General features: G+C 35.5%; 1 long non-coding RNA gene across 3 annotated transcripts; it reads left to right on the top strand.

Annotated features, from left to right (window-relative positions):
• The first annotated feature begins 44,141 nt into the window (after nucleotides 1–44,141).
• On the top strand, nucleotides 44,142–55,722 carry LOC132703246 (uncharacterized). 3 transcript variants are annotated; one of them, XR_009619046.1, is made up of 3 exons: nucleotides 44,142–44,276; nucleotides 44,337–44,693; nucleotides 55,096–55,722. It is a non-coding gene; the product is annotated as an uncharacterized LOC132703246 (long non-coding RNA). The 3 variants fall into 3 exon arrangements; XR_009619045.1 differs by lacking the exon at nucleotides 55,096–55,722 and adding an exon at nucleotides 45,813–46,391 and having other exon boundaries at nucleotides 44,337–44,591; XR_009619044.1 differs by lacking the exon at nucleotides 55,096–55,722 and adding an exon at nucleotides 45,033–45,311.
• Nucleotides 55,723–72,089: the final 16,367 nt, after the last annotated feature.

A 72,089-nucleotide genomic window follows, 5' to 3' on the forward strand; every position in this document is an offset into this window, starting at 1 on the left:
TCTTTAATTTTAACAAAGGACTTCTCGCATTCCGGGGTCCAGTCAAATTTATGGTTTTTCTTCGTCAACGCGGTGATCGGGGCGATAATGGACGAGAAGTTGTCCACAAAACGCCTATACCAAGAAAAGGTGCCTACAATTCCACGCACTTCGTGAACTGTCCTAGGTCGGGGAAGTTCTACCATAGCTTTTACTTTATTGGGGTCAACTCTAAGACCTCGCCTATCTACAACATAACCCAAATAGACCATCTCCGGTCGACACAACTGACACTTGTCCCAACTGACCGTGACGTTCGCCTCTTTCAGTCTTCGCAACACCTCCTCCAGAACCCTAAGGTGCTCTTCGAACGTCTGCGTCACTATGACAAGGTCATCTAAATAAACGTAAACGTAAGGCTGCAAATCATAGCCAATTATGTTGTCAATAAGTCTCTGCCAGGTGGCTGGTGCGTTATGGAGGCCGAATGGCATTCTCTTGAACTGGAACAAGCCCCTTCTACAAATAAAAGCCGTCTTGGCCTTGGACGACTCTTCAATTGGCACTTGCCAAAATGCACTTTTAATGTCAAGTGAAGACAGGTACTTTGCGTCTTTGAGTTTGTCCAGGATCTCCGAGACTAGTGGTAGTGGATAACTGTCACGTTCGGTTACGCTGTTCAGCTTGCGGTAGTCCTCGCAAAATCGATATTTTCCAGTATTTTTCTTTTGCACCATCACCACTGGTGAAGCCCAAGGACTATTACTTCGTTCGATGACCCCTAATCTCAACATTTCTTCAATCTCGTCATCTATGTGTTTCTGAATGACCGGTGATACTTTGTAAGGACGTTGGCGAATTGGAGCCGCTTTGGTCTCTATTTTGTGCTCTACACGGTTGGTACAGCCGAGGCTCTCTCCCATGAGGGTCTTATATTTGTTGACAAGTTTATTCAAGCATTGTTTTTCGAAAGGAGTGAGGGTAGACAATTGCTCAGAGGTGATAGAACAAATAGAATCTGGGTTATCTGAGAAATGCCACTCATTCTGACGTAAATCCGGCACAATACCCATCGCAACCCAGAAATCTGTGCCTAAAATAAGTGTATGAGGTAACTCAGGAACCACTACAACCTCCACCAAACGAAGTCTATCCCTCAGTCGTAACGGCAGGACAACAGTTCCGATGCTTTCCGCACTCTGTCCATTTGCTACCGTGCACAAGGATTTATTACTCGAATTAAGCGTAACACCCAAACTCTTGACCATTTTCCATCCTTGAATTCCCAGAAATGTCCGCGACGCTCCCGAATCAAGCAATCCGAGTAACGTATGCCCGTAAATGTCAATTTCCAAATAAGGTCTTTCGTCTTTTCCGGCATGTCTTAATATAAAGTCTAAGATAGGAGTGAAGGATTCGGTCGGTGTAATTAACGGCTGTCTCGGAGTCCGACCTCCTACGAGCGCCGATTTGCGTTTCCCTGCTTATTACACACAGGACAATTCCTCTTGGTAACCCCTACTCTACTACAACCGAAACAAGCAATCTTTCTTGGGGCAGCACAACCTACAGAACGGTGACCTGGTTGGTTACAATTGTAACAGATGACATCTTTGACCCGGACTGGACTTGCAGGACGAACTCTCTGATGGTCTGCAGAAACCCTAACTTCGTTCACTCTTCGTATATCTCTTTCCATCTCCGGTTCCACACCTATATACGCTAGATCAGGCTCGAGAGATTGATTTCTCCTAGGAGGGGGCATATAATCCGTTTGCATCCTCTGCTCGATCCTTCGACACAAAGTTTTGAGTTCCGAGAGGCTCGAAATCTGCAAAGCCCCAAGCTGGCTTCTGTATAACGGAGAAATGTTCCTCAGTACGATAGTTAATTTTATTGCTTCTGAAACTGGGCATTGTAACCGTTGGCAGTACTTATTCATCACAGCCAGATAAGTACCAATGGTTTCATCCGGACCTTGGGTACGCCTCTTTATCTCTTCCAGCAATTTCTCGCTATAGAACGGAGCTTGATACTCTTCTTTAAATCGTTGCACAAGTTGATCCCAATTGTACACCTCACCACTGCAGTCCAAGTAAAAATCATATGCTCGGCCTTCGAAAAGGTCTATCCCTGAATTCAAGAGTATTGCTTTATTGACGTTTCTCGCACAGCTAAGCTCTTCCACCTTCTCGAAAAAGGCAGTGACCGACATCCCGCGTTTATCGCCAGAAAACTTCAAGTTCCACTTATGGGGAAGAATTGGCTTAATGTGGCCTCCATGGCCAAAGGAATGAGCCTGTTGCGTTGAAATCTCTGCAGACACTGGAGAAGAGGTCATGGGCTGGGGGTTGTAAGAAGTCTGCGTACTGGCGGGCGGACGAAGTACAGTGCTATCATGGAGAACGGCTAGACTCAAGGGTACCGAGTTAAAAGTTGTCTGCTCAACTCCGTGAGGCTGGTTCGCCTGATGTGTTTGGAATTGCACGTGGTGCAATTGATGATCTGTCCGGCCTTGTGGTACTACGGATTGCAACGCATGGTCCTCGTCTGAGTCAGCGCTACCTCTTAAGTCAGTCGCGTTGGCCTCCAAACGTCCCAGAGCCGTTAATGCTTCGGCTACCAATATTGCCTTTACACTGTTCTCCTCTGGGTTAGTCGGTGTTATATTATCGATTCTGCCCAGTACGTGGTTTACTATGCTCTGGAGCCTCATATACTCATTGCTTTTGCTCGAGCCTGAGAACCTTTCCAGCTGTGGTAACAAGCTGTCCAACTTCTTCGCAACTTTCCACGAATCTTCTTGGAAATTGAAAGGATATGTAGGATAGTGCAGGCTATCGCCACACCTCTCAAGCTGTCTAGCCATAGTTAAGGAGCTTCTCATCTGCTCAACTGTCCCCAGAGCAATACCTCTCCAAGTGAGCTCATACGTCAATTCGTCTTTCGTAAGACAGTTTACGTTCATACGGCGTCCCATCCTGCTGCGAGCTTATACGAACCAAATACGTTGTGAGCGGTACCTAAATGACGCTATAGACTACCACTCGCCACTAAACTCTCAACTACTTCTTACCAATGTATCACACCATCTAACACCATATATACCAGAAGTCCACTTACACCCTTGAACTAAACAACATAACCCGGGCAGGATAAGCCGAATAAAAATAAAAAAAAAATCAAGAACTAGTTAGATATCGGTAATCGTATACGCGATACTCTCAATACACATGTCAACCAAGTTTTAGAATCTTAAATTGCCAAACAAAAAAACAATACTAATAGCCACAAAAAAATGGCTTCCAAAAAAAATAATGGCCCCACGTTGGGCGCCAAAAATGTGGCGATATTTTAAAACACGACCCTCAGTCTAGCGGAAGTCAGATGGGGCCACTCGTAGACACAGTATTGGCAAGAAGGGTATCGGTAGCGGCCGCCAGCTTTTAAACAGTGGAGAAGGGCGTGGGGAGTTTTTATAAGGGCGCCACGTATTTATACACTACCTAACCCGCCAAGAAGATAGAGTTTATTACTGTACACTCGACTTCCCACTAAATACGAAGTGATTATTCGAGTTGAGAACCCCAATCCCAATGAGAGGTCACAATAACAACAAACTCGGTTGACACGGAGTATTAGAGTTTAATTGTGCAAATGCTGGTACATGAGTATGTATATAAAAAAGAAAAATTAAAATAAGTCAAATGTAAAAGGGAAAGGTACAGTCGGTTAATCGGAACGTGATCTTATTAGTTACCCCGCTATAGCGCCGCAAGGATTATCGTCAACCGCCGGTAGTTTCAAGTCAACCGGGTAGATAGCGCGAAACCGAACGAGCGATTTATGACGCCATATATCTTCGAACAATGCGCATGGTATGAGAGGGAAGCTACCGAGCTTCGACACTAAACGAGGGTGTCTATAGTTACAACACAATCGAGGGTCATTACTAATAATTTAAGTTTACATACGTTAAATGACCTGAGCTGACTCAGGTGTATAACCGATAGATAACCATAAGGTTTCACTCGTCTACTCTCCTAGCTCCAACCTTCCTAGTACGGCACTGCTGCGTACGCTTACACCGTGTTGCGGGCACGAACTTCTAAGTGGTGCGCGTGCTGCTCGGGAACGTGTAGTACCCAAACCGAGCCAGTCATAAATCCAAACGCGCCAGGTAGGAGGCAGGTAGAACAGGCAAGTCCAAGATCCAGAAAAAAAAGGAAGATCCAAAACAGAGAAGAACCAATCGGAAATTAAAACCGGGAACTAAACGCCAAGTAGGAAAACCCTGTAAACAAATTCCTCAGTTTACAGTGTACTATAGCGGAAGATTCTTACCTCTAGCGAGGGTTTTCCACGCTTCCGCTCGCTTAACGACTCGTGCAGCCTGAATACAGCACAAACCAATGGCCGCAATTACCACAACTCCAAACGACGGAAGCTAACCGGCTTAGCGCCTCTATGCACAGCAGTGTTATAGGATCCCTAGTGATCGAAGGCGGAATCAATAGCACGTGGTGGCGTGAGCCGATAATCCCACAAAATGGTGCGTGAGCTGTTCAGCCAAATCCCAGTAAGCCCTGGAACGGCCTCACTCGCCTCCCTCTTGGCTTCTACACGACAACAACCCACACGCAGCGGTTTTCGCTTTTTACTCCCCAACAAAATGGGTTCCGGGTGCTCTTCACCACAGAAATACAAACGAACCGCCAGCAACACTATCCACCACAACTGCTTGCTAAACGATTATTCCCAAGATGGCTAAACGATTGCTCCGCGAGACTTCCTGCCGGAAGTACGTCGTAAAACCGAAAATACTATCCATCCCACTCGCACACGCGAAGAATCCACTTTAGTATCTCTTCCTTTCGGAACACTACGGCCTTCCTCCAAACTAAATAAGGCGCCAAAGATACATGCTGCCAAGTTTCGCATTTGTATGAGCTACGACTACACGAGACAAATGATGCTTGTGTGCTACGGAAAGGGTGGCATGTAGCGCAATGATACCTGCGCTAAACGAGTAAACAAATAACCCTAGACCAACGACCAAGAGAACGTAATTTTTATTTATTGGACTAGCTTACATCGGAAGGATCCACGGAGCACTTCACGAAATCTATGCATTCCGGCAACACCGCCAAACACCTGTCTGGTGATGGGAGGCGACGGACGTAAACAATGCCGGCAAACCAAATACTGAAAGAAATACTGACTTCTAAGTCAAGAACCAGGGAGGTGTGTACAAATAACAGCCAGGTAGGTACTAAAATGCTCCCTCTATGCATAACAACCCGAATACAGGGAACAGCAACCAACTAACCTGAAATAACCATGTGGTGCATATCTTCTCTTATAGCCTTGGATACTGATTTGATCGCTCTCCTTTTAAGGAGCGACAACTAGAATAGAGACAGGCAATGCTACGGAGCCTCGAGTGCGAGGGATGTCGCAGGAATATACCAGGACGAACGAAAGCAATGGCTACAATAACCGTTACAACTCTGAGCAGCCTCTAGCCATCCAAGAAGTACTAAGGTCTCAACCTAAGGAAGTATGCAAACATGTCTACATGCACTGGCGTGTAATGTCGCCACAAGACCAGCGAAGGCGACGCAGGGGCATTATACATAGAGTTGGAAGAAGATAATCACCACTACACGAAATTTCTCAATACTACGTTAGAAATATCCTTTAATGGCTTATGTTAACTGTACCTAGTAACGTATAAGTGCAATAAGATCCTAAATAAAAAATTGGCTGTATTACTAAGGAGATCCTCCCGTTCGAAAATTTTACCAGGGTTCTTGACGAATTGGCGGAAGCCCTAACGGTGAAAAATAGACCGTTACAGACCGTATCGACGCCTATTAGCATGTCATCTAGGTACAAGTACGATTTTACGATATTACGAAACGGAGTTGTCTAAATCTAAGTAATATTGAAAACAAATCTTGCTGAACGGTGAGTCCGACGATTTTCAAATTTTGTAATGAAAATCCCGTGGATGTTGAAGATGGCCCGTCAAAAACTACCCGTAATTTAGTGATTCTAGTGTTATCTGGAAACACACCATGGTGATGCATATAGGAATTTATACTCGAAGTAGAATCGTCATTCACCTTTTTAATATGACGATATATTCAAACATCACTATACATTCTTTTAAGGAAAAGATTCTCGCAACATGGTTGTTTCTTGTCTTTTTGGTAGACTGAACACCAATGCACCGTTATTATTTCGCGTCATATTTTATAAGAAGAGCTTTTTGCCAACAGCTTCTTCGAATTTAGGTTGTATTGGAGTACATTCTTCTAATTCCCAAAATCGTACAATTTGCGCAAGTATTTTTTGTTCATCTATGCTCGAAAGATTGCAACGAATGGAACGCTTTTTTATTTAATAAAACCCACCGGAACCGATACTACGAAGCGAGTATTTTGAGGCACACGTTTATTAGAGCTCAAAGAAATTTGACTAACGCAAATTAACTTTCAAAATACATCGCCAGCTTTTGAGTTTTAAAATTCCTTTTAATATTTTAACTTGCAAACTTCTTGAATTTTTGAATTAAACTTCTGCCAATTCCGAGCTGTGAGGCTATTAAAATTTGTTCCTAGTAAATAAACGAATTTATCGGTAAATTTAATTGTTCTGAAGTACGAAGATTTTATGTTAATTTTATGAATGTTATTAACCGATTCTTTCTTAATTGTGTCCATATTGAAAATATTCTTATTAACAAGCGATTTTGTAATTAAATCGAATGAGCTTGACACTCTATTAACTAAACCCTCAAATAATAACAAGAAATTTTAACTAATTTCCAGCAAACATCGAAAGTTAGCAAAATTTATGAAAGGAAGTTTGACATTGCAGGTATTTTCGGCCGCTGTAATACCCTGTTATTGTTCAGCAGCACAATTTTTCAGTAAAATGAAACGTCGGAAGATGATTAATACTTAGTCTTTTTGAAGTAACAAATTATCCCTACATTTGTAGTACCGAAAACATTGCCTTGCAGCAAAGGCAACTTGCACGGAACCTTATTATAAGTTGCCGGTATGCGCACTAACTTAACATTATGAAATTAAGCAAAAATTTCTCATATTCACTGATATGACCGTCAAAATTGATAAACGTGAAAATTCAAGTGGTTTGGTAATATCGCCGAAAACATCCGACTGCTCCCCAAACCCGAGCGGTAATACCCCCGAAAAGTGGCTCGGAGCCGTGGGGAATGGAGTGGAAATAATAATTGCTAAGTTCTTAAAGAGAGTTTTTATCGTACGGTTACAGAATTTCAAATATGTTACTGGAATCAAGATACTGTATTAAAAAATTTAATGGAATGGAATGGAAAAATGGAATCCTTAATAAATAAATTTTAATTATTTACTTGTTACATTCATGGATTTGATAATCGCGAATAGATTATAAAAACTTATATTTGATAAAAATTGAAAATATAGAGAAATTTACTCATAGAATAAAAGCAAAAATTTCAGCTATACAAAAAACAAAGTGCGCAAGGACACTTCAACTTAACTTTTGAAGATTTCATTATTTTAAAAATAATAGTTGTGCCTGCCGTCCCATATCGATTTTTCTGTGAAAATATCACACATAAATAAACTTACACATAACAGATCATTTTATGCAGCTTCGTCTCACACAATTAGTAGATGGATTAAGAAAACCTTGAATCTATGCATCTAACACTTTTGTTGCTTTTAGTAACAGATCTTTAAAAGGTTCCAAAAAGAAACAACAACAAACAAAGAGCAAATAAATAAATTAGTTTAAATACTAATTATTAATTGAACAATTACAATTACATTTATTTCCTCTTATAAATTTCCTCATATATATTATACACATCTCAACTATATATAGATATACATACTTATGCATTTTTTGTTTGTTGTTCTTTTTGTTTGTTAAATAATTAGTTCAATTGATAACTTATTGAATTTTTCGAGCTTGTCCGAAGATATAATTACGCAGTGTCGCGCGGTTGTAGTTGGCAGTGCTAAAAAGGTGATGAATCATATTTTTTATATTTTTATATATCCAGAGGTTTCGTAAATAGTAACTATTAATAAATAAAAGAATATCTTAAAAATACACGTTTTTTGAAAAAAAATATGTAATGTAATTCTTAGTTGCGGTACTGTGACTTTTAAAACGCTTGATATAGCAATTTGAAATTTGGAAGGGTTAATATAGGCTGAATGTCCAAATTTTTGACAATATGTTTGAGCGGAAACGACAGTAACTTCCGAATTTTAAATGGCACAACCTATTATTTTTTTTAAATTGTGTCTAGGAGGTTGTGACCATCATAGATACTATTTACCGGCTCACCTGATCATGGAAAAAATTGTAAATGAAACTTTTCTTTACTTGTCTAATGGCAAACAGCATTTAGTGAAGTGAACTATTAATTTTTTATAATACCTTAGTTTTTTCAAATAGCATCCTAGTGGGCACAAAAACTATAAAACCGGTACTTTTTTTTGCACCATTTTGTCGCCAAAATGATCAAGAGAGGTTTTATTATGGTAAATAGTTGATCTGCTTTTGGAATACGGGGATACAGTCAAAAACTAACATAAGTATTGTATATATACGTACGTCATAAGTTTCAAGCACTTTTTACCGGAAACTCAGAACAAGAGAATAGAAATATTTTTTTTCTTTCCAAATCTGTCACTTTTTGGGATAATTAAACACAATATTGTAAAAATCTGTTGGAAAATAAAACCTCTACAATGTCGGTAAATTCGATTTGAAAGTATATCAACGCGTCAAGTTTTACATTGACACAAAACATCATATTCATTTATCAATGTATTTTAAGATGAAACTTTCATAGAATGTTTTCAAAATGTCCTCTTTCTTGATATGATACACCCTGGGTCTACAAATTACATTGGCTGTAACCCTTCCTAACATTTCCGGAGTTATAATATTAAATGCAGCCGATATTCTATGCTGTAATTCTTGTAGGTCCAACACTGGAGTTACATAAACATGGTCTTTCACGTACCCCCAAACAAAAAAATCGGACGGTGTCAAGTCCGGGGGCCAATTGACTGGACTGTGAGTTGAGATTAGCCTATACCCATAAACATCACGTAGGTATTCAGTGACATCTCTAAAATTATGGGAAGGCGCGCCAACCTGCTAAAAATTCATATTTAATGTCACGGCAAGAGGTAAATCATCTAACGAGTCTTCAATAAAAAAAACAGATTCCAATAATTCGCCTTCCAAACGCCCAAACATTGATTCTGAAACGTTCTTGAAGCTGTCAGGGATGAATCATTCTTTGATTGATGCTGTTCTGTCGGTTAAACTTTGTGACGGTTTCATATTTCAATTTAACATTTTTGAAGTAAAACCTACTGGCGAAGTAATGGGCTTATTTTGTTTGGATCTAGTAATAATTTTTTAATAATATTAATTAATATTAATTTAATATTTCCTTATTTTATTTATATTACAATGCACAAGCCCACAGCTCCGGTGCCCCTAAATGCAATTGGAGCCTCTTATAGCTTTATTTGGATATCGCTACAGAAAGTCAGAATGGTTCTAATAATTTTATGATTTGGGCGTTGTAACACACTTACTAAGTTAAAAGGAACACACCCACACTGTCTAAGCTATTGGGCCTTAAATTAATGGGGCATTCAAAAAGGATATGCTGTTCATTTCGCTTATGTGTGCGACTCGGAGACCGACAGACTCTCGTCTACCTAGAAGCAAAGGCACCCTGCGCGGAACATCATTATAAGTTACATGCATGCGCACTAACTGAAAAGTGTGAAATTAAGCAAAAACATGTCTCCAGCCTTGAACCATACCACTTTCAACACAAAATAAAAAAGGTAGGGCAAAGCCAAAAAATTGTCAATACTTCACTTCACTGGCAGTGGACAAAGTTTAGAAAAAGCTCGTTTAATTGTTTCAGCCTGAGAATGTAATGCCGGTAACTATTCCAAGTTTGCAGCACATAACCGGTAGGTTATCTTCTTTCACAAGAACTAAATCACCTTCTTGGATAGTGCTTTGAGTCTTCTTCCATTTACACCTTTGCTGCAATTCGGATACATATTCTTTATTCCATCTTTCCAAAATATGCTGCCCTATTTGCTGCAGGTGTTGATATATTGAAAGTCGATTTTCAGGAATTTTCTGTAGATCCAATTCCGGTATTGTAGTCAATTGCTTGGTCAATAAAAAGTGAGAGGGAGTCAAAGGACTAAGATCATGTGGACTTGGGGATAATGGACAAATAGGTCGGGAGTTTAGGATGGCTTCGATTTCTGTGAGCAGTATATAAAAGTGTTCAAAAGTTAAATTTACGTTGGATACTAATCGCTTTAGATGATGTTTCATACTTTTCATGCCTGCTTCCCATAAACCATCAAAATGTGGAGATGGGGGCGGAATAAATCGCCACTCTATGTTTTCTTTCCCAAAGGAATGAATTAAATCGTTGCGTTTTTTTTTAAATAAAATTGTATAAAGCATTTAATGCAGAACTGGCTGCTACAAAATTGGTTGCGTTGTCCGAGAATATTTGACTCGGTTTCTCTCTGCGAGACACAAATCTACATAAAGCTAAAATAAATGCATCTTTCGTGAGGTCGGTTATCAATTCCAAATGAATTGCCTTTGCCAGAAAACATATAAAAACTGCAACATAAACTTTTGAAGTTTTAAAACGACCTGTTTTACTCTTCATGGAAAATGGACCTGCGTAGTCGACGCCAATTATGTCGAAGGGATGGGTTGGACAAAATGCGCTGCTCAGGCAAATTTCCCATAATTGGTTTGGAAATTTTGGGGTTGAATCTAAAACATTTCACACAATTTCGAACTGTCAGCTTGGCTAAATACCGCCCCAAAATTGGCCAAAATTTCTCGCGTATCGATGCTAATAAATGTTGCGGGCCTCCATGAAATAATTTTTCATGCTCGTTTTTAAATAATAATTTCGTGAACGAATGTTGTTTTGGTAAAATAAGTGGATATTTCTTTTCCAATTCATACTTTACATTTGACAGCCTGCCCCAACACGCAAAAGACCAACGTCATCAATAAAGGGGTTTAAATTTCCAATTTTATTCGAATTTAATTTACCTTTCTTGACTAATTGAATTTCACGAGAAAATGATTCAATTTGCACTAATTTTGTCAAGCGATTAAAAGCATCATCGATTTCTTGAACTGAAAGTGGTCCGAACTGACGATTCTGTTTTGAATTCTTACAATTTTCTTTGAATCTAAATATCAGTGCAACTAGTCGTGTCAAATTATTTATATTATAAAATATTTCAAATATAATAATATCGTAATTTTGACAAGCAAGAACATTGACGTTGTTTCGAATATCAGGGAGCACTTCTTCGTGATTTAAATTAATAGTGGGCGAATGAATTTCGTCTAATTTTAAATAATCTGGTCCTTGCCACCATATTTTTGCACCTCCTATTTCGCAAGGCTTTACACCCCGTGACAAAGTATCGGCTGTGTTAAATTGAGTTTAAACGTGTTTCCACGGGATTGCAACAGTCAAAGTTTGAATCTCCGACACTCGGTTATTAACAATTTTTTTTACCTTATTTGGGGGGGGGGGGGTTTCAACCACCCAAGTACTACGATTGAATCTGTCCAAAATACACATTTTTGTATTTTCAGACTTAGAGCTTTCAAAACCTTTTCATACAATCTAGCTGAAACTAGAGCACCGCATAATTCCAATCGAGGCTTGGTAATTGTTTTAAGAGGTCCTGCCTTTGATTTACTGCACAATAAATTAACAAATGCCTGGGAATTTTGGTCAATGGATTTAACATACACATGAACTGTAAGCTTTTTCGAAAGCACCGGAAAAGAAATGGAGCTCAACATAAGTTCAATTTTTACAAATAACATATAGATTTATTTTTAGTTCATTTAATTCACTGAGTTGCGAATAAAACTGACACCAAATTGAGTGGATATGTAAAAGTAACCTCTCATCCCAAGAAATATTTTCAAGCCATATGTTTTACAACAAAATTTTTATTAAAATTACACATGGACTTAGGAGCCCTAGTGGATCAAATACTTGAGATATTGATGACAAAATTATACGTTTGGTGATCTTTGAACTTCCCAAAATTTCACATGTATTATACATTAAACTTTCGCTAGTTGGACACCAAATCAAGTCTAATGTTTTTGTGCTTTGATTTTCGCCGAAGTCAACAATTTTTGACAAAGAATCATTATCAGGAATGCATGACAAAATTTCTGGATTATTGGAATAAAATTTTCTCATGTTAAAGCAACCTTGGCGATGTATTTCGGACACTGTTTTACATATTTGCATAGCTTCTTCAACCGTATCTGCACCTGTTAACATATCATCTACGTAAAAGTACGATTTTATTTTCGCAATTTCTGGGTAAGTACCCTCGTTTTCATTTGCTAATTGTACTAGACATCTTATCGCAAGAAAGCAAGCCGCCGCTGTACCGTATGTTACCGTTCTCAATTCGTAAGCGTCGAGTGGATCGTTTGAATTAAACCGCCACAAAATTCTTTGAAGCGATCTTTGCTGAATGGTGGACTCGACCATTTGTAAATTATTTAAAGAAAATCCCGTTGATGTTGGAGATAACCCGTCAAAAACTAACCGTAATTTAGTTGTTCTAGCGTTTCCTCGAAATACCCCGTGGTGAGGCATATAGTAATTTATACTCGATGAAGAATCGTCAGTCACCTTTTCCATATGACCAAATTCGATATATTCAAACATGAATTCACTATACATTCTTTTAAATCTGGTTTTGTGTCCAATTTCTTCTCGAGTGAAAAAAGAAAACGTTTTTTCGCGTTATCAAAAGATTCTCCTAACTTGGTTGTTTCTTGTTTTAATGGTAAGCTAACCACAAATAGACCGTCATTGTTTCGCGTCATATTTTGTAAGAAATGGGTTGCAATGGGGTACATCCTTCTATTTCCCAAAATCGTGCTATTTGCGCATGAAATTTTTTATTCATCGATGCTCGAAAAATTACAGTGGATGCTTTTTGATTAAATAAAACAGAGCGGACCCGATACTACCCCCCCGAAGCGAGTTTTTTGAAGCAAAGGTTTATTAGAGCCTAACGAAATTTGACCAACGCAAATTAACTTCCAAAAGACATCGGCACCTATAAGCAATGCTTTTAGGTTCAAAAAATGTTGAATCTGCCAGTTTTATGTTTTTCGGTATGTTAAGCTGCGAAACGTTTAATTTTAAACTTGGTAAATTTCCTGTAATTTTTGGTATAACAAAGCAAGAATTTTTTTCAGAAAATGCGCTAAATTGAGAATGAATTTCGTTATTGCATTTGGCTTCAATGCTTTAAAGAGAACCATTTTTCTGGCGATCAAAAATCTGTAGGTACGCCGTTGGCAACAAAACGTCATTTACAGTATTACAGGCTGAAAACGAAACGTTCGAATTTGTGATTGGATCTATTTGTTTTGCCCTCGAGTTTTCCGATGTAGAACTTTTACAAGCAACAGCGTTTTCAACATGCAAAAGAGTATGATGCTTGCCTGGCATGTACTACGTCTACATATTTTGCTAAAATGCCCTGGTCGCAAACAATTTAAACACAATTTCAGTGACAAGATCTTTTCACTTCTTTTGTTCGTGGGAATTTTCAGAAATTCTGAACAGTTGTGTATATAATGTAGGCCGTCGCAAAATGAACATTTTGCCGCTTTTTGATCGTTCTCGGTAATTAAAAATCCTCTTGAGTTTTTCAAATTGTTTATCGGATTGATTTGACTCAAATGTTTCTAACATCGAGTCAAAATGAGTTTAAAAATGATTTTAAATCTTTTAACTTGGAAACTTCTTGACTTTTTGACTTAAACATCTCCCATTCCCGCGCTGTAGCGCTATAGAATGTTGATGAAGATGACTAACACTGTGTATTTTGCAAAAGAAACAAATTATCCCGACATTCTTAGTACCGACAAAAGTTCTTTCCACTTATGTGTGCGACTCAGATACCGACCGCCTCTCGTCTCTTCAAGCAAAGGCACCCTGCGCGGAACCTTATTATAAGTTACAGGCATGCGCACTGACTGAAAACTTTTACATTAACCAAAAATATTTAACAAATATTATTTTCTCCAAAACGATTAAACCGATCGGAAAAATTCTTGAATAGGAAACGCGGCAGATCTGGGACTAAATATTTCAGTTCAGGCATTTTTTTGATTATCTACAGGGTTTTTCAATTATAAACAAAAATCTAAAAGACCATGAAAATTGTTGCCGTTTTCATGGGTAAAATGTTAGCCGCAAATGAGAAATTGTAAAAGATAGGAAGATTTGGTTTAAAATTTATATTGAGCTAAAATTTTCGTATTTACAGCTTTTATTATATATTTTATATTTATTTTTATTATTTTTAATTTTTTGTTTATTTTTTATTTATTTTTTCTCTTTCAACCCATTTTTTTATTTTATTTATTTTTTATATTTATTATTTATATTTTATTATTTTTATTTATATTATTTATTATATATTATACAGGGTGCTGGAGATATTTGGAAAACAGAATAAATAAAATCATAAATCATCATAAAATGTCATTTTCAGACGTTTCGGATTCAGATTTCTTAGAAACCACCTTAGGCTCAATTTTGCAAGCTTTTGGGATATTACCTCGAAATCCCATTTTGGGCTGAAATACCATCTCAAAAATCGATAGTCAGTAATTTATGTTTTATATCTCGCTTATTTCAAACTCTGAGAAAATGAAATCTATACGATATATACCTTGGTCCTTCCTTTAACCAACCATATCAAAAAGTCTCACACGAGTTGTGCCGTTTGCCGTCGGGAACGGTTTCTGTTGAAGGCTAAATTTTTTTATAAAATAATTAATTACAAGTAAATGCAGATGATTAGGGTTTATTTTATAGTATATTCGGATAGACCTAATTGACCTCCATCTACAGTAAAAATTTCAACTTTCTCGGAACAACGTAGGTATTTTAAAAAATTAAAAATTAAAATTAATTTAAAAACGACCAAGAAAATTTTGGATCGAGGTGGATATTGACCGATCCGGCTGAAATTTGGCACGAACTTGGTTTTACACCGATATCTAATGGTTAATAAAGGTTTTCTCTACTATAATGTTTAAGGACGCCAATTTATGACTAGCATTTGAAAGATATTGACTGCTTTTTCGCCCCTTAGTGCGCCCAAATCTACCTTAGAAAAGCATATATCTACTTAAAACCCCTTTTTTGTTACAAATAAATGGTTTTTGCTCCTTATTTCGAGTAGATTGTATTCAAACCCTGCATTTGCATAACTTACCGGACTCAAATCTACATTAAAACTGCAGATAATTACTTAAAAACCCACTTTCTTGAATTAATATTAGGTTTTTCTTTCATTTTTCTAGCTGATTAAAGTCAAAATCGGCTTCTCCGACACATATCGAACCTAAAACCGCATCAAAACTGCAAATATCAGCTTAAACTATCCTTTTTGATACAAACAGTTCCATATCCATGTCAGTATCTTTCAAATGCTAGTCAGAAATTCTTGTCTTTTAGCATTATAGTAGAGAAAACCTTTATAAACTATTAGATATCGGTGTAAAACGCCCTTTCTGAGTCAAATAGTTTCCGATTTCAATAATATCCCAGTCAGAATTTACTTTTTCGCCTCTTATTGTACCCAAATCTACTCTCCAAAAGCAGATATGTACTTAAAACAACTCTTTTTGAGACAAATAAATGGTTTTCGCTCTTGATTCTGAGTAGAATATAGTCAAAACCTGCATTTTCATAACTCACCCGACTCAAACCTACATTAAAACTGCAGATAACTACTTAAAAACCCACTTTCTTGGATTAATGGGAGATTTTTCTTCCATTTTTCAAGCATATTCCAGTCAAAATCGGCTCCTCCTCCTCGGTTCACATATTGAACCGAAAACCGCATCAAAGCTGCAGATATCAGCTCAAACTATCATTTTTTGATCCAAACAGTTACCTTTTGTTGTCAATATGTTTCAACTACTAGTCAACATTTCTCACCGTTTGTAATAATCATAAATTACTGACCATCTATTTTTGAGCTGATATTTCAGACCAAAATGGGATTTCGAGGTAATATTCCAAAAGCTTGAGATGCTCTCGGACCTCCGAGAGTGTATCCTGGGTTCTACGGCGGTAAATAAGACACAAAATTTGAAAACTACCAAACTTTTACTGAACGTAACACTACAAATTTCTAAAGAAACAATAATAATCACGGGATTTTCTTTATCCCCAAGAACATCGTCCTGTAGAATCTACAGCAGGGCTTCTTAAACTTTTTTATATAGATGTAGATGTAATATCGCACTATTTTACAATGTAAATAAAATAAGGATTAAATCAAGAATACGTACCCATTCATTTCACATATATATAATTGGAAACGTTGACGGGATATCGGTCGTAATAAAACACAATAAATAGAATGACATAAAACTATATATATATATATATATATATATATATATATATATATATATATATATATATATATATATATATATATATATATATATATATATATATATATATATATATATATATATATATATATATATATATATATATATATATATATATATATATATATAGTGTATATATAGTGTCATCATATATATATATATATATATATATATATATATATATATATATATATATATATATATATATTCCGAACAGTGTTCGAAGTGTTTTCGGAGCGCGAGCATTGAAGATGCCAAGTGAGATTTTGGCGAAACGTCTGCAGGATTCCAGTCGGAGTTCAACGAGCGAACGGTTGAACGGTATCTTGATTTTATGTAAATTAATGTGGAAAAGGCTGATTCACATAAATATGTTGTACAAAATGGCAGTAATTTTTTCATTGCCATTTCCGATAGTAGGGGATATTCTGATTTGATTTCTATCCAAAATTCATGTACAAGCACTTGAGAAAATCTGAGTCGCAAGGTAGTATCACTTGTTAATTCGGCAAATTCTTTTGTGCTTTTAAGTTTAAAAAATTCATTTCTTCCATTTCAATTGAAAATGGATTGCAAATCCATTGTTGTGTATCGATATCATTGGGAAAATTCCTATGCATGTAAACTTCCATATCCTTCAAATGATTAACTATAATTCTTGTTATAGGAGTATATTTTTTTGAAATATTGTTACTAATTATATACTCGTCAGTAAATGGAAACATTTCGAGCGATCCACTTTCCACTCTGTTCTTCCATATAAGAATTTTTTTAACAAAGGCCTCAAGTTTATTTTTTAACATAAACATATTAACGCAGACTCTTTGCATTGATAAATTCATATCATTGATTTTATCAAAAATGTCTGCCAAATAGCATAGCTTGAGAAGCCATAAATTATCGTGAAACTAAGCGGCCAAATTCGAATTTTGCTCTGTTAGAAATATAAGAACTTCATCTTTTAAAGTTAATAATCGTTTCAAACTTCGACCTCTTGATAGCCACCTAACTTCAGCATGTAGCAGTAAACTTGTATAATCCGGATCCATATCAATGCACAAATTTTTAATCAATCGGCTATTAAGTGCTCGACTTTTAATAAAGTTAATGATTTTGACTGCATCAAAAAACACAGGGTTTAATTCTGGTGCAATTTTTTTAACAAGTGATTCTCGGTGATTCATATAATGTGTAAATGTAATATTATCATTTCCAGCTTTAACAAATGCTGTAAAACCAAGATCTTGTCCGGTCATTGCTGCAGCACCGTCCGTGCACACACCAACACAATTTTTCCAATTTAATCCTTCTTTTTCAAAAAACTCATTTACTTTTTTATATATATGTTTTCCACGAGTATGACCTTCCAGAGGACGACAAAACAGTATATCTTCATGAATGCTTCCCTCATAAATATATCTTACAAAAAGTAACAACTGTGCCATTTTTGAAATGTCTGTCGACTCGTCCAGTTGTATTGCAAACTTTGAGCTGTCTTTAAGCCTCATAAGAAGCTGTTCAAATTGATCATTGCTAATGTCTAAAATTCTTTTGGACACAGTGTCATTTGATAATGGAATTTTACTAATTTCAGCAGCATACGGTTTTCCATGAACAATTTCAGACATTCTTATAGCTGCAGGTAGTAAAAGTTGATCTTCAATAGTAAAAGGCTTTTTCGTTTTTGCTATCAAATACGAAACTTCATACGATGCCAATAGATATTTATCATTCAAAGTAACATACTTCTCCAAAGTGTTCTTTTCTTTATTTGATGTTTGCAAAAGACGCTCAAAATATTCTATTGGCTTTTTTTTCTTTTCAAATATTAGCTAATTGTATAATTTAATGTAGTATTACTGTTCTGAATTTACTGAATATTGATTTTGTTGGGTAGGGCGTGTTACTTCAAGATTGTTTTGTACTAATTATGGAACAGAGTACAATCCCCCACTAGTTAACAAAATATTTTCTACGATGGCGCCTTTACGCCTATAATTGAATACTTAGAGTTCACAGCGAATTAGTAACTCAGCTAAACTGGTGGATAATCTTCATGAATGTTAGAATAGTATATTATGCAACAAGTGCGGTAAACTGCATTCGAGTCAGAAGATTTTTTGGCACGAGCGGATCGAGTGTTTAATATACGAGTGACTTAAAAAGTTTACCAAACGTGCTAGTTAAGGTTTTAAAACGAAGGCTCTCGTTTTTAAAAACACTTTTCATTGTGTTACAAACAGGGCTGCGAGCTTTACATCAAGCCGTTACAAGGGGAATTCCCTACAATGTACATTGTACACATATTTATAACGTTCTTATGCGAACGTCGCGTCGTGGATACTGAGAATGCTGAAGCTAGAATTTCTTGTAGTCATCAGCATATTCTATCACATAATTTGTTGCATACTATACTTTTGCCACGACCGTTAGTTTTTTGGTACCTATTTGCAAAACAACACGAATATGTTCACTGCCATGACCGTCAGAATTGACAATCGTCAAGATTCAAACTGTGCGGTAAAATCTCCGAAAACATCTGATAATAAGGTATTTTACGGAAGGGACTTCTTGAAAGTTAGAGATAGTTTTTCTCAACTTTTTATTAAAAACTGATTGTGATTTGCCTTTTTAAGATGGTAGTCTAGTTTAATGCCTAGATATTTTAATAGTTATCAGTATCATTGGGTAGTAACCACTCAAGCCGGTGGGGAAAAAGTCGTATTTAGTTTCTACTCATTATGTTCCATAGTATTGTAGTCTATGTAATTTTTTACAGAGTTCATAAATTTTTATTTTGTCTGTTGAGATTGGTTTGTTGCTAGTAAGGTTATCTTCATTTTCTCTCGTTTCAGTTTAATGATTTAATTTATTTTCTTACCTTACATATCAAAAAATAAATCGAGTTTCTATTTCCAGAAATCCAACGCCCGATGCGTCGGACCCACTTTTCAACCTAACGTGGCCGCATGTTACGCCCACAAATATACAGTATTTCGATTTCAACGATGAAATCGCAGTGAGACCAAACAGAAAGGAGAAGGAAATGGCTATGTGGAATCAGGTTTATTACACGTACGGTCAGCAGCCCTTCAAGGGATTTTAAAATGGATTGAAGTTAAATTGCGTATTACCGATTACCGACTACGACAGAACACGATTTTGTAGTCCGGGGGCCGGGGGTCTTTTTTAAAACGATTTTTATAATATTAATTTGTCGTGAGCAACCTTATTTAGCAAGACCTACAAAATTTTTCTCTGCAAAAAAGTTGTCAAGTGGGGCCTAAAAGAATGCGCAGGTGTGAAACAGGTGTTTTTGGTAATTGAAAAAAAAATATTAATATAAGTTAATTTTTATAACAAATGTTATAGATTATTTTATAAATTATTTGAAATAACATTTGTCCCACAAAAAAATGGGTCCATTAAAAATATCTTGAACATGTATGAATTATTAAAAAATAAAAAGTAACGAATGTCCAAATGATTTTTTTAGCGCTTGGTAAATATTAACTTTATTAAATTTATTGTGCAGTATTTTCGGTCCTACATTGAGCATAGTCGTTTCTACAATAAAACTTATCTCATTACCACATGTAGGACACTGAAACTGAATGATGGAATAGCATATTCTTTATTCAAATTAATAAATGTCCTACAAAAAAAATTGAGTGGTGAGTGCATTTTCCCGTGTTTTTGTATCTGCAAACTTTTTTGTTTTTGGTGATAGTGATCATGAAGTGTCTCTGTGTCTGGTGTCTCTGTAATTTATTGAGTTAAAACCAGAATTTTCGGGAAAATAAAGTGTATGTTAAAAACTTTTTCGAGACATTTTTTTTCGCATTTAAAAATTATCAAAAGTCTAGGAAGCATCATAACCATAAATATTGCAATGTGATTTTGCCTGAGAATTGGGGTGATGATGGAGTACTTTATCATTCTTCCTGCTACAGGAAATTTAGAGTTAAATCTAAATATTTATTAAGTGACAGGCAAGTTGCTCATATATTTTTACAATTTATTTTTAATAACATTTCTAAATAATAAAAAGTAGGAGTGTTCAGTTAGCAGATAGCATTCAAAAATATATTATGAATCACATTTTTGAACTAAAAAAAACGTGCGTCTAAAAGATACAATTTTCTAAAGTTACTGGCATTATGAACCCTACGACGACTTCTATGTCATTTGTGAATAATGAACACTACATATCTCCATCAAAGTTTTTAAGTTTTCCCAGTCGCATAAAGGATTTATGCTTTTCCAATTTAAATAACACGATAAAACGATTGCTTTCATTGTAGTCGTCTTTTTTTATTTTCAATAATTATAAGCGACATTAAAACATCAATATTTTAAGCTGTATTATCGAGACTTTCGAGTTATCTTGATTACATCAATTTATTCTTCGTTCAAAAAATAAATAATATATTTTTATCAGTTTTTTCTTTTAATTGCGAGTAGAGTAATTTTGCTGCTAATATATTCAGATATTCTTTAAAAAAATGTTCAAATATAAAAAATTCTTAAAATTACACGAGCAATGCAATTTCTTGCAAAACTAAAAAGTTTCTTAGAAAATTTGGAAAAAATTTAAGTGCAGTCATAGATAAATTTTTAAAAATTATTTCATTTTCCCATAGATATGAGTCCAATCAGATACTACTGCGATCGAAAAAATTTCTAAAAAATTTTTTGAAAAAATTGAACTGTATTTTTTAATCAATTTTAAAAACTACACTATTTTCCCAACGGTGGTAGCTGTATCAAATCATTGAATTTCTTTCTTAAAAAATAATGCATTTCTGAGAAAAATGTGTAGGAAATTTTAAAATTTACGAAAGAATGTACTTTATTTTTGAAAAATTGTTAGACATTTTTTTAATTTTGCAACACTTGGCTGTCTGCAAGATTCTAAAAACTGCTCTAAATGTTTTGCGAAAAATGCTACTTCATTGTTCGAATGATTTTAAGAACTTTTCATATTATTTGTTTTGTTATTTTTATTTTATTTTTTACAAAAAACAATAATAGTTAACTTATGCACGAAAATTTTGCAATTAAAGCGAGATTTTTAATACATTTTTAATACATCATAAATTCATAAAAAAAAATACATAAAAAAAATTCAACCATGGATTCCGAAAACTTCAAACATTTATGTCTCCGGTTTGAACAAACTGGAATCCCGTTAAAATTAGTTTGAAAAAAGCGTTTAAAATCATGTTATTTGTTTTAACTATATTTTATGACAGTTTAAATTTTTTTAGAGAAAGTTCGTGGGTATCATTTCAATGAGCACGTCATGCAGTTGAAACTGGCGGCTCAGTCTGACAGAGTAGTTAACGCTCCAGTTTTCGTTAAACATTAATAAACAAATTGAAACTATTAAAACGCCAGCCCAGCGCCAACAAACATTTTTTTAAATCGCTAAATAATTAAATGGTAGCCGTGCTCGGTCACCGTTAAATTTTATATTATGTAATAGTTTAATAATACTCCTACCAAATTTTAAAATTACCGGAAGATGCGTGTGGGACTTATAAACTATTTAATCTATACAACTATACAACAATTAAAAAAAACGGGTTGTTTGCGCTGTGCTGGAGTTCGGGTTCTCTGTGTTTGTTTATTAATTGAACTGAGGTGGCTTTTATTTGATGAAAATCCATTTAACAAAATAATTAAGAACTCAAAGTCTAGATTTTCACGAAATTATATATTGTTACAATTGTTTCGACAATTGTCTTTAACAAATGTAATATTTACAAACTACCTGCTACTTTATATACCGAAAAATGTTATTGAAACTTTAATTAATGTTGTGAGAATTTAAGTTAATTTAAATTTAATAATGGAGAGGTATTTAAATCTTAAATTGATCGTTAAGAAATACATATGAATATCTCATTTTGTTAATCTCCATGGTTTCAAATAAATTTAATTTTCAACTTTTTGTGGCTGTATATAAAATATCAAAATTATTGTCAAAAACGTGTTTTTCTGTGTTTAAGTGTGTAGCATAATTAGAATTTAGAACATTGTTTCTTAACGTTCTTTTATGTTCGTCAATGCGTTTCTTGAAGGATCTACCTGTTTGTCCAATATAAGTTTTAGGACAAGATCTGTAGACACAAGATTTTTGAGATTTTGGACATTTCGTTTTATTATTTTTTAAAAATTTTCCTATTGTGTTCTTAGTTCTGAAAGCTATTTTTAAACCACATTTGAATAAGTGTTTAGAAACTTTTTCACTGGGTTCTCCGATGTATGTAATTATTTTAAATTGTTCGTGTTCTGTATTACGTTTCACATAAATAGAGTTTACTGTTGTCTGGATTTGATTTTTATTTATAACCTTATCGATAATGGACGGATTGTAGCCGTTCTTCAGTACAATTTGTTTATTGATATTAAGTTCTTTGTTGTAATTTTCTGTTGACAGTGGCGTATTAAAAAGTCTGTGTATAATAGAGTGAAATGAAGCCATTTTGTGTGTATAAGGGTTTTTGAGCTGCTAAATTGTTTTTCGTTTTCGTAATAGTTAAGTATAAAAAATTAATAGAGTTATCCTGTTCAATCTCGATAGAGAATTTTATACGATTATGTAATGAGTTAATATAATTTAAAAAAGAATTCAATTGTCTGTCCGTTCCAACAAAGCAAGCAAATATATCATCCACGTATCTATACCACCATAAAAAACTTTTACTTGAAGTACTTCTAGTATGATATTTTCTAAATTATCCATAAAAATCTCGGCTAACAAAGGACTAAGTGGGTTTCCCATAATCAGACCTTCGTTAGAGATGTAAATCTATCCATTAAATTCAAAATAATTTTGGTCTAAAGATATTATTAAGCAATCTAATAAATATTTTTTCACCAATGTTGAAAAAAAAGGTGCGATAGCGTTCAAAGATTATCTTCATGCTATTTGCAAGATTATTTTTACAGCGTTACAAGAGGAACTATAAAGCTATCAAAACATATTTTATTGGGTATGTAAATGAAAAGTGTAACACGAAGCCGAAAAGTTATAAATATACTTAAAAGACAAGGTTACTGAATGAGCTATTCTAATATTTTGGAATTGGAGACATTTTCAGCATACTTTTGCACTTCCAACAATGTCTTATGTCCTGCCGGCATTCATCTAACTTCGTTATTGTCATCTGGAGTAGCGTGCGATAATTATGATAGATTTGTGGAAACAAGTTAGGGTAAAAATACTTTGCGTGACACTGTGGGCATCATATACCAAAATATCCCTACGCTTGAACAATTGAACGTTATAGAAAGAAATTTCGTCATGTACGTAGAAACCAGCAATCTTGTAGTTCGCGACTTGCATAAACGTAGGAAGCGATCGTTTGAGTAAAATGTGTTTGAAAACTTGTCAAATGCACAGCAACGCCGTCCAGAATTATGGCCTAGTAGAATACAACTAACCAAAACTCCTCTAACTTTAACACTTTGACTGTCACGCTGATTTTTAGTGGGCGCTTTCGACTATACTGTTGTGTTAGCGACTTTTGTGCACGTTTATGAACTTGTATATTATATTTTTTCAATTTTTTTTATTTTCTTTGTTTTTCTTTAGGGGTGTCGCTAGCGATACACCTGGCCTGTGCGGAAAATTTTTCACTCTAGCCAGGTGTATCCCTGGCGATACACCATTTTAATTTATTTTTTTTATTGCAGGTGTGAAAATCTTCAGTAATTTTGTGCAAGTGTTAGACAAAAAGTATTATTTGATAGTGTAAGTATTTAAAATCATAAAAATGATCGCCAAAAAATTTTTAACGGACCCTGAGTTAGCTGCGGCTCTTGAAGATGATGACATGGACATGAGTGATAAAGACGTTGACTCCGGGGATGATCCCAACTTCAGCCCAGATGATGGTGAGAGCTAAAGATCTGCTTCCCCACCTCGTCGGCGTCGTGTACCTCCCAGTCCATCTTCTCCAGTAGCTGCTATTCCGCCAAGAGCGACGCCATCACTAGTTCGCCTTACTGCTGGACCGAGGGTTACGGTCAATATCAATGATGCTTTCCAAAATATTGTTTACACTGATCCTGTAGGAAGGCAACAAAACTTTGCGTTTACTGGTATCACTAGTATGGATCCAACGATTGCAGGAGTATTGGCGCTTGCTGAGCCAATAGATTATTTTTACCTTCTTTGACCGACGACATAATACAAATTATGGTAGATTAAATCAACTTATACGCAATTCAAAAAATGAGAAACAAAATGATAATATCCCTTTTTCTCTTTCACATCGCTGGACACTAAATGACATGAGACAGTTCATTGGATTGTTGGAATACATGGGCATAGTAAAAGTTCCAGAACTTAGCAACTATTGGTCTACAAGCAAAATATTTTCCTTTCAACTACCTAAAAACGCTATGCCACGAAACCGCTTTGAGATGCTTCTGAGATTTTGGCATTTTGCTGATAACAACCAAGCAGTTCCTGGAAACCGGACACATACATTAGACAATGTTTTTGACAAATTTGTTAAAAATTTCAAAAACCCCTATGTACCGGGACAAAAAGTTTGCATTGACGAAACTATGGTGCCCTTTCGAGGTCGCCTTAGTTTTCGTCAATATATTCCATCGAAGAGGCATAGAAACGGAATAAAACTATATAAATTATGTAAACGATAAGGGTTATACATGGAACCTATCTATCAGTTTATGTTGAGAGGGACCTAACTGATGATAGTACGCAGAGTGCATCTGAAAATGTAACCCTGAAACTCATCGAGGACCTATTAGAGGAATATAGAACATTATATGTAGACAACTTCTACATCAGCGTAGAGGCACGCTTCTAAAATGCTTGAAAAAAAAAACGCATTTCGTAGGTACGTTACACTTCAATCGAAAATTTATTCCTCAAGAGATAAAGAATGCTAAATTAGCAAGAGGCGAAATCATTGCCAAAGAATCTCCAAATGGTGTTATCATTTTGAAGCGGCGCGACAAGATTCATGGGAATAGGCAACAAATTGAAAAAATGAAAACCAAATGTATCGTCGATTATGATGGGGGCAAGTCTCCAGTCGATGTTAGTGACCAGTTGGCATCCTATAATACAGCCCTTAGAAGATGTAATAAGTCTTACTGAAAGCTGATGATCGAAATAGTTAGGGGTACCGCACTGGTAAACACACACTTTTTATACAATCTCAATTCAGTAAACCCAAATTCAGAAAACATAACAACCTTTAGACAAAGTGTGGTTTCGTCGCTACTAGAAGTACCAACTTTCCCTGAGGACCAAACTGCCATAACTACAAGTATCAGAACAAAGGCAAATGTCACGCATCACGTGATTACCCATGAACAGAAAAAAAGATATTCTGGCCGCTACCAGTTGTATATAGCAAAAAAGAAAAAATAATCGATGGGGTAAAAAAATGCCTTCTCATCACTGTTTGTGATCAATGCGAAGTAGATGAATAAAGAGACATCCAGGCCCACATAACCTCACTTTTTGGCTTCCCGGCCACGGGTCCCCCGACCATGGACCACTCGGCCATGGGTCTTCTTCGTTTTGCGTCCTGGTCGTTCGACCATTGGCCACTCACCCCATTGGTTCAAGGCCACTCGCCCATATACCGCTCGTCCATTGGCCACTCCCCCTAACCTAACCAAACCGTCGTCCGTGGTACCAACCTAACCAAACTGTCGTCCGTGGTTCCAACCAACCAAACCGTTGTCCGTGGTGCCAACCTAACCAAACCGTTGTCCGTGGTGCCAACCGTGGTCCATGGTGCCAACCAAACCGTGGTCCGTGGTGCCAACCACACCGTTGTCTTTGTCCGTTCGCCCGCGTGCCGTTCGGTGGCCCCGCCCGCGCGGGGGGGCGTAGCCCCCGCTGGTAGAGTCCCCGCTGCGCCCCCCCCCCGCCATCTCGTGGGGGCTGCCTAACCAAACCACCGTGAAAACCCGTTTCGAATCTCGACCGTTGGTCGCGGTATGAATGTAAATTGCAGCGCGATTGTGTATGATGTGTGCGGCAGCGGATGCATGACATCATCGCTTTGCGAAATGTTTAAACGAAACCTTGGTGGGTGAGTTCATCGCGCCTTCGCAACGAGACTTTCATGTTAGTCCGCTGTCGAAATACAGTATATAAAAGGTTTCGATTGTTTGTCATCATTTAAATACCGCTTTAGTTGTGTGTGTGTGTGATCAAGTCGCTTAATTGACCAAACGATCAGTGTTATCTCAGTGTTAGCCGCGCCACCGCACCCTCCCAAACCAACGCCAAAGTAAGTACTATTTTTTGTTTCTTGAAAAAATTGTCAATATTGAACTGAAGGATTCTACTTTCGTTATAGATGGACTTAAAAGCATTAAATGAAAAAATTGCAGCGAATAAAGAGAATCGAAAACCAGTAGTTAAGTTGGGGCAGTTAGACGTTGGTCGACCATACAAGATAGACAAGGCCAGAATAGTAAAGACCCAGTTTGGTGAGGCGGTTCTATTGGAGTTAGAATTATCGGTGGTGTTCCTGCCGAACCGGGTGACGGACAGCTTCCGGCCGAATATAGACCAATTTTCGACGGGCCGCTACAGTCTGGTGTATCGGGGCATTAAAGAAGTCGGCAGTTGGCCCGCTCAACAATTTGAAATTGTTCAAAATGAAAAATTACGGGGGCGGGGGGAGAGAGAGACGGTAAGTCTTATTTTTTCAAATATTATTATTATTAATTGGTCGCAATGAATTTTACGCGAACTATTGAGGACGCTCAAAATTTAATTTTGGCTTTTCGTCAAGTGAACAAATACGTGTTCGCTAATTTAACGGAAGAAGATAAAAATTCAACAATTCAACAATTCAACATCTTAAGACTATTAAACAAATGATTTTGAATCATCGCCACCATTTTGGAATGGGGCGCGCGCGCGCTCTCGACATTATTCCTATCAGCGGCTGCATCACCGCGAGGCGTCCGCGTGTCCAAGTTTAATTAAAGAAAACTATATATACAATAACAAATATTTATCGAGGAGGGTCTTCTTCTTCTTTTTCTTCTTTTTGCGTCCAGTTAGTCGACCATCCCGTTGTTCCTGTTGATGACGTTCTTGTTCCCGCAAAAAAAAAATCTTTAAACGAAACCAGAATCTAAATTTTCGATGAGGGAGAGTGCGGCATCACCCCGCATTACTTCAACCACCTCCCCCCCTGTATATATATATATATATATATATATATATATATATATATATATATATATATATATATATATATATATATAGACACTCCGTAATTTCATTTTGTCAGTATGTTATACTTTGCGTCCGGAAGCGACCTCGTTAACACGCTGATAAATAAGTTACCTTTCGAACTACACCTTCCCGGTTATCAATTTTGCGGTCCGGGGACGAAATTGAAAAAACGGCTTAGTCGCGGCTATAGCGGCGTGAATCCTTTGGACGCGGCGTGTAGGGAACACGATATTGCTTATTCGCAACACCAATCGCTCGAGGAGCGCCACAAAGCGGATAAAGAGTTGGAAAAGCGTGCGTGGGAGCGAGCAAAAGCGAAAGACGCGAAGTTTGGTGAAAAAGCGGGAGCGTTCCTTGTTACTGCCACAGTTAAGGCCAAACGCAAGCTCGGTATGGGCCAACCAAAGCTGCGGAAGCAGCAGCAGCAGAAACGTCTTCGCTCGGGGCTAAAAAAAAAGAAGGCGGGTGGGCGCAAGAAAATTAAAGTATCCCGCAAGCAGCGTAGCCCGTTTCCTTTCGACAGGGGATCGTTAAAAAAATTCGCAACGCATTGAAGAAAAAGCAATTGTTGCACCACGATAATCCGACAACTTTAAAGCGCGGTGCGTCGGAGTTGCTTCGGGCGGGCAGAGACGCTGTCAAAAAGGCGGGCGGGCGTAAAAAAATTAAGGTGCCCCGCATTATACCGTTCGAATCGAAGAAGAAGAAGAAGGGGGGAATTTTACCCCTTTTACCGTTATTGGGTGCCCTCGGGGCTTTGGGTTCGCTCTCGGGCGGTGCCGCTGCCATTGCCAAAACAGTCATCGATGTGCGAAACGCACGAAAGAAACTAGAGGAGGACATTCGACACGACCGCGCCATGGAAGAGATCGGGAAGACCGGTTCGGGGTTATTTTTGAAAAAGAGTCATAGCGGCGGATTCGGTCTCTACCTGAAGAAGCAAAAAAACTTCCTATAAAGCTGCCCAGAAGAGCCCTATACGATATCGATTTAGTGGCGGCGGCACGCAAGTTAAAAATACCTTATTTTAGGCGTGTCTTTATGCGAGACACCTTACCCGAACGAATCAGATCGAAAGAGTGTGGTATAGTTAATTTGGACTTGAGTCGAAATCGAGGAACTCACTGGGTAGCCTACAAGAAGATGGGGACGGATGTCGACTATTTCGACAGTTTCGGTAACCTAAAACCGCCCGTCGAATTGGTTAAATACTTCGGCGGTAATGGCGTCAACATCTACGACCGATATCAAAAATTTACACAGTACAATTGCGGCCATTTATGCTTGCAATTTCTCTATAAAAGCGAGGGAGCGCGCGCCTTTCCCCAAAAGAGAACATGTCCGTCATCTTTACGTTGAAGGGACACAGTTCGGTTTTGTCCATCGACTTTGTCAATCCGCTGCATTTGGACGAAGGCGTAGAGTACGGTTTGGCTCTGATTGGATTCCACTCGTACAACAACATCCCCAACATTGAGAACGGCTCGAATAAGTTGTATTATTTCGACGAGGACAACCACGAGAACGTAATTAACATTCCAACCGGGTCGTACGAAATTAGTGACATTAACGAGCATCTACCGAAAAAACATCCGGTCGACAAGAATGCAAAGTTAAAAGAAGAGATCTCGATCAAGCCCAACAACAATACGATAAAATGTGAAATCTATAGCGACACGTACGGGATAAACTTTAAAGATCACGACGACAGTATCGGAAAACTGTTGGGTTTTTCGCGGAAAATTCTGGAACCCCGCAGCGTGCACTGTTCCGATTTGCCTGTGGACATAATAAAAGTGAGAACCATACATATAGATAGCAACATAACGTCCGGAGCGTTCTACAACGACAGACCTTCGCACACAATTTACGAATTTGCCTTGTCCGTGGATCCGGGGTACGCGATCGACGAAACCCCGAAATACCTAACTTACTTGCCGGTAAACAAGCGAGAAATCTACAACATTACGCTACACGTTCTGGATCAAAATTTCGAGCCGGTCAATTTCCGAGGCGAGGAAATCATCGTCAGATTGGAGTTGAAAAAGCTATCATAAATGTTGATTTTTAACGAGGTCGTCGAAAATAAAGGTCCTAACAAACCGTCGGTAGAGTCAGTCACGAGACCGAGGGGTACCTGTAAAGGACGCCTTACACCGACGAACAAGCAATTTCTTCGTTCGCTGGGCTACGATGTTATCCAATCAAATTTTCGACATACACAGAAAACCAAAATATGACGAGTCGATTCAGCGCGTGGAAAGTCGCACTTATCACCCGTTTGTGAAATCATTTCTCAACAATGACACAATCGAGATAACGATCAATCAAGGAGATGCGTGGTTGCTTATGCACGACGCGAAGGATTCGAAGCATTTAGACGTCGCCGGCTGGAATTTCCCGCAACGAGCTATTCTCGACAAGGACGGATCTTTCAGCATGCGGATCCCATTGCGTCATTTTTTGAACATTTTCAAAGATTATAATATGATAACGTGCGGAAAACAAACCGTAAGATTGGTACGGGCGAGACATGACAAAAATTGTATGGTGATTACTCCGAAGCCCGGCACCGCCGCCGTCATTTCCAGCGAGGCGACCACGGCGGAATTAAAAATTGATATCGTCGATCTCAGAGTCAAACATATATTTCCAAATGACGAAATCAAATTGCAATTGTTGCAATCGATTCGAGCGGATCAGCCCATTCTGATACCATACCGAAGATGGGAACTGCACGAACATCCAGCCCTGACCGCGGGCGCTGTCAAAGAAATTTGGTCAGAAAAACGTGCGCGGCGGTTGAGAGTCCCCGCTATGTGATCGTCGCGTTTCAAACAAATCGTAAAGATAATGAAAATAAAGACGCCACTTATTTCGATCACATCGATATTACGGATATACGACTAACGCTAAACGGAGAATATTACCCTCACGAACGCTCGCGCCTCGACTTTGACAAGAACGATTTTGTGGAGGCGCATCACAATTACACGGATTTCTATCCTAGTTATAAGGGATGCGAGGAGAGACGCGCCCTGCTCAACTACGAAACGTTCAAAAGTCGAGCCGTATTCGTCATCGATTGTTCTAGAAGAAACTACAGTCTGAAATCCAGCACGGTCGACGTTAAGTTAGATATCGAGGCTAAAAACGGATTTCCTGCAAATACGCGCGCCTATTGCGTCATCATTCACAATTGCATCGTGGAACACCGGCCGCTTAGCGAAATTGTCCGAACGTTGTCGTAATAATAAATTTGATCGAGCGGCGCCAGTTCGTGGTACAAAGTTTGTGAAGTCAAAACATTTTGTGGTAAACATGCGGTTCGTGGTGGTCGACATGCAGGGATTCCAGCTGCAAGACGGCGGCGAGGGCTTCGTCGTCAAGGAGTTGGCGGCATGTAATGGCAGTCAAAGCTGCCATTTCATTTTCAAGCCGCCAAAGGAATATGGGCGGCTGTCCTCCGCCGACATGCGGGGGGTGCAGTGGTTGGAGGATCGCCTCCATGGATTGATATACAGCGGGGGATTTGTCGACTATGCGAGGGTGGACGACGTGATAAATCATATTAACGCACAGGCCGACGTCATTTACGTGAGGGGACAGGTAAAGGCGGACTTACTGGCCAAGAGGCTGGAGTCGTCGTCGGCGTGGAAGCCCACCATCATTAACGTGGAACAGTTTGACGACGGCGAGCCACGACGACGAGACGGCCACGCCGCAACTGTACCTCCGCCGCCGCCGCCGCAAAAGTTTGAGAAAAAAGAGAGACCGAACTGGGCGGAGGACGACGAATGTGCGCCCTAAATAATATTTTCGAATTATATTCATGGGTATAGGCCAGTATACCCATTATTGTATAAAAAAAATTAATTTTTTTTTTCAAAAAAAACTTTATCGTTTTATTTTGATCTGCGCAACATGTATTATAAAAAAAAATACACGTAAATATGAATAAAAAATCATCTCCCACGTCCCCTCTATAAAAACGCTAGTTATGATCCGCGTATATTTAGTACTGCAGTTACTTTGTTCGAGAGCGGGAGAGACTTAAATTTACTTTTTTTTTTCGATATTTTTTTAAAAATAACACTTTTTGATTAAAAAATTGTATCCATTTTCGATATTCTTTTTTTTTTTTTTAATTAACTTACCAACTTCGTTAATTTTGACTAGCATTTTGTCACTCAACTCGCCCGATTTGTGCGGTTACCCCCCTAGGTTAAAGTTAAAGATTTTTTTTTTTACAGATAACTATTCTAATAATTCCCGACGAATTTTATGATTAACGAGGATTGGATCTGTGTGAAATGCAAAACATTTTTTTCGATACTATGTTTTTTTATTTTTCAAAAAATCTAAATATGAACTACAACTGTTGTTGGTATCCCACTCATCATCATCTGCTGTTGTGACTGGTCCCGTCCAATTTGTTGTCGTTTGATATGAACTACAACTGTTGTTGGTATCCCACTCATCATCATCTGCTGTTGTGACTGGTCCCGTCCAATTTGTTGTCGTTTGTTGCTGTTTTTTTTGTTGCCTTTGAGCTTGCAAGGCGTACCACTGCCGGTCCTCTTCAATTTTTTCATTAAATCTTGCTACGTGTTGATTTAGCTGTTGCTCCTTCCACGCCGGCCACTCTTGGGGGTGTTTCTTCCAGACGTGATTTGTGAGGCGCCGCTTAAGCAACAGGTGTGATTCGTCGATGGGACAGAGAATTAAATCTTTTGAAAAGAAGAAAAAAAAAATAAAAAATTAAAAAAAAATAAAATTCTTCAAAAACTTACCAGCAGCGGAGTAGCAGCAATAAGAACCTTCTTTATTCATTGACATATTGAAGTTGTTCGAAGAAGTGTTTTCGGAGTACGAGTATACACACAATGTTTCGCCACGAATTGCGCCGCTCGATCAAATTTGCCTCGTATTTATTATGACAACGTTCGGACAACTTCGCTAAGCGGCCGGTGTTCCACGATGCAATCGTGAATCATGACGCAATAGGCACGCGTAATTGCAGGAAATATGTGACACAAATTACGAGTGCAACGAATTTTTTTTATAAATTGATCAACGCAGGACCCGTGGATTTCAGTCTATTAGGCATCAATTGTCCACGCGAGAAATTTTTTAAATAAATTGATCAACGCAGGACCCGTGGATTTCAGTCTATTAGGCATCAATTGTCCACGCGAGAGCGTGTTTCAACAGATTAAAAATTTGTTAATGAAACTGACGACTAGGGGGTGACCACGATGGATAAAATACTGTTGAGCCATCCGACGAACTTGAACAGCGAAGACCTGAAAGTGCTGCCGGCACAATACCTCAAAGAACGGGTGAGACCCTACGAATTGTTAAATATGTGGCACAAATTACCGGGAAAACATCGATGTAATTTTGAACTACAAACTCATCTGCCGTGTTTTGTGCATTACAACCGGCCTGACAGCAGAACCCATATCGACGGACCGGCTCCCTCGCAAAATCGGTGTTTTCATTGTTTGAGCGCTATAAAAAAGCGCTGACGACGTGGTGATCAGTGTCATTCGAGAACGCGATGGCTACGCTAAACGCCAAGTTTATTTTGTTGTCCACATTAGTGCAAAATATGTTTTATATTCACAAACCCAGCGGGGTAATTGAAGCATATGTGTGTTTCAAAAACGTCGATAATCGTAATTTTTTGTGTTAATGGCCGGACACCTGGACGCCGATGCATCTGGCGGCGACGGACGGCAACCTGTTTGAGACTAAACTGCCAATGAGTGCGGTGCACCAAAATTATAAAGCTCGTTTGGTTTTCTCCGATCGCAGTTACGGAGATCAGGGAGAATGGCAAAGCATCGTAAGCAGTAGCAGCAGCAGCAGCAATGACTCTTTAAACCAAAACAAATCCAGAAGACTCCAAGGCAGTGGTGACGACGACGACAAGCACTTTTCTCCGAATCAAAAACAAACTATTTTCATTTTGTTATACCTGATCGCGTCCAGTTCGCTACTTTTGCTATGAAAGTGTTTGGTCAAGATAACTAAAACTCAATGTGCCGTCCAATTTCGACGATAGGAGGGGGATGAAATGTATAAATACTGTGTAGGAGTTATAAAAACAATGTAAGTTTTGTGTGTGTGTTAGTTGACTGAACAACAACAACAACAACAACGATGGGTGGTGATTGGGATGCAACATTTAATAATCACAGAAGAATTACGCCTACGCGTATTCCGGATACTACAGTAACCATCGATGAACATATATATGTCGAGATGGATTGCGCCCAAGTATGCCTGTATGTTAATGGACAGCAGCGACTAGACTTTACCCACGAGGCATTTTTGGAGTTTTTATATTTTATTGACGAGGAAATCGGAAATCTAAAATGGAACGACGTCATCTTCCCCCTAGGAGATTGCATGCTAGCGACTTATTGGCACGAAGAAGAACGGTGTGACTTAACGCTGAAAAAATTCAATCCGTTAATCGAAATATACCTTGAGCGCGAGGAAATAGAAAAACTCGTGTCTCATAAAATGAACTTGTTCAATGCTTTAGAGTCTTTCCACTATATACGTCTCGGTCAATAAAATATACATATTCTACTTATTGTTTTTTTTTTTTAATTTCTAATCAGTTTCTGACGGAAACACGCGCGCGCGGGTGTACTCATCCGGCCACGTTATGTGTGGAAAATTAAAAATAAAATGCAATTTCCGGCAGCGAAAGAAACACATGCGGTAATAATATCAACGTTTCGTATTTCCTGTGTCGCAGGATGTGTGGATTACTAATCGGACCGAGTGGCTCATTAATTTGTTTTAAGCATTTTTTTGCGGCGAAGGCAGGCGACGCGATGATCTCACCCGCTGCCACGCGGCGGTCGCAAGCCATGATGTCACCCAACCGACGAGTTTCAACTCGCAAAAACTCGTCGGCTGGGTGACGGCGCTCCTTGAACCATTTCTGCGAATAAGCAATGTCGTGGGCCTTACACGCCGCGTCCAAAGGATTCACGAAATATGTTGTGTATATATATATATATATATATATATATATATATATATATATATATATATATATATATATATATATATATATATATATATATATATATATATATATTTATATATATAAATAAAATAAAAGCAAACACGGAAAACTGTTACTCAACTCCTTTAGGGCGGTGTTTTGTGGACCGAGCGGGTGCGGTAAAACTAACGCCATGTTGACGCTACTCTTCAGCCCCAATGGAGCGCGTTTCGAGAACGTTTACGTCTACTCAAAGTCGCTGTATCAACCCAAATACCAACTACTGTCTCGCGTAATGAAGCAATGAAGCAAACCAAAGGACTTGGATACTTTCCTTACAGGGATAGCGACGAGATAATCGACCCCACCGAAGCGAAAGAGAATTCCGTGTTCATTTTCGACGACGTGTCGTGTGACAAACAAAATAAAATTCGCGAATATTTCTCAATGTGTCGACACAAGTCCATCGACGCGGCCTATCTCTGCCAGACGTACTCCAAAATACCCAAGCAACTGATACGGGACAATTGCAACGTTATAGTACTGTTTAAACAGGATGACGTGAATTTACACCACGTTTACGATGAGCACGTCTCGCCCGACGTTTCGTACGACGCTTTCAAAAATATCTGTTCCGCCTGTTGGCAGGACAAGTACGGAAGCCTCGTAATTGTCAAAGATTTTGAATTGAAAAACGGCCGTTACCGCAAGGGTTTTGACAAGTATATAAAAGTGGATGACAAGTGATCGTCGGAAACACACATTGTCATGAAGGCGGCGCCCGTTGACATCGCCGACGCGGCGCTTAAACGGAAAGTAAACGACCTGTCCAAGTCAATTAGGAAAAAGTACTTGGCTCTAAAATTGGGCAAGAGCGAGGAGGAGGCGTCCATTCGGAAACTTTTTAAACCCGTCAGCGAGCCGCTCGAGCGTATTGCGAAAATAAAACCCCTCCAACCGGCGTTGTTAAAAGTAAAAAGCGAACATACCGGCCTCAAGCAAGAACCGAAAGCGGAAATCAAAAAAACGACAAAGTGTCGTTTTTGCCGTTGGAGGAGATTCGGGAAACGGTGACATCCTCGGCTGCCGATCGTAGTGTAGTGATGCAAGATATTCAGCAGGAGGAAGGGGAGGAGGATGAAGTGTTTGACACCTCGAATGTGGCTAACGAGTCCTTTCGATCCTATCTGGATCAATATCCTGAGATTTCCCATCCTTATATTCAAAATTTATGGGCGAAATCGGCCGACGCGGACATCGTTTATGGCCCCGTTTATGACTCGATCTCATCGAAATGGGTTCTCGGCAATAAGTGGATGGATTTTCATCGAAGATCCGGCGACATTATTGTGGACGGCACGCGTTACCCCGGCATTCTCGGCCTATATAATTTGGTGTTTTTGAAAAACCCCCAGACATACACCGAAAACGATTTGGCAGAATATAAAAAAATTATGGATGTCACGGGGGTACATGGGGACTCGCGCGGGCGTCTAAAAGGCGTGTCGACGGTGCCCAAGTACATTCAGGTCATTCGACCGTTAGTAAAACCGCGTCCTTATTCGTACAGTGGACAAGGTTATAGTATGCGCTATAATAACGCGCCTATGGAATACGTGTACTGGGATGACGTCAACGAACTTGTTGAGGGCCTAAAATTACTGGTCGCGTCGAAACACGCAGGGAACACGTCCGCGGACAACGAAATTCTCTCTATCGTCGAAGAGTTAAAAGAAGCCGGTATAATACGTTAGTTTAATAATAAGTCTGGACAAGTTTGGACGTTCCAGCGGTGTCCGCTCGAAGCGAACTACCGTGATAAAGAGCTCCGCCTTCGATTATACCGCGGAGGGAAACGTCGATATGAACCATTTAAGAATTTGCAATGTCCAAACGCCTAGCGAAAACTACGACGCGGCCACCAAAAAGTACGTGGACGATGAAGTGGACGAGGCGCTTACGAAAAGGCTACGATCCAAGGACGTCATCGCATCACCACCGCTGCTAGCCCCAGAAGAACAAGCGTTCGAAAAACACGCTTTAGCGGTGGAGCGACTCTCGCGGCAAAACAGGGACATTACCCTGGCGTTGGAAGCAAACAAGAGTAGATTCGCACGTTTAGAGCAACAAGTCGGAACGTTTCGAGGTGAATTTCTAAAGTTTCGCCGCGACCTTGATCGCAAACTAGGCGAGAGATGCACAAAGCAAGAGTTGGAAAATCCCGCGTTAGTGACGGAACGGAGATTCGACGAGATTGTTCCCGAGGTGAATCGACTCTCCCGGGAAAATAAAGATATAACGAGGGCGTTGGAATTAAAGATTCTCAATCACCCGCCGCAGCAACAGTCGTATCGGCCCAAAAAAAGAGCAGCAGACCAAATTGACGAATGAGTAGTAAAGAAAAGATACAACTCGTGCGGGAACTGCACAGGCCGGCACGTAGAAATTATGCGCGTCGCAGAACTATAATACGAGGGTTGGATGATTTGTGACAGGCCGATTTGGCCCAGCTCGATCGATATGCGAAACAAAATAAAAACTTTAAATTTATATTGGTTGTTATCGATTGTTTTTCAAAATATGTGTGGTGCGAACCGTTAAAAAGAAAAACGGGTAGTGATGTGACCAAGGCCTTCGCCAAAATTCTAAAAGAGGCACGGGATCGACACCCAAAAAACCTGCAAACGGATCTGGGCAAGGAATTTTATAATGGCAATTTTGAGAAGCTCATGACCAAGCACGAAATAAATCATTATAGTACGTACAGTAAGAAAAAGGCTGCGATAGTCGAACGGGTAATAAGGACGCTCAAAGAAAAATTGCATCGGTATTTCTCGTTAAACGGAACCTACCGCTGGACACACGTGCTGCCCTCTGTCGTTCAACAATACAACAACAAGAAACACAGAACGACGGGAATGAAACCTAATGCGGTGAATAAAAGTAACGCCGATTCACTTTTGAAGAGCGCTTTCAGTCACCTGAAAATATTCGGAGCTAGGAAATTGAAAGTGGGTGACGTGGTTAGAAATAGTAAAGCCAAACACGTGTTTAACAAAGGATACACGCCGAATTGGACCACCGAACTATTTAAAGTGGTCAAAGTGCAGATCACGAACCCGGTGACGTATCTTCTCGAAGATATGAACGGTAAACCTATAATGGGAGGATTTTACGAAGAAGAATTGCAAAAAACGGCCAATCCTGACGTCTATCTCGATGAAAAGGTTCTGCGCAGGCGCGGTAAAAAAGTTTTGATACGCTGGTTGGGATTGGACAAGTCGCACGATTCGTGGATTGACGACGCGAATGTATTATAAGTCTCAGTGTCGATGTAACAGTCGTGTCGGGCGCGCATCATGGAGCAGCAGCAAATATCGCTCCCCCCCCCCCCCCTTCCGAAGAGTTGTACGAATTTTTAACGAGCTACGACATACATTATACGCCGCCACCACCACCACCGGAAGTGCAACAACAATAAGTAAGACAACCGTCAAAACGGCGTCGTAGTGCGACGACGCCCCCAAAGCCCCACAAAAAAAAGAAAAAGCGAAGAAACGGTTCAGCAGCAGCAGCAGCAGCAGCATACCGGCTCATCCTCCTCCTCCTTCGGTTGGTTCGATACGTTTATCGACGACGAAGAAAGAAGGGTGGTATGCGAAGCGTTCCAGTTGAAAATGGTTTTAGAGTCGCAGCTGGTGCGAAACGAGGACCGGATCAAAGAGACTGAAACTAAAATTGCCCTGCTGCAGAGCGAGTTACAAGTAGCGCGCCTTCACTCCGACGAATGCAGAAAAAAACTTAAACATTTTGCAAGTTTAGCGTCCTCTCTGCCCGCATCAATCCCATAGTTTTTTTTTTATTTTTAAAATATTGTCGATGTTGATGTAAATAAAAAAAAATCTTTAGTGTTTTTTTTATTTAGACACACAAACACTCCTCCAAACAACAACAAGAACAAAACCTGTTGAATCGGAAGTGAAAAAAAAAAGTTACATATACATTTTTTTTTACATTAGAATAAAAAAAAGACCAACATAAGCCTATTTTTTTTACAAATATTTTTTATTATTAGGTCGCAATGAATATGTTAAAACAAATCAATTATCGCCATTAAATTATTATATATTCTGGTGTGATCATCGTTTTCTGAGGGATTCTAAAAAAGACTAACATAAGCCTAATTTTTTACAAATATTTTTATTATTATTAGGTCGCAATGAATATGTTAAAACAAATCAATTATCGCCATTAAATTATTATATATTCTGGTGTGATCATCGTTTTCTTCGGGTTCTAATTCAAAGTGTATTTCGGAATAGCAACTTTCACACCAACTCCTCTGACTCTGGTATACCATATACAGGGTTTTTCACTTAAAACTCCGCACGCCAATAAGTCCAAAACGAAAAGAAATATTTAATTTATCTAAAAAGTAGTCAAAGTGTGGGGTCAAGTAGATATTTCCTAAAGTTTAAAAAATTCGACGCCTGCAAAGAGCTGGGCGTCGCGACGCGTCGAAAAATTATTCGATTGCAGAGACTTTGGAAATACGCGCATACAAAAGTACATATTATTTAAAAACTTTTTTGTTATTTACTCAAACTTATTTACTTTACCCGTTTCTAAGTTATACCGATTTAAAGTAAACATTTCTTGATTAATAAAAAATGTGATTAGCGCTTATTTTTACAAGTATGCCATGAATGTTAGCTACTATTGCAACCATTGTTATCGCAGTTGTTTTAAGTGCAATTACAAACGTAAGTTGTTATTGCTGTATCAAAAAATTGTCACATTTTGACACAAGAAATATCCAAATTTGTTCGGTTTAAAAAAAACTAAGAATTATTATGTGAAAATAGTGCAATTTAGCAATGAGGAAAAAGTAGACATGTTACTGGTATTTGGACAATGCAGATGCAATTGTAGAGAAGCAAAAAGAGTTTACGCACGGCGTTATCCGCATAGAAGAGTCTCCGATGCAAAAACCTTTTCAAGTTTATGTAAAAACTTAAGAGAATATGGCAGCTCCATAAAACCTAAAAGAGATAGAAACAGGGCGGCTACAAATGATGAAAATACTGCTGCTGTAATTCAGCAGGTTGATAATAACCCCAAGATATCCCTATCAGAGATAAAAGAAAATACGGGTGTTACCATAAGTTCTTCGTGGAGAATTCTACATAGAAACTCTTTTCACCCGTACAAAAGTAAACTAGTTCATAAAGTAGAACCAGGCGATTATGCTAGAAGAATGTATTCTTAGCAACATTGTCCGATTTGTATAGCCAAGATGCAAATTTTCTCTCGAAAATTTTATGGAGCGACGAAAGTCGATTTCAAAATAATGGAATCGTTAATAGACACAACTGTCGTTTTTGATCCGAAAACCATCCTCGTTGGATTACAGAAAGAGGTAACCCACGAATTTTTAGTATCAATGTTTGGTGCGGCATATTAAATGGATTCCTTAGTGGACCTTACTTTTACGAAGGAACTTTAAATGCAGATCGCTATTTAAGATTTCTTCAAACTACACTTCCGGAACTATTAGAAGAAGTGCCTCTTGACACTAGAATGAATATGTGGCTACAGCAGGATGGAGCGCCTGCACATAATGCTCAAATAGTAACGAGGTATTTGAACCGAGAATATCCCAATAGATGGTTTGGTACTAATGGACCGGTAAGGTGGCCGGCGAGGTCCCCGGACATTACACCACCAGATTATTTTCTTTGGGGCTACCTAAAAAACGTTATCTATGAAGAACCTATCGAAGATTTGGCTGATCTCATTAACAAAATTAGTGCAGCGTGTGCCGCTATCACAAGAAGGATTCTCCTACAAGTGACCCAATCTCATCTGTTAAAAGTTTTTGATAGTTGTGTTCGAGCAGAACAAAATTTTTGAAGTGTCTTATTATGTAGTTAATTGCAATAATAATTTTGGTTATTAACTTGTAGGTATTTTACTGTTTTTTCATTTATTTATCATATTATCAGAAATAAATCGATAAAAAATAATAAATAAAATCATACTAAAATAGTTGAAATCTATTGTTTGTAATTGCACTTAAAACAACTGCGATAACAATGGTTGCCATAGGAACTAACATTCATGGCATACTTGTAAAAATAAGCGTTAATCACATTTTTTATTAATCAAGAAATGTTTACTTTAAATCGGTATAACTTAGAAACGGGTAAAGTAAATAAGTTTGAGTAAATAACAAAAAAGTTTTTAAATAATATGTACTTTTGTATGCGCGTATTTCCAAAGTCTCTGCAATCGAATAATTTTTCGACGCGTCGCGACGCCCAGCTTTTTGCAGGCGTCGAATTTTTTAAACCTTAGGAAATATCTACTTGACCCCACACTTTGACTACGTTTTACATAAATTAAATATTTCTTTTCGTTTTGGAGTTATTGGCGTGCGGAGTTTTAAGTGAAAAACCCTGTATATTAATGCACAGGCTTCGACGGTAGGTATGTGTCGATAATCGCAAAAATCAAATTTGATTTTTGATTTTTTTTCAAAAGTTATAAAAGCGTCTTTGCAAGATTCACAAACCATCAACAGAAATGTTCGGGTCATTACTATATAGTGTTTTTCCCATAAATAATAGCTATAATGCTCAAAAGGATGGTCTGTATACCTTGGCCATACTAAAATGGCATTTCGATGTGCCAACGATACTTTCTTTTGACGGGTTATCAAACTCAAATCTGGTGGAGGTGGTCGTTCACATTTGACAGCGAGTGCATTAATATATTTCCGCCTATATTCGGGATATTTTTCCATTATCTGTAGCGTTAGCGTCCTCGGTAAGGTCGTTTCAAGCAGAGAAAATGTGCAACAGAATGAACGTTTTCACTAATTGACTTTATACATAGATCTTTCAACGACAACAATTCGGCCATTGTCTACAACAGAGAAAAAAAAATTACAGTGCCTTGTAATGTCCCCACGGAAGAGTATCAAACGTGTTTGCTATAAGATATCTTTTGTCGTCATACGGACTTAGCGCCACTTTAGTTTGTTCGATACTAAACACCTCGTGCGTATAAGAACGAATGGTTCGTTGAGTAGCATGTTTTTCTTTTAAATTTTTCAAGCAATCAACAAAATCTTCAAAAGTTATTTAATTTTTAACAATCTGGTAGTTTACACCCTTTGATTTTTTTACAGTTTTTCCGTTTAAGATTTTATAAGTGTACATTTTCGATCTTAGTCCGGCATAGTGTGAAATTATTGAACCGTTGGCCTCGTCCTTCATTAGACCCAGTACTTTCTTATTGACGCGAGGCATATTGTATGGATTATCAATGGGATAGTCGGACGTGTCGAATTTGCTTAAATTGGACTTAATAATCTCTTCGTATACATCATCACAATGGATGTTGTAAATGAAACTGTCCGTGTCCATATACTGAATTTTACATTTCTCCGGACCTAACTTGGGTAGCATGTAATCGTAATGAAACGAATACATGATAATTTTAGATAGATCCAGAATTGACATTCCAATGTAAAGGGGTTTGTTAAAAATAAGTTCCGATTTTTTCAGTTCACCAACATTAGATTATCATCTAGTACAGTTCTATTGTGAAATCGGGGACTAGCAATTAAATTTTTAGCGCCGTAACGACCCTCCCACTTTCTAACAAATTTTACGACTTACGTATGTTTTCCATAGTTTTTCCGAACACCGCGTTGTTAAATAATTTAAAAAGATTTTTACCAAAAGTGGTAGTGGCTTGCGTCCGTAAGTGATTATTTAGATCGATATATTCTTTTAGCCAAGAAGATTGTCTAAATTTTAATACTCTGTGTATTTTAGTAAGAACGAGTCCGTGTTTTAAAGCTTGCTTTAAATTTCGATAGTGTATAACGTAATTGGTTTTATTAAAAAGGGTTGCCATCAATTATGGTAATTTTGAATTGGGAGGCACGCGAGGCTCGGCACAAAATGGGAAATCTTTATGTAGATGGGGTAAACTCTGAAGGTATTGCAAATCTACCTCCAAAATATAGCCTACCCCGCCCGTTTCTGGAACATTATTAATGCTAAGGGAGGCAATTTCTTCCCGAGTCAACCATGTGAATCCGCCGTAGGGAAGAGGCTCTGACATAGCCTTGCCGTAAAAATTGTTAACGTCAAAAAATGTGAGATAATTTGATTGCTTTGATGGGTCGTAATTGGAGATGTACTTGTTGTTTGCCTCAACGTACCTGCCAACGCACACCGAAATCGCACCCCGTATACCCTGTTCGATAAACATAATCTGATCAATGTCACGCATCAGTTCTAAACGACATTTTGGGAATCTAAGCATACAGTCCCACGTATATCCGGGTATACTAAAATACCATGCCGGGTCCAAAATATGCGTCACCATACAATTTTTTCGAAAATTTTCAAATATGTCGGCCAAAAGAATAACGTCCGTTTTCAAATATAAATCCGAATATACGCCCAAGTTTTTAATTTCAAACGCGGACCAGACTTTTTGCGCATGAGCATACTTTTCTTCACTAATGTCGGACTCATTTAATTTATTGTAAAAAGCATCGATGGGCGGTAAACTCGTTTCGTTTAATTTGTCGTAGTCGTCTATGTAATCATAACAAAATACACCCTTTTGCGACAATAAATTTAGTTTTGATTCGTCTTGAACGTGAGAAAATTCCTTTTTTAATATGTAAAGTTCATTTTTGTCGACGCTGTTTACCAAATTGTCTAGAGACGCCCCCAAAAATCTAAACGAATCTATAAATCGAAACTTTAGCTTATATACGGGCTCGTAATAGGTAAAAGATATGTATTTTTCCTTGTTGACCGGAACCAAACTTAAAGACCCTTTATTGCCCAAGGCCCTAAGGATAAAATGGGCGTCGTACCCTGAGAGATTCTGGAATACTACGGGCACTATGAACAATTTTCTAAAATTTAAATTACAAGCCTGATGGGCGAAATTTCTGAATTTTCCGGTAAAATGGTCGTGGTCGCGGACAATGACGTCTTTCGGTGAGAAAGGCTCTTCGCAAATATGACAATGCGTCGAAACTTGAGAGAAAGTAATTGACCCTTCCATGGGTACGATATCAATAAATTTCGATTGGACAAATTACGATAAGTCAGATATTTGTCGGACGAACCAATCCATACAATCTGGGCCGCGATAGGATTGTGATGTCATTAATAGTTGAGAGATTATTCAATGCAATCTTATAACCTTAGAATACATAAAGAATCTATAAGAGATACATCTATGGTAAAACGTCAATTTGCAAACACTAACCATAGAAAATTTTGGAAACATGTTAAATTTCAGCAAAGATATCTTCTATTGTATAAAGAATATATCTCGAAGATTGTATTTTAAATAGAAACTAATATATTCTATAATAAATGAAAGGTATGTAATGTTTAAACTTATTGTTTATATTACTGTTTCTAACCTCTATTTGTTTTTCAGTTATAGAAAGATTCCACAATTTACCCTAAAATGGAATTATATAGAATATGAACAAGATAAATTATAAAGTATATATTGATATTACACAACTTTTAAAAGTTTCATTGTCAAGAATCATTATAATTCGTTTAAAATGATTTTTATCGGATATGGATATTGGTATTGATATTGAAGGGAGGCGCTCGTGGGCGTTCAAGCATTTAGGAAACCAGACCGCTCTAGAGAACGTCCAAAATGCCACCCTTTCTATAGAAGGTTAGCAACTTCTTTAGTCAAGTAATACCATGCACTGAATCCTGATCGATCAGGGTCGTTCCGAAGACTCCCAATCTTGCTCATGTTAAGGCAAAGCACTCGGTAAGCAGAAAATACGAGGCTTTCTCCCATTTTATGCAATCGGATATGGGTAAAGATAATTTATAAATTTTGTCGACTGAAAATTACTGTTTCATTGAAAGAATTGTAGTTACTTTTATATTAAGGAAATATCAGGTGAATGATTAAATAATGTTTAAAAATATTTATCATTTTTAGATTGAATTTTTATGTTTAGTAGAGTTTTACAATTTTAAATTTCATTTACTGGAAAATTTCGATTATACATTTTTGCTGTGAAAATATTAATTATTGATTGCCATATTAAGATTATTATTTGACTGAAATTTAATTTACTGTTTCTAACCTCTTTGTTTTCAGTTATAGAAAGATTCCACAATTTACTCTAAAATGGAATTATATAGAATATGAACAAGATAAATTATAAAGTATATATTGATACTACACAACTTTTAAAAGTTTCATTGTCAAGAATCATTATAATTCGTTTAGAATTATTTTTATCGGATATGGATATTGGTATTGATATTGAAGGGGGGCGCGCTCGTGAAAATGCCACCCTTTCTATAGAAGGTTAGCAACTTCTTTAGGCTAGTAATACCATGCACTGAATCCTGATCGATCAGGGTCATTCCGAAGACTCCCAATCTTGCTCATGTTAAAGCAAAGCACTCGGTAAGCAGAAAATACGAGGCTTTCTCCCTTTTTATGCAATTGGATATGAGTAAAGATAATTTATAAAATTTTGTCGACTGAAAATTACTGTTTCATTGAAAGAATTGTAGTTACTTTTATATCATATATATATATTTATCATTTTTAGATTGAATTTTTATGTTTAGTAGAGTTTTACAATTTTAAATTTCATTTCCTGGAAAATTTCGATTATACATTTTTGCTGATGAAAATATTAATTATTGATTGCCATATTAAGATTATTATTTGTCTGAAATTTAATTGTTAGTAATTTATAATAATGAAAGAAAGAAAATTGAACATTGTTTTAATTTATCAATGAATATATAAGGATTACCATTGATTAGTTATTAAAGATACATTTTAAAATGAATTTCATAAAATAATAACTTTGAATATACTTTTGTTTTTCAGGTCTTTTAATTTATTGTTTTTTATTTTCAGTAAATATGAAACTCCAATATTAATACAAACAAGGAACTATCATCATGAAAAATTGTTACATTTCAACTGAGATGGTTTGAATCAAAGATAAATAAATGTGTCTCATAAAGTTATATTAATTAAAAATTGTTATCTAATGTAATGAAATTCAGTTATTTTTACTTTAAATCACCATCCAAATTATTAGAAATTATGATAGACCCAACTACAGTCAAATGATGGTAAGAAAACATACATGTCTATAAACTTCAAGATTCTAAAAATATCGTTGATGATCGCATAAAGAACGTATTACTGGAATTTATTTCATAAAGAAACATAAAAGGTATTTAATATAACAATCTTAATTTTTATGTGATAATAATTTCCATAATCCCTAATTTATTATTGTTTTGTCTCCGATGGTTGCAGGATTTAAGAATTTGTGGAAAAATAATTAATGCAATACAAAAACCAGATGTTTTATCATAAAGAATATTTTCATTTTGACTAAAATAGTTTTCATTAAATGTAAATGAAGATACAATATTTTTCTAATATTTGGTCCTATATAATCGTGTAATTTATGAAATTTTTAAAATATTATCGTTGATGACATAAATACACTTTACAGATAACAGGTATTTAATATAGAATCTTTAAATTTTATGTGATTTTATTTTTTATAACCTCTAATTTATTTTTATTTCATTTGTGATGATTATAGAATTTGAGAATTTGCGACAAATAATTGATACAATACGTTATTTTATTAAATTAAATACATTATTTGGATAAAGAAATTTTAATTTAACAAGTAAGTCTTTAATATTTATTTTAGAAAATATATCAAATTAAATTCAATAATTATTTTACATATTATCCTATATTTTCAAGCTGAAAAACAAATATATACAAAGCGTAAATCTACACCATCTATCAAGCAATTTCGAAATTACAGATTCCTTTTTCTTTAAGAAAATAATGTAAAAGATTACAAATTACTTTCAAATATATTTTCCAATAACAATACCTAAACATCATGATGAAATCAACAAAAATTGTAATGCCTTTGTATATAATTACTTCATTTATCCAATCAACAATAATATTACATAATCTTAATTCTAATATGAATGGCAATTTTAAATTTATGACGTCATCAACAGTTGTAGAATTATTTGATGTGGTTTTACAATGCCTTTCCGAGTTTCAAACTATGGTAAACGCGAACACAGTTAAACGTAGAAAATGTCAAAATGAGTACATGTCGACGAATTTTTAAATTATGGCATGTCGTCGTCAATTGCGTGAAAAAATGCGTCACTGGGATTTATTTCCAAGAGAAACAAATACATTTTACAAATTAAAGGTATTTAATATAACATTTTTAATTTTTATGCGATATTATTTTTCATAACCTCTAAAATTTTTGTGTAATAATAATTTCCATAATCTTTAATTTATTATTGTTTTGTCTCCGATGGTTGCAGGATTTAAGAATTTGTGGAAAAATAATTAATACAATACAAAAATCGGATGTTTTATCATAAAGAATATTTTCATTTTGACTAAAATAGTTTTCATTAAATGTAAATGAAGATACAATATTTTTGTAATATTTCGTCGTATGTGATTTTATTTTTTATAACCTCTAATTTATTTTTATTTCATTTGTGATGATTATAGAATTTGAGAATTTGCGACAAATAATTGATACAATACATTATTTTATTAAATTAAATACATTATTTGGATAAAGAAATTTTTTATTTAACAAGTAAGTCTTTAATATTTATTTTATAAAATATATCAAAAATGTATTATAAGTCTCAGTGTCGATGTAACAGTCGTGTCGGGCGCGCATCATAGAGCAGCAGGAAATATCGCTCCCCCCCCCCCCCTCCCGAAGAGTTGTACGAATTTTTAACCAGCTACGACATACATTATACGCCGCCGCCGCCACCACCACTGCCGCCGCCGCCACCGCCACCACCGCCGCCGCCGCCACCACCACCGTCATCACCGCCGCCGCCACCACCACCACCGGAAGTGCAACAACAACAAGTAAGAAAACCATCAAAACGGCGTCGAAGTGCGACGACACCCCCAAAGCCTCACAAAAAAAAAGAAAAAGCGAAGAAACGGTTCAGCAGCAGCAGCAGCAGCATTCCGGCTCATCCTCCTCCTCCTCCGGTTGGTTCGATACTTTTATCGACGACGAAGAAAGAAGGGTGGTATGCGAAGCGTTCCAGTTGAAAATGGTTTTAGAGTCGCAGCTGGTGCGAAACGAGGACCGGATCAAAGAGACTGAAACTAAAATTGCCCTGCTGCAGAGCGAGTTACAAGTGGCGCGCCTTTACTCCGATGAATGCAGAAAAAAACTTAAACATTTTGCAAGTTTAGCGTCCTCTCTGCCCGCATCAATCCCATAGTTTTTTTTTTTTTAATTTTAAAAATATTATCGATGTTGATGTAAATAAAAAAAATCTTGAGTGTTTTTTTTATTTAGACACACATACACTCCTTCAAACAACAACAACAACTAGAACAAAACCTGTTGAATCGGAAGTGAAAAAAAATACAGATACATTTTACATTAGAATAAAAAAAAGACTAACATAAGCTTAATTTTTACAAATATTTTTTATTATTAGGTCGCAATGAATATGTGTGTTTCTATTACTCTTGAGGCATGTTGAGGATTTGTGATGTCATTAATAGTTGAGAGATTATTCAATGCATACTTATAACCTTAGAATACATAAAGAATCTATAAGAGATACATCTATGGTAAAACGTCAATTTGCAAACACTAACCATAGAAAATTTTGGAACATGTTAAATTTCAGTAAAGATATCTTCTATTGTATAAAGAATATATCTCCAAGATTGTTTTTTAAATAGAAACTAATATATTCTATAATAAATAAAAGGTATGTAATGTTTAAACTTATTGTTTATATTATTGTTTCTAACCTCTATTTGTTTTACAGTTATAGAAAGATTCCACAATTTCCCTAAAATGGAATTATATAGAATATGAACAAGATAAATTATAAAGTATATATTGATATTACACAACTTTTAAAAGTTTCATTGTCAAGAATCATTATAATTCATTTAAAATGATTTTTATCGGATATGGATATTGGTATTGATATTGAAGGGAGGCGCTCGTGGGCGTCCAAGCATTTAGGAAACCAGACCGCTCTAGAGAACGTCCAAAATGCCACCCATTCTATAGAAGGTTAGCAACTTCTTTAGTCTAGTAATACCATGCACTGAATCCCGATCGATCAGGGTCGTTCCGAAGACTCCCAACCTTGCTCATGTTAAAGCAAAGCACTCGGTAAGCAGAAAATACGAGGCTTTCTCCCTTTTTATGCAATCGGATATGGGTAAAGATAATTTATAAATTTTGTATAGAACCTCTATACACCTTCGTGTGTGGACTGTATCTTGCTCTCGTACTGTCAAACGCACTCTCCCTTGTGGTGGTCAGTTCGGTACTGGCGCGCTGGACGGTATCCCTTCGGCTGCACAAACGGTCTGGCACGCACTTGGACCGTGATTGATGCATGATAGTCACGTGACTCTGGCGTGTTCACACATAGCGGGGTTTCACATATAGCAACGAAAACTAATAGGTTCTTAACATGCCCCCCGCCTTGAAAGAATGTAAGTTGTTTCAAAATGAGAAAGTTCAAACTAAACACTTATTACAATGGTCAAATGAAACTTAAACATGATGACAAAGTGACAGGTAGAAAAATGAAAAATGTAATTTAAAGGTCAGTAATTGGAAGCGGACACAACTTTAGGACAGCGCGTTTTATCACTCCCGATGTGGTCTTGACTGAAACGACGCGCACAACATTGTCACTACCTGGATGAAGTTCAACTATACGCCCTAGCCGCCATTTGAACTTGGGTAAATTGTCATCGCGAACTAAAACCATTGTACCAGCTACAAGATTATGCTGATTCTTTTTCCATTTAACTCTTTCTTGTGTAATTGACCAATATATTCCTTCGTCCATCTTTTCCAAAAGTGTTGTTTAAGGACTTCCAATTGTTCAAAGTGAGAAAGACGATTCAAAGGAATATCCTGTACATTTGGATAGGAAATTGATTGAAGTGAACGACCAATTAATAGATGAGCTGGAGTTAACACCCCTAGGTCGTTTGCGTTAGAGGTCGAGAATTCATTACGGCCTCTATCTGCGTAAGAACTGTGTAAAAACTTTCAAATGTTAAAAGGACATTAGATAGTATTCTTTTGATGTGATGCTTCGCTGATTTCACTCCTGCCTCCCAGAGACCTCCGTGGTGAGGCGAGTAGGCTGCTATAAAATGCCACTGTATATTTAAGTCCAATCCGCACTGATTTTTTACAGAATCTGAGTTGTTTTTTAAAAAATCGCTCAATTCTTTCAACTGATTACTAGCCCCCTTAAAGTTGGTACCATTGTCAGTATATACGTTGGTTGGTCTACCCCTGCGAGCTATGAACCGTTGAAATGTCTCTAGAAAGGCTTGTGTTGACAATTCAGTGACAAGTTCGAGATGAACTACCTTGCTAGTCAAACAAATAAAAAGTGCGAGATAGCATTTTTGTATTTTACATCCGCGTCCCTTGCGATCTTTTATTTGGAAAGGGCCGGCGTAATCAATGCCTGTGTCTGAAAAAGGTGGCCTTGGTGAAATTCGCGCCTCTGGAAGATTACCCATTATTGGAGTCGGAATAGTGGGATTGAATCGAAAGCACACAATGCATTCTCTTACAATGCGCTTGGCAAGATTTCTACCTGCGACTGGCCAGAAAGTTTCCCTGATATGGGAGAGAAGTAATTGTGGGCCGCAATGCAGAAGGACTTTGTGTTCGTACCTAAATAACAAGTAGGTAAAATGATGTTTTGAACATAAAAGTGCTGGGTGCCTTTTATGAAATGGGTATAATGAATGTTTAAGTCTACCTCCTACACGAATTAGACCATCGTCAAGAAAAGGGGTCAAACTAAGAAGTCTGCTTTTTGAGGAAACCTGATTTGACTTTGAAAGTTCATGTATTTCCCTTAAAAAGCTTTCGCGTTGAGACAACTTGGTTAAAACTTCCTTTGCATGACGGAGTTCGAAGATTGTTAAAGGTTTGTGATGTCCCTTGGAAGACTTTGTTTTGCATGATTTTAAGATTGATGAAACGTCCTGACACAAACGTACTGCCTCTTCGAAACTGTCAGCTCCAGATAGCAGATCATCGACGTAGAAATCCTTACTGATGACTCGAGATGCATGAGGATTCAATGATTCGTATTCGATAGCTAACTGTTTTAAGCAGCGTGTGGCTAGAAAAGGAGCACTTGCCGTGCCATAAGTCACAGTATTAAGAGAGAAAGTTTGAAGTTCATCCATGGGATCTGCTCTCCATAGAATAAGCTGCAAAGGATGATACTCCTCTTGGACTAATATTTGTCGGTACATTTTACAGATGTCTGCAGAAATGACATATTGGTGTTGCCGAAATCTTAGCATGATGGAAACCAGATCATCTTGTACCACAGGCCCAACCATCTGGATAGAATTGTAGGATACACCTGATGAAGAGGGAGCTGAGCTGTTAAAGACTACTCTAAGTTTCGTAGTAGAGCTATCCTCCTTTAGAACACCATGGTGTGGTGAATAGTATCTAGGTTTGGAATTGGATGAAGCAAAAATTGACATGTGGCCTAGATCGTGGTATTCGGTCATAAAATCTGTGTACATGGCCTTTAATTTGGGATTTTTCGAAAGTTTGCGTTCCAGCTGCAAGAATTGGTTTGTTGCCTGTAACTTGGAATCCCCTAAAACTTCTGATGATTTCTTAAGTGGAATGGCTACAGTGAATCTACCATTCGAACCGCGCTTAAAATTATCAGAGAAGTGTTTTTCGGCTTGAAATTCTTCATCCGACAGGATCGGCTCACTTGACAGCTCTTCGATTTCCCAAAACTTGGCTAACTGTTTTTGAACATCTAAAGTGGAGAGATGACAGAAAGAATGATTTGGGGTGGAAATGCCTAACGGACCAGAAATGAACCATCCTAATCTACTGTTATGTAGAATAGGCTTGTGTGACTTTTCATTATCAAGTAAATCCCAAAATGTATCTGCGCCAATTAGAAGATCCACTTGACCTGGTTCATAGAATTTAGGATCGGCTAACTGACAGTGGGATGGTATTTCTAACTGGATGGGATCGAAATAGCAATTCGGTAATTCACCCGTAATTTGTGGGATAACTAAACAAGTTAGTTGTCTTGAAAACTTGGAATAACAGGCTTTGAATTTGACAATGCATGAGTGTTTTATGCTGGAATTGCTTTGACCAATGCCTAAAATTGAGGAATTGAATTTGTGTTTTTCGACACCTAATTTGTTAACAAATTCTGAAGTAATAAAGTTGGACATTGAAGCACTCTCAAGAAGTGCTCTGCATAAATGTTTTTCACCATCAGAATCAAATACTTCAACTACCGCGGTGGCAAGCAAAACTTGGCTTTCGGGGTAGGAATTGTGTAATGTTACCTTACCTTGAATAGGAGTTTTCGATGATTCGGGTTTTGGATCAGAAGAAGTAATCGATTCCTTTTCCGATTCAGCTTGATGCAATAGCGAGTTATGTTTTTGATTACACTGCCTGCAGTGACCTAAACGACACTTTTCAACAGGATGCCCACTGTGTAAGCAATTGGGGCACAATTTTAAAGATTGAACTGTTTTATACCGTTGGTCAATGGACAGTGCTAGAAACTTCGGACATTGAAAAATGAAATGGAATGGCATTTCCTGGAAAGTTTCGATTATACATTTTTGCTGATGAAAATATTAATTATTGATTGCCATATTAAGATTATTATTTGTCTGAAATTTAATTTTTAGTAATTTATAATAATGAAAGAAAGAAAATTGAACATTGTTTTAATTTATCAATGAATATATAAGGATTACCATTGATTAGTTATTAAAGATACATTTTAAAATGAATTTCATAAAATAATAACTTTGAATATACTTTTGTTTTTCAGATCTTTTAATTTATTGTTTTTTATTTTCAGTAAATATGAAACTCCAAAATTAATACAAACAAGGAACTATCATCATGAAAAATCGTTACATTTCAACTGAGATGGTTTGAATCAAAGATAAATAAATGTGTCTCATAAAGTTATATTAATTAAAAATTGTTATCTAATGTAATGAAATTTAGTTATTTTTACTTTAAATCACCATCCAAATTATTAGAAATTATGATAGACCCAACTACAGTCAAATGATGGTAAGAAAACATACATGTCTATAAATTTCAAGATTCTAAAAATATCGCTGATGATCGCATAAAGAACGTATTACTGGAATTTATTTCATAAAGAAACATAAAAGGTATTTAATATAACAATCTTAATTTTTATGTGATAATAATTTCCATAATCCCTAATTTATTATTGTTTTGTCTCCGATGGTTGCAGGATTTAAGAATTTGTGGAAAAATAATTAATGCAATACAAAAACCAGATGTTTTATCATAAAGAATATTTTCATTTTGACTAAAATAGTTTTCATTAAATGTAAATGAAGATACAATATTTTTCTAATATTTGGTCGTATATAATCGTGTAATTTATGAAATTTTTAAAATATTATCGTTGATGACATAAATACACTTTACAGATAACAGGTATTTAATATAGAATCTTTAAATTTTATGTGATTTTATTTTTTATAACCTCTAATTTATTTTTATTTCATTTGTGATGATTATAGAATTTGAGAATTTGCGACAAATAATTGATACAATACATTATTTTATTAAATTAAATACATTATTTGGATAAAGAAATTTTAATTTAACAAGTAAGTCTTTAATATTTATTTTAGAAAATATATCAAATTACACCATCTATCAAGCAATTTCGAAATTACAGATTCCTTTTTCTTTAAGAAAATAATGTAAAAGATTACAAATTACTTTCAAATATATTTTCCAATAACAATACCTAAACATCATGATGAAATCAACAAAAATTGTAATGCCTTTGTATATAATTACTTCATTTATCCAATCAACAATAATATTACATAATCTTAATTCTAATATGAATGACAATTTTAAATTTATGACGTCATCAACAGTTGTAGGATTATTTGATGTGGTTTTACAATGCCTATCCGAGTTTCAAACTATGGTAAACGCGAACACAGTTAAACGTAGAAGATGTCAAAATGAGTACATGTCGACGAATTTTTAAATTATGGCATGTCGTCGTCAATTGCGTGAAAAAATGCATCACTGGGATTTATTTCCAAGAGAAACAAATACATTTTACAAATTAAAGGTATTTAATATAACATTTTTAATTTTTATGCGATATTATTTTTCATAACCTCTAAAATTTTTGTGTAATAATAATTTCCATAATCTTTAATTTATTATTGTTTTGTCTCCGATGGTTGCAGGATTTAAGAATTTGTGGAAAAATAACTAATGCAATACAAAAATCGGATGTTTTATCATAAAGAATCTTTTCATTTTGACTAAAATAGTTTTCATTAAATGTAAATGAAGATACAATATTTTTGTAATATTTCGTCGTATGTGATTTTATTTTTTATAACCTCTAATTTATTTTTATTTCATTTGTGATGATTATAGAATTTGAGAATTTGCGACAAATAATTGATACAATACATTATTTTATTAAATTAAATACATTATTTGGATAAAGAAATTTTAATTTAACAAGTAAGTCTTTAATATTTATTTTATAAAATATATCAAATTAAAATCAATAATTATTTTACATAGTATCCTATATTTATCAAGCAATTTCGAAATTACAGATTTCTTTTTACTTCTTTAAGAAAATAATGTAAAAGATTACAAATTACTTTTAAATATATTTTCCAATAACAATATCTAAATATCATGATGAAATTAACAAAAATTGTAATGCCTTTGTACATAATTACTTCATTTATCCAATCAACAATAATAATACATAATCTTAATTCTAATATTAATAATGACAATTTTAAATTTATGACGTCATCAACAGTTGTAGGATTATTTGATGCGGTTTTACAATGCCCATCCGAGTTTCAAACTATGGTAAACGCGAACACAGTTAAACGTAGAAAATGTCAAAATGGGTACATGTCGACGAATTTTTAAATTAAAGGTATTTAATATATCATTTTTAATTTTTATGCCATATTATTTTTCATAACCTCTAATTCATAATCGTTTTGTTTCCTATGGTTACAGGATTCAAAAAATTTGCAGAAAGAAAATTGATACAAGAACTAGATGTTTCACTACCCCCTAAAAAAAAAAGCTGACGTCCCAGGTAACAAATTAGACCATTGAAGAACCGCTTAGAAGAGGATAGTTTAACAGCAAAAATTATCATCAATGAGTTATCAATAAAACGACTTCTGATAACTTCTAGAGAAATTATCATAAGAAATTTAAATAAAAACCATCATTGCCAATTTGGAAAAAAAATTATCCAAGTAAAATATTATTCGGATAAATGGATATAAACACAGGTAAAGTTTTATCATGTTCAAATTATAAGTCGTAATTGATATTTGGTATAAAATTAACGTTTCATATAATCTTTTAAAATTATTTACACAATTCAAGTTAGTTTTATTGTTTTTGTCAACATTTAAATGAATCATATATATGTGTAAGTATTTCAAATAGTCGATTTTCAATTTATTTACTAAAATTGCATGATAAATTTAAAATATTTTATTTACTTTTTTGACGGTAAATTTTTTTCATGTTATAATCCTGCAGATAAAAAACAAACCATCATTAACAATTTCCCTATAAGGAATGCCTTCAATCAGTTATTGAACATGGACCAACTGATAATTTCATCCAAAAAATTACCAATTACTAACTTTCAAATTCTAGTCAAAATCGGCGTCTTTGGGCATTTTAGTAACGAAAACCTTAATAAACTATTAGATTTCGACGTAAGGCAACCTTTCTGAGTCAAATAGTTGCCGATTTCGATAAAATCTTAGTCAGAATCTGCTTTTTCGCCTCTTATTGTACCCAAATCTACCTTAGAAATGCAGATATATACTTAAAACACCTTCTTTTGGGACAAATAATTGGTTTTCGCCCTTGATTTACGGAAGATTATAGCCAAAACATGCATTTTCATAATTTAGCGAACTGAAATCTACATTAAAACTGCAGATAACTACTTAAAAATTCACTTCCTTGAATTGATAATAGGTTTTTCTTTGTCATTTTAAACAGATTCCAGTCAAAATCGGCTTCTTCGACTCATATCGTACCTAAAACCGCATCAAAACTGCAAATATCAGTTTAAACTATCATTTTTTGATACAAACAGTTATATATTCATGTCAATATCTTTCAAATTCTAGTCAAAATCGGTGTCTTTGGGCATTTTAGTAACGAAAACCTTAATAAACTATTAGATTTCGACGTAAGGCAACCTTTCTGAGTCAAATAGTTGCCGATTTCGATAAAATCTTAGTCAGAATCTGCTTTTTCGCCTCTTATTGTATTTTCAATTCAAGGAAGTGAATTTTTAAGTAGTTATCTGCAGTTTTAATGTAGATTTCAGTTCGCTAAGTTATGAAAATGCATGTTTTGGCTATAATCTTCCGTAAATCAAGGGCGAAAACCAATTATTTGTCCCAAAAGAAGGTGTTTTAAGTATATATCTGCATTTCTAAGGTAGATTTGGGTACAATAAGAGGCGAAAAAGCAGATTCCGACAAAGATTTTATCGAAATCGGCAACTATTTGACTCAGAAAGGTTGCCTTACGTCGAAATCTAATAGTTTATTAGGGTTTTCGTTACTAAAATGCCCAAAGACGCCCATTTTGACTAGAATTTGAAAGATATTGACATGAATATATAACTGTTTGTATCAAAAAATGATAGTTTAAACTGATATTTGCAGTTTTGATGCGGTTTTAGATACGATATGAATCGAAGAAGCCGATTTTGACTGGAATCTGTTTAAAATGACAAAGAAAAACCTATTATCAATTCAAGGAAGTGAATTTTTAAGTAGTTATCTGCAGTTTTAATGTAGATTTCAGTTCGCTAAGTTATGAAAATGCATGTTTTGGCTATAATCTTCTGTAAATCAAGGGCGAAAACCAATTATTTGTCCCAAAAGAAGGTGTTTTAAGTATATATCTGCATTTCTAAGGTAGATTTGGGTACAATAAGAGGCGAAAAAGCAGATTCTGACTAAGATTTTATCGAAATCGGCAACTATTTGACTCAGAAAGGTTGCCTTACGTCGAAATCTAATAGTTTATTAAGGTTTTCGTTACTAAAATGCCCAAAGACGCCGATTTTGACTAGAATTTGAAAGATATTGACATGAATATATAACTGTTTGTATCAAAAAATGATAGTTTAAACTGATATTTGCAGTTTTGATGCGGTTTTAGATACGATATGAATCGAAGAAGCCGATTTTGACTGGAATCTGTTTATAATTACAAAGAAAAACCTATTTTCAATTCAAGGAAGTGAATTTTTAAGTAGTTATCTGCAGTTTTAATGTAGATTTCAGTTCGCTAAGTTATGAAAATGCATGTTTTGGCTATAATCTTCCGTAAATCAAGGGCGAAAACCAATTATTTGTCCCAAAAGAAGGTGTTTTAAGTATATATCTGCATTTCTAAGGTAGATTTGGGTACAATAAGAGGCGAAAAAGCAGATTCTGACTAAGATTTTATCGAAATCGGCAACTATTTGACTCAGAAAGGTTGCCTTACGTCGAAATCTAATAGTTTATTAAGGTTTTCGTTACTAAAATGCCCAAAGACGCCGATTTTGACTAGAATTTGAAAGATATTGACATGAATATATAACTGTTTGTATCAAAAAATGATAGTTTAAACTGATATTTGCAGTTTTGATGCGGTTTTAGATACGATATGAATCGAAGAAGCCGATTTTGACTGGAATCTGTTTATAATTACAAAGAAAAACCTATTTTCAATTCAAGGAAGTGAATTTTTAAGTAGTTATCTGCAGTTTTAATGTAGATTTCAGTTCGCTAAGTCATGAAAATGCATGTTTTGGCTATAATCTTCCGTAAATCAAGGGCGAAAACCAATTATTTGTCCCAAAAGAAGGTGTTTTAAGTATATATCTGCATTTCTAAGGTAGATTTGGGTACAATAAGAGGCGAAAAAGCAGATTCTGACTAAGATTTTATTGAAATCGGCAACTATTTGACTCAGAAAGGTTGCCTTACGTCGAAATCTAATAGTTTATCAAAATCGGCTTCTTCGACTCATATCGTACCTAAAACCGCATCAAAACTGCAAATATCAGTTTAAACTATCATTTTTTGATACAAACAGTTATATATTCATGTCAATATCTTTCAAATTCTAGTCAAAATCGGCGTCTTTGGGCATTTTAGTAACGAAAACCTTAATAAACTATTAGATTTCGACGTAAGGCAACCATTCTGAGTCAAATAGTTGCCGATTTCGATAAAATCTTAGTCAGAATCTGCTTTTTCGCCTCTTATTGTATTATCAATTCAAGGAAGTGAATTTTTAAGTAGTTATCTGCAGTTTTAATGTAGATTTCAGTTCGCTAAGTTATGAAAATGCATGTTTTGGCTATAATCTTCCGTAAATCAAGGGCGAAAACCAATTATTTGTCCCAAAAGTAGGTGTTTTGGTTAGTTTCTGCATCTGCATTTGTAAGGTAGATTTGGGTACAATAAGAGGCGAAAAAGCAGATTCTGACTAAGATTTTATCGAAATCGGCAACTATTTGACTCAGAAAGGTTGCCTTACGTCGAAATCTAATAGTTTATTAAGGTTTTCGTTACTAAAATGCCCAAAGACGCCGATTTTGACTAGAATTTGAAAGATATTGACATGAATATATAACTGTTTGTATCAAAAAATGATAGTTTAAACTGATATTTGCAGTTTTGATGCGGTTTTAGGTACGATATGAGTCGAAGAAGCCGATTTTGACTGGAATCTGTTTAAAATGACAAAGAAAAACCTATTATCAATTCAAGGAAGTGAATTTTTAAGTAGTTATCTGCAGTTTTAATGTAGATTTCAGTTCGCTAAGTTATGAAAATGCATGTTTTGGCTATAATCTTCCGTAAATCAAGGGCGAAAACCAATTATTTGTCCCAAAAGAAGGTGTTTTAAGTATATATCTGCATTTCTAAGGTAGATTTGGGTACAATAAGAGGCGAAAAAGCAGATTCTGACTAAGATTTTATCGAAATCGGCAACTATTTGACTCAGAATGGTTGCCTTACGTCGAAATCTAATAGTTTATTAAGGTTTTCGTTACTAAAATGCCCAAAGACGCCGATTTTGACTAGAATTTGAAAGATATTGACATGAATATATAACTGTTTGTATCAAAAAATGATAGTTTAAACTGATATTTGCAGTTTTGATGCGGTTTTAGGTACGATATGAGTCGAAGAAGCCGATTTTGACTGGAATCTGTTTAAAATGACAAAGAAAAACCTATTATCAATTCAAGGAAGTGAATTTTTAAGTAGTTATCTGCAGTTTTAATGTAGATTTCAGTTCGCTAAGTTATGAAAATGCATGTTTTGGCTATAATCTTCCGTAAATCAAGGGCGAAAACCAATTATTTGTCCCAAAAGAAGGTGTTTTAAGTATATATCTGCATTTCTAAGGTAGATTTGGGTTCAATAAGAGGCGAAAAAGCAGATTCTGACTAAGATTTTATCGAAATCGGCAACTATTTGACTCAGAATGGTTGCTTTACGTCGAAATCTAATAGTTTATTAAGGTTTTCGTTACTAAAATGCCCAAAGACGCCGATTTTGACTAGAATTTGAAAGATATTGACATGAATATATAACTGTTTGTATCAAAAAATGATAGTTTAAACTGATATTTGCAGTTTTGATGCGGTTTTAGATACGATATGAATCGAAGAAGCCGATTTTGACTGGAATCTGTTTAAAATGACAAAGAAAAACCTATTATCAATTCAAGGAAGTGAATTTTTAAGTAGTTATCTGCAGTTTTAATGTAGATTTCAGTTCGCTAAGTTATGAAAATGCATGTTTTGGCTATAATCTTCCGTAAATCAAGGGCGAAAACCAATTATTTGTCCCAAAAGAAGGTGTTTTAAGTATATATCTGCATTTCTAAGGTAGATTTGGGTACAATAAGAGGCGAAAAAGCAGATTCTGACTAAGATTTTATCGAAATCGGCAACTATTTGACTCAGAATGGTTGCCTTACGTCGAAATCTAATAGTTTATTAAGGTTTTCGTTACTTAAATGCCCAAAGACGCTGATTTTGACTAGAATTTGAAAGATATTGACATGAATATATAACTGTTTGTATCAAAAAATGATAGTTTAAACTGATATTTGCAGTTTTGATGCGGTTTTAGGTACGATATGAGTCGAAGAAGCCGATTTTGACTGGAATCTGTTTAAAATGACAAAGAAAAACCTATTATCAATTCAAGGAAGTGAATTTTTAAGTAGTTATCTGCAGTTTTAATGAAGATTTCAGTTCGCTAAGTTATGAAAATGCATGTTTTGGCTATAATCTTCCGTAAATCAAGGGCGAAAACCAATTATTTGTCCCAAAAAAGGTGTTTTAAGTATATATCTGCATTTCTAAGGTAGAGGCGAAAAAGCAGATTCTGACTAAGATTTTATTGAAATCGGCAACTATTTGACTCAGAAAGGTTGCCTTACGTCGAAATCTAATAGTTTATCAAAATCGGCTTCTTCGACTCATATCGTACCTAAAACCGCATCAAAACTGCAAATATCAGTTTAAACTATCATTTTTTGATACAAACAGTTATATATTCATGTCAATATCTTTCAAATTCTAGTCAAAATCGGCGTCTTTGGGCATTTTAGTAACGAAAACCTTAATAAACTATTAGATTTCGACGTAAGGCAACCATTCTGAGTCAAATAGTTGCCGATTTCGATAAAATCTTAGTCAGAATCTGCTTTTTCGCCTCTTATTGTATTATCAATTCAAGGAAGTGAATTTTTAAGTAGTTATCTGCAGTTTTAATGTAGATTTCAGTTCGCTAAGTTATGAAAATGCATGTTTTGGCTATAATCTTCCGTAAATCAAGGGCGAAAACCAATTATTTGTCCCAAAAGAAGGTGTTTTAAGTATATATCTGCATTTCTAAGGTAGATTTGGGTACAATAAGAGGCAAAAAAGCAGATTCTGACTAAGATTTTATCGAAATCGGCAACTATTTGACTCAGAAAGGTTGCCTTACGTCGAAATCTAATAGTTTATTAAGGTTTTCGTTACTAAAATGCCCAAAGGCGCCGATTTTGACTAGAATTTGAAAGATATTGACATGAATATATAACTGTTTGTATCAAAAAATGAGAGTTTAAACTGATATTTGCAGTTTTGATGCGGTTTTAGATACGATATGAATCGAAGAAGCCGATTTTGACTGGAATCTGTTTAAAATGACAAAGAAAAACCTATTTTCAATTCAAGGAAGTGAATTTTTAAGTAGTTATCTGCAGTTTTAATGTAGATTTCAGTTCGCTAAGTTATGAAAATGCATGTTTTGGCTATAATCTTCCGTAAATCAAGGGCGAAAACCAATTATTTGTCCCAAAAGAAGGTGTTTTAAGTATATATCTGCATTTCTAAGGTAGATTTGGGTACAATAAGAGGCGAAAAAGCAGATTCTGACTAAGATTTTATCGAAATCGGCAACTATTTGACTCAGAATGGTTGCCTTACGTCGAAATCTAATAGTTTATTAAGGTTTTCGTTTCTAAAATACCCAAAGACGCCGATTTTGACTAGAATTTGAAAGATATTGACATGAATATATAACTGTTTGTATCAAAAAATGATAGTTTAAACTGATATTTGCAGTTTTGATGCGGTTTTAGGTACGATATGAGTCGAAGAAGCCGATTTTGACTGGAATCTGTTTAAAATGACAAAGAAAAACCTATTATCAATTCAAGGAAGTGAATTTTTAAGTAGTTATCTGCAGTTTTAATGTAGATTTCAGTTCGCTAAGTTATGAAAATGCATGTTTTGGCTATAATCTTCCGTAAATCAAGGGCGAAAACCAATTATTTGTCCCAAAAGAAGGTGTTTTAAGTATATATCTGCATTTCTAAGGTAGATTTGGGTACAATAAGAGGCGAAAAAGCAGATTCTGACTAAGATTTTATCGAAATCGGCAACTATTTGACTCAGAAAGGTTGCCTTACGTCGAAATCTATTAGTTTATTAGGGTTTTCGTTACTAAAATGCCCAAAGACGCCCATTTTGACTAGAATTTGAAAGATATTGACATGAATATATAACTGTTTGTATCAAAAAATGATAGTTTAAACTGATATTTGCAGTTTTGATGCGGTTTTAGATACGATATGAATCGAAGAAGCCGATTTTGACTGGAATCTGTTTAAAATGACAAAGAAAAACCTATTATCAATTCAAGGAAGTGAATTTTTAAGTAGTTATCTGCAGTTTTAATGTAGATTTCAGTTCGCTAAGTTATGAAAATGCATGTTTTGGCTATAATCTTCCGTAAATCAAGGGCGAAAACCAATTATTTGTCCCAAAAGAAGGTGTTTTAAGTATATATCTGCATTTCTAAGGTAGATTTGGGTACAATAAGAGGCGAAAAAGCAGATTTCGACTAAGATTTTATCGAAATCGGCAACTATTTGACTCAGAATGGTTGCCTTACGTCGAAATCTAATAGTTTATTAAGGTTTTCGTTACTAAAATGCCCAAAGACGCCGATTTTGACTAGAATTTGAAAGATATTGACATGAATATATAACTGTTTGTATCAAAAAATGATAGTTTAAACTGATATTTGCAGTTTTGATGCGGTTTTAGGTACGATATGAGTCGAAGAAGCCGATTTTGACTGGAATCTGTTTAAAATGACAAAGAAAAACCTATTATCAATTCAAGGAAGTGAATTTTTAAGTAGTTATCTGCAGTTTTAATGTAGATTTCAGTTCGCTAAGTTATGAAAATGCATGTTTTGGCTATAATCTTCCGTAAATCAAGGGCGAAAACCAATTATTTGTCCCAAAAGAAGGTGTTTTAAGTATATATCTGCATTTCTAAGGTAGATTTGGGTACAATAAGAGGCGAAAAAGCAGATTCTGACTAAGATTTTATCGAAATCGGCAACTATTTGACTCAGAATGGTTGCCTTACGTCGAAATCTAATAGTTTATTAAGGTTTTCGTTACTAAAATGCCCAAAGACGCCGATTTTGACTAGAATTTGAAAGATATTGACATGAATATATAACTGTTTGTATCAAAAAATGATAGTTTAAACTGATATTTGCAGTTTTGATGCGGTTTTAGATACGATATGAATCGAAGAAGCCGATTTTGACTGGAATCTGTTTAAAATGACAAAGAAAAACCTATTATCAATTCAAGGAAGTGAATTTTTAAGTAGTTATCTGCAGTTTTAATGTAGATTTCAGTTCGCTAAGTTATGAAAATGCATGTTTTGGCTATAATCTTCCGTAAATCAAGGGCGAAAACCAATTATTTGTCCCAAAAGAAGGTGTTTTAAGTATATATCTGCATTTCTAAGGTAGATTTGGGTTCAATAAGAGGCGAAAAAGCAGATTCTGACTAAGATTTTATCGAAATCGGCAACTATTTGACTCAGAATGGTTGCTTTACGTCGAAATCTAATAGTTTATTAAGGTTTTCGTTACTAAAATGCCCAAAGACGCCGATTTTGACTAGAATTTGAAAGATATTGACATGAATATATAACTGTTTGTATCAAAAAATGATAGTTTAAACTGATATTTGCAGTTTTGATGCGGTTTTAGATACGATATGAATCGAAGAAGCCGATTTTGACTGGAATCTGTTTAAAATGACAAAGAAAAACCTGTTATCAATTCAAGGAAGTGAATTTTTAAGTAGTTATCTGCAGTTTTAATGTAGATTTCAGTTCGCTAAGTTATGAAAATGCATGTTTTGGCTATAATCTTCCGTAAATCAAGGGCGAAAACCAATTATTTGTCCCAAAAGAAGGTGTTTTAAGTATATATCTGCATTTCTAAGGTAGATTTGGGTACAATAAGAGGCGAAAAAGCAGATTCTGACTAAGATTTTATCGAAATCGGCAACTATTTGACTCAGAATGGTTGCCTTACGTCGAAATCTAATAGTTTATTAAGGTTTTCGTTACTTAAATGCCCAAAGACGCTGATTTTGACTAGAATTTGAAAGATATTGACATGAATATATAACTGTTTGTATCAAAAAATGATAGTTTAAACTGATATTTGCAGTTTTGATGCGGTTTTAGGTACGATATGAGTCGAAGAAGCCGATTTTGACTGGAATCTGTTTAAAATGACAAAGAAAAACCTATTATCAATTCAAGGAAGTGAATTTTTAAGTAGTTATCTGCAGTTTTAATGAAGATTTCAGTTCGCTAAGTTATGAAAATGCATGTTTTGGCTATAATCTTCCGTAAATCAAGGGCGAAAACCAATTATTTGTCCCAAAAAAGGTGTTTTAAGTATATATCTGCATTTCTAAGGTAGAGGCGAAAAAGCAGATTCTGACTAAGATTTTATTGAAATCGGCAACTATTTGACTCAGAAAGGTTGCCTTACGTCGAAATCTAATAGTTTATCAAAATCGGCTTCTTCGACTCATATCGTACCTAAAACCGCATCAAAACTGCAAATATCAGTTTAAACTATCATTTTTTGATACAAACAGTTATATATTCATGTCAATATCTTTCAAATTCTAGTCAAATTTGGCGTCTTTGGGCATTTTAGTAACGAAAACCTTAATAAACTATTAGATTTCGACGTAAGGCAACCATTCTGAGTCAAATAGTTGCCGATTTCGATAAAATCTTAGTCAGAATCTGCTTTTTCGCCTCTTATTGTATTATCAATTCAAGGAAGTGAATTTTTAAGTAGTTATCTGCAGTTTTAATGTAGATTTCAGTTCGCTAAGTTATGAAAATGCATGTTTTGGCTATAATCTTCCGTAAATCAAGGGCGAAAACCAATTATTTGTCCCAAAAGAAGGTGTTTTAAGTATATATCTGCATTTCTAAGGTAGATTTGGGTACAATAAGAGGCAAAAAAGCAGATTCTGACTAAGATTTTATCGAAATCGGCAACTATTTGACTCAGAAAGGTTGCCTTACGTCGAAATCTAATAGTTTATTAAGGTTTTCGTTACTAAAATGCCCAAAGGCGCCGATTTTGACTAGAATTTGAAAGATATTGACATGAATATATAACTGTTTGTATCAAAAAATGATAGTTTAAACTGATATTTGCAGTTTTGATGCGGTTTTAGATACGATATGAATCGAAGAAGCCGATTTTGACTGGAATCTGTTTAAAATGACAAAGAAAAACCTATTTTCAATTCAAGGAAGTGAATTTTTAAGTAGTTATCTGCAGTTTTAATGTAGATTTCAGTTCGCTAAGTTATGAAAATGCATGTTTTGGCTATAATCTTCCGTAAATCAAGGGCGAAAACCAATTATTTGTCCCAAAAGAAGGTGTTTTAAGTATATATCTGCATTTCTAAGGTAGATTTGGGTACAATAAGAGGCGAAACAGCAGATTCTGACTAAGATTTTATCGAAATCGGCAACTATTTGACTCAGAATGGTTGCCTTACGTCGAAATCTAATAGTTTATTAAGGTTTTCGTTTCTAAAATACCCAAAGACGCCGATTTTGACTAGAATTTGAAAGATATTGACATGAATATATAACTGTTTGTATCAAAAAATGATAGTTTAAACTGATATTTGCAGTTTTGATGCGGTTTTAGGTACGATATGAGTCGAAGAAGCCGATTTTGACTGGAATCTGTTTAAAATGACAAAGAAAAACCTATTATCAATTCAAGGAAGTGAATTTTTAAGTAGTTATCTGCAGTTTTAATGTAGATTTCAGTTCGCTAAGTTATGAAAATGCATGTTTTGGCTATAATCTTCCGTAAATCAAGGGCGAAAACCAATTATTTGTCCCAAAAGAAGGTGTTTTAAGTATATATCTGCATTTCTAAGGTAGATTTGGGTACAATAAGAGGCGAAAAAGCAGATTCTGACTAAGATTTTATCGAAATCGGCAACTATTTGACTCAGAAAGGTTGCCTTACGTCGAAATCTATTAGTTTATTAGGGTTTTCGTTACTAAAATGCCCAAAGACGCCCATTTTGACTAGAATTTGAAAGATATTGACATGAATATATAACTGTTTGTATCAAAAAATGATAGTTTAAACTGATATTTGCAGTTTTGATGCGGTTTTAGATACGATATGAATCGAAGAAGCCGATTTTGACTGGAATCTGTTTAAAATGACAAAGAAAAACCTATTATCAATTCAAGGAAGTGAATTTTTAAGTAGTTATCTGCAGTTTTAATGTAGATTTCAGTTCGCTAAGTTATGAAAATGCATGTTTTGGCTATAATCTTCCGTAAATCAAGGGCGAAAACCAATTATTTGTCCCAAAAGAAGGTGTTTTAAGTATATATCTGCATTTCTAAGGTAGATTTGGGTACAATAAGAGGCGAAAAAGCAGATTTCGACTAAGATTTTATCGAAATCGGCAACTATTTGACTCAGAATGGTTGCCTTACGTCGAAATCTAATAGTTTATTAAGGTTTTCGTTACTAAAATGCCCAAAGACGCCGATTTTGACTAGAATTTGAAAGATATTGACATGAATATATAACTGTTTGTATCAAAAAATGATAGTTTAAACTGATATTTGCAGTTTTGATGCGGTTTTAGGTACGATATGAGTCGAAGAAGCCGATTTTGACTGGAATCTGTTTAAAATGACAAAGAAAAACCTATTATCAATTCAAGGAAGTGAATTTTTAAGTAGTTATCTGCAGTTTTAATGTAGATTTCAGTTCGCTAAGTTATGAAAATGCATGTTTTGGCTATAATCTTCCGTAAATCAAGGGCGAAAACCAATTATTTGTCCCAAAAGAAGGTGTTTTAAGTATATATCTGCATTTCTAAGGTAGATTTGGGTACAATAAGAGGCGAAAAAGCAGATTCTGACTAAGATTTTATCGAAATCGGCAACTATTTGACTCAGAATGGTTGCCTTACGTCGAAATCTAATAGTTTATTAAGGTTTTCGTTACTAAAATGCCCAAAGATGCCGATTTTGACTAGAATTTGAAAGATATTGACATGAATATATAACTGTTTGTATCAAAAAATGATAGTTTAAACTGATATTTGCAGTTTTGATGCGGTTTTAGGTACGATATGAGTCGAAGAAGCCGATTTTGACTGGAATCTGTTTAAAATGACAAAGAAAAACCTATTATCAATTCAAGGAAGTGAATTTTTAAGTAGTTATCTGCAGTTTTAATGTAGATTTCAGTTCGCTAAGTTATGAAAATGCATGTTTTGGCTATAATCTTCCGTAAATCAAGGGCGAAAACCAATTATTTGTCCCAAAAGAAGGTGTTTTAAGTATATATCTGCATTTCTAAGGTAGATTTGGGTACAATAAGAGGCGAAAAAGCAGATTCTGACTAAGATTTTATCGAAATCGGCAACTATTTGACTCAGAATGGTTGCCTTACGTCGAAATCTAATAGTTTATTAAGGTTTTCGTTACTAAAATGCCCAAAAACGCCGATTTTGACTAGAATTTGAAAGATATTGACATGAATATATAACTGTTTGTATCAAAAAATGATAGTTTAAACTGATATTTGCAGTTTTGATGCGGTTTTAGGTACGATATGAGTCGAAGAAGCCGATTTTGACTGGAATCTGTTTAAAATGACAAAGAAAAACCTATTATCAATTCAAGGAAGTGAATTTTTAAGTAGTTATCTGCAGTTTTAATGTAGATTTCAGTTCGCTAAGTTATGAAAATGCATGTTTTGGCTATAATCTTCCGTAAATCAAGGGCGAAAACCAATTATTTGTCCCAAAAGAAGGTGTTTTAAGTATATATCTGCATTTCTAAGGTAGATTTGGGTACAATAAGAGGCGAAAAAGCAGATTCTGACTAAGATTTTATCGAAATCGGCAACTATTTGACTCAGAATGGTTGTCTTACGTCGAAATCTAATAGTTTATTAAGGTTTTCGTTACTAAAATGCCCAAAGACGCCGATTTTGACTAGAATTTGAAAGATATTGACATGAATATATAACTGTTTGTATCAAAAAATGATAGTTTAAACTGATATTTGCAGTTTTGATGCGGTTTTAGATACGATATGAATCGAAGAAGCCGATTTTGACTGGAATCTGTTTAAAATGACAAAGAAAAACATATTATCAATTCAAGGAAGTGAATTTTTAAGTAGTTATCTGCAGTTTTAATGTAGATTTCAGTTCGCTAAGTTATGAAAATGCATGTTTTGGCTATAATCTTCCGTAAATCAAGGGCGAAAACCAATTATTTGTCCCAAAAGAAGGTGTTTTAAGTATATATCTGCATTTCTAAGTAGATTTGGGTACAATAAGAGGCGAAAAAGCAGATTCTGACTAAGATTTTATCGAAATCGGCAACTATTTGACTCAGAAAGGTTGCCTTACGTCGAAATCTAATAGTTTATTAAGGTTTTCGTTACTAAAATGCCCAATGACGCCGATTTTGACTAGAATTTGAAAGATATTGACATGAATATATAATGTTTGTATCAAAAAATGATAGTTTAAACTGATATTTGCAGTTTTGATGCGGTTTTAGGTACGATATGAGTCGAAGAAGCCGATTTTGACTGGAATCTGTTTAAAATGACAAAGAAAAACCTATTATCAATTCAAGGAAGTGAATTTTTAAGTAGTTATCTGCAGTTTTAATGTAGATTTCAGTTCGCTAAGTTATGAAAATGCATGTTTTGGCTATAATCTTCCGTAAATCAAGGGCGAAAACCAATTATTTGTCCCAAAAGAAGGTGTTTTAAGTATATATCTGCATTTCTAAGGTAGATTTGGGTACAATAAGAGGCGAAAAAGCAGATTCTGACTAAGATTTTATCGAAATCGGCAACTATTTGACTCAGAAAGGTTGCCTTACGTCGAAATCTAATAGTTTATCAAAATCGGCTTCTTCGACTCATATCGTACCTAAAACCGCATCAAAACTGCAAATATCAGTTTAAACTATCATTTTTTGATACAAACAGTTATATATTCATGTCAATATCTTTCAAATTCTATTCAAAATCGGCGTCTTTGAGCATTTTAGTAACGAAAACCTTAATAAACTATTAGATTTCGACGTAAGGCAACCTTTCTGAGTCAAATAGTTGCCGATTTCGATAAAATCTTAGTCAGAATCTGCTTTTTCGCCTCTTATTGTACCCAAATCTACCTTAGAAATGCAGATATATACTTAAAACACCTTCTTTTGGGACAAATAATTGGTTTTCGCCCTTGATTTACGGAAGATTATAGCCAAAACATGAATTTTCATAACTTAGCGAACTGAAATCTACATTAAAACTGCAGATAACTACTTAAAAATTCACTTCCTTGAATTGAAAATAGGTTTTTCTTTGTCATTTTAAACAGATTCCAGTCAAAATCGGCTTCTTCGATTCATATCGTATCTAAAACCTCATCAAAACTGCAAATATCAGTTTAAACTATCATTTTTTGATACAAACAGTTATATATTCATGTCAATATCTTTCAAATTCTAGTCAAAATCGGCGTCTTTGGGCATTTTAGTAACGAAAACCTTAATAAACTATTAGATTTCGACGTAAGGCAACCATTCTGAGTCAAATAGTTGCCGATTTCGATAAAATCTTAGTCAGAATCTGCTTTTTCGCCTCTTATTGTATTATCAATTCAAGGAAGTGAATTTTTAAGTAGTTATCTGCAGTTTTAATGTAGATTTCAGTTCGCTAAGTTATGAAAATGCATGTTTTGGCTATAATCTTCCGTAAATCAAGGGCGAAAACCAATTATTTGTCCCAAAAGAAGGTGTTTTAAGTATATATCTGCATTTCTAAGGTAGATTTGGGTACAATAAGAGGCGAAAAAGCAGATTCTGACTAAGATTTTATCGAAATCGGCAACTATTTGACTCAGAAAGGTTGCCTTACGTCGAAATCTAATAGTTTATTAAGGTTTTCGTTACTAAAATGCCCAAAGACGCCGACTTTGACTAGAATTTGAAAGATATTGACATGAATATATAACTGTTTGTATCAAAAAATGATAGTTTAAACTGATATTTGCAGTTTTGATGCGGTTTTAGATACGATATGAATCGAAGAAGCCGATTTTGACTGGAATCTGTTTAAAATGACAAAGAAAAACCTATTTTCAATTCAAGGAAGTGAATTTTTAAGTAGTTATCTGCAGTTTTAATGTAGATTTCAGTTCGCTAAGTTATGAAAATGCATGTTTTGGCTATAATCTTCCGTAAATCAAGGGCGAAAACCAATTATTTGTCCCAAAAGAAGGTGTTTTAAGTATATATCTGCATTTCTAAGGTAGATTTGGGTACAATAAGAGGCGAAAAAGCAGATTCTGACTAAGATTTTATCGAAATCGGCAACTATTTGACTCAGAATGGTTGCCTTACGTCGAAATCTAATAGTTTATTAAGGTTTTCGTTTCTAAAATGCCCAAAGACGCCGATTTTGACTAGAATTTGAATGATATTGACATGATTATATAACTGTTTGTATCAAAAAATGATAGTTTAAACTGATATTTGCAGTTTTGATGCGGTTTTAGGTACGATATGAGTCGAAGAAGCCGATTTTGACTGGAATCTGTTTAAAATGACAAAGAAAAAGCTATTATCAATTCAAGGAAGTGAATTTTTAAGTAGTTATCTGCAGTTTTAATGTAGATTTCAGTTCGCTAAGTTTTGAAAATGCATGTTTTGGCTATAATCTTTCGTAAATCAAGGGCGAAAACCAATTATTTGTCCCAAAAGAAGGTGTTTTAAGTATATATCTGCATTTCTAAGGTAGATTTGGGTACAATAAGAGGCGAAAAAGCAGATTCTGACTAAGATTTTATCGAAATCGGCAACTATTTGACTCAGAATGGTTGCCTTACGTCGAAATCTAATATTTTATTAAGGTTTTCGTTACTAAAATGCCCAAAGACGCCGATTTTGACTAGAATTTGAAAGATATTGACATGAATATATAACTGTTTGTATCAAAAAATGATAGTTTAAACTGATATTTGCAGTTTTGATGCGGTTTTAGGTACAATATGAGTCGAAGAAGCCGATTTTGACTGGAATCTGTTTAAAATGACAAAGAAAAACCTATTATCAATTCAAGGAAGTAAATTTTTAAGTAGTTATCTGCAGTTTTAATGTAGATTTCAGTTCGCTAAGTTATGAAAATGCATGTTTTGGCTATAATCTTCCGTAAATCAAGGGCGAAAACCAATTATTTGTCCCAAAAGAAGGTGTTTTAATTATATATCTGCATTTCTAAGGTAGATTTGGGTACAATAAGACGCGAAAAAGCAGATTCTGACTAAGATTTTATCGAAATCGGCAACTATTTGACTCAGAAAGGTTGCCTTACGTCGAAATCTAATAGTTTATCAAAATCGGCTTCTTCGACTCATATCGTACCTAAAACCGCATCAAAACTGCAAATATCAGTTTAAACTATCATTTTTTGATACAAACAGTTATATATTCATGTCAATATCTTTCAAATTCTATTCAAAATCGGCGTCTTTGGGGATTTTAGTAACGAAAACCTTAATAAACTATTAGATTTCGACGTAAGGCAACCTTTCTGAGTCAAATAGTTGCCGATTTCGATAAAATCTTAGTCAGAATCTGCTTTTTCGCCTCTTATTGTACCCAAATCTACCTTAGAAATGCAGATATATACTTAAAACACCTTCTTTTGGGACAAATAATTGGTTTTCGCCCTTGATTTACGGAAGATTATAGCCAAAACATGCATTTTCATAACTTAGCGAACTGAAATCTACATTAAAACTGCAGATAACTACTTAAAAATTCACTTCCTTGAATTGAAAATAGGTTTTTCTTTGTCATTTTAAACAGATTCCAGTCAAAATCGGCTTCTTCGATTCATTTCGTATCTAAAACCTCATCAAAACTGCAAATATCAGTTTAAACTATCATTTTTTGATACAAACAGTTATATATTCATGTCAATATCTTTCAAATTCTAGTCAAAATCGGCGTCTTTGGGCATTTTAGTA

Source organism: Cylas formicarius, unplaced genomic scaffold, assembly GCF_029955315.1.
Source record: "Cylas formicarius isolate icCylForm1 unplaced genomic scaffold, icCylForm1.1 PGA_scaffold_6__28_contigs__length_40554024, whole genome shotgun sequence".
Classification (NCBI taxonomy): Eukaryota; Metazoa; Arthropoda; class Insecta; order Coleoptera; family Brentidae; genus Cylas; species Cylas formicarius.